We start from the raw sequence: 69,219 nt of genomic DNA on the forward strand, positions 1-69,219 counted from the left end.
CGGAAAGCCGACGTGGCACGTTGGAAAAGTTACCGTAGTATGCTAGAAAACCGACGTGGCATGTTAGAAAGTTGTTGTAGCACGCCGGAAAAATTACTGTAGCACTCAAGTGAACGATTTTGCTCCGACGTAGCACTCAAGTGAACGATTTTTGAAAGTTGTCGCACTTAAGTAAACGTTTTGAAAGTTATGACACTCAAATGAATGCCGTACACAAGTTATAGCACTTCTAGTGTACTTTTCCCAAATTTTTCGCTACATGTGTAACTCATTAGCATTTGGTGGAATTTATCATTGCATATTGTCGATTAATACGCTGTTGATAGGCCACTTACAATAGTATCATTTGTGCATTACATCATGTACTATATATTGCTTGTCTGCCCTATACATGACAAGCAAACTCAAGAGAGTTGTATTCTATCTCCCTAAATTAAATACCACCCAATATACATAACCATATGTACAAGTACTTGCTATTTATTAACACTGTATTAATAACACTACTTAGCACAACCCATTAGTTGAAAGAGCTGCAAAGCCTCCTAATCTCTCCTCCTGACCCCGTCTTCACGCCGATCCGACCCATCTTCACCATTGAAGCTGCAAAATCCGCCTTAAAGGACGGCGGCTTTCCATGCTTACTAGAACTCTCGTTTTGAGTGTACAGATTGACTATCCGCCTGGTGTGCCCGTTGTCGTAGAGCTTCGCTTCCGATGATATCACGGCGAATCCGGGCTTGATGTTGCGAAGTACCTGGTCGTCGAACATGAACTCGGTGATGGCATCCAGAGCCAACCTCACGTTGACGTCCCCACCGGGGTGGGCATACGGACTTGAGGATCGGAAGGAAACGAGGGTCGATCGCGGGGTCTGACCCGCTCGTGGAGTTGAAATCGTAGAGTCGCGTGCCCATGAAGAAGCATGCGGTCGCTCCGATGGTGTGCGCGGCTGGAAACGAAAAGCCAAAAGTGGCTGTTTCAGAAGGAAATTCCTGCCCTACAACATCAAATGATTGGGGAAAAAAAAAGATGCATTTGAGGAGCTTCTTCATCTTGACATGGTCACATTACTAATTGTCAGACTTTAGACTAAAAATTAAGGGAATACATTGCACATTGGGCTAAAATTCACGAATTATATTGGTCAAATTAAAAGTTCGGAGATCATATTGCACATTGAGATAAAGTTTATAGTCCATTTTTTTCGTCATCCTAAATATAATCTATCTATGGAGATACTCATCAACCCTCTTTATTTTGTGAAAAATAATTTTTCAAAAAAAATTCAGGATTTTCATGCCTTTGGTTCGTAAAAAAGAAGATAGTTAAGAAAAATATTTTCCACCAATGAAAAAAAAAAAACTTCAAAAGTGGGGACAATAGTTTTCTCTTTTCAAAAAGTGAAAATCATTTTTTCCCTCCTCTTTCCTCTTGAACTCCTTCACCTTCCTTTTCTTATTAAATTTTTCTTCTTTTCTTTTACTTCTTTTTCTTTTTGATTTTTTGGTATTTTTATTATATTTCCTTTTTTTCTTCCTCTGTCGGTCACCGACCACGGTGATGGCTGGTGATCGGCAAGAGACAAGGTCAAGCTCGTCGGCCTCGGGCAAGCTTGACCTTACCTAAGTCACCAGTCGTCACCGCGGCCGGCAGAGGAAGAAAGAAAATAAAGTAGAAATTATTTAAAAACTCAAAAATAAAAAAATATTCAAAAATTTTAATTTTTTTTAAAATTACAAAAAAGATTTGTTCACATTAGCCTTAGCACTGCTTCGCCTAAGTCTATATCTTTGTTTACACTGCCCTTTTCTGTTTAATTATTTTAACATAGCATGTAGGTCATCCTTTAGTCAGAGTGAACTTGTTATGCTTAAATTATCTTCCCTTAAGATTCTATTAGAGACATCTTTTAAGATCATCTGCAATTCTGATTTTTAGGGCCATCTTAGAATATGTCAATCATTTAATTCCTTACAAAAGCCAAGTTTTATCCAAATATGAATTGTTAAGTCTCCACTAATATTTTGTAATTAAATGAAAAAAATGAGAAAAGAAATTTTTAGGTTTTTACCAAATGCATTTATATTGTTTTTCTATTCTGGAAATAGAAATTTTGTGCAATTACTAAGCGTGTTCTTCTATTCAGAAACTCGTCCAGGGAATATAAATAGAAAAAAATTATTTTTGAACAGAACTTCTTCCCGAAAATAGAAATGTTATCAATATGGTTCAAGGATCCAATTGGAACAATAATAAAAAATAAAAAAAAATCAAGAACGGGAGTTGAGCATTCAGCCAAAGTAGACTGAACATTGACGGAAGTTTAGTGACCAGCGGTGCCTTTATCCATCCCATCATCTGAATTAATCATTGCCAGTTAGGGTTTTGCTCCGGCTTCAAAGATGGTTGAAGGGATTTACACAGCCTCTTTTCAAATCATAGACCTTTTCTTTTCTTGTCATTCTAAGGGGAATTTCTAAGGATTCTTGGATTGGATCTCCAATCTCTCAATGTCTTCAATACCAAGAAGCTCATTTTAAGTAAGTAAACTCAAGACTCAAGAAACATGCGCATGTCGTTCTCGTGAATCAGATAAGGGGCAAACCGAAGCTCAAATGGGCTGCTAAACATTTGAACTGAGGCTTTGGTTACGTGGCCTAGTCCCTCAACATTTCGGTTGTTAATCACTAACAACCGAAATGACATAATGATTCAGAAACTTTATATTTGTTCAATGGAATCCCTAAACTTTAGTCTAATGTGCAATATCATTATTGAACTTTTAATTCATTCAATATAGTCCCTCGGCTTTCGGTAAGTGTTCACTATGGTCCCAGGATTGTATGAAAACGTTCAATGTTGTCTCCATAGGGACGAGACTGAACATGTATCAAAAGTTCAACGATCACATTGAACAAATTAAGAGTCCAGGAACGACGTTGTACATTGGGCTAAAAGGTCAAGGACCACACTGAATAAATTTAAAGTTCATGGACAACGTTGCATATTGGGTTAAAGTTCATAGGTTATTTATGCCATTTACCCAAAAGTCCAGGGACGACGTTGTACATTGGGCTAAAAAGTCGGGGACCGCATCGAATAAATTTAAAGTTCATGGACAACATTGCTTATTAGGTTACAGTTCATGGGCCATTTGTGCCATTTACCTAAAAGTTAAATATTCAAGAATTTGTGTTTTCAAGTAACAAATACGATTGGTACTGCGTTCTTGGAATCCAAATGGGCATTAGCATATTCGGAAAAAGTCAAACAAATAGACAAAAGTATCCTTAGCTGACGAGAGCAAAGACGCGGCTAGACTGAGGTCCGATGTCTCGAGATTTAACGCATTGCACATCCCTGGATTAGATGCATATTTAGCAAAATTTGACGCGCGCCATTTAAACTATTCTCTTTTAAGCGGTACGTCACTGATTTGAAAGATCGGCCCATGCTTTCGATGGACGATTACATCAACTTGAAAGTTATTCCATGCGATGGGATATTTGCTGGGAGTGGGAAGTAATTGATTACAGAAGATTTTTGGAAAGGTTTGACTTGATAGAATCAAAATTTTGGGACCTGATTCCTGTAGCCGGCCACTTAGTTGATGTCTCCATGTAGTCATAGTCTTAGCATTTCTTTTCAATTTGGAACTTCCTTGATTTGATTGAAGAAGAAGTGGCATGCAATCCTTTGTTCATGGGTATATCGGTATCTTCGAGCTCAAGTTGATACATACATAATCGGTTGGCCTGTCATCGAGAATAAATTTGATTAATCATTCATTTATATACCAATGAAACGAAGGATTGCAAAATTCAAAGTATCTTTCGACCTTTTTTTTTTCGAGGCTCGGGTCCATGTCTACAGAGGATGGCTTGATCACCTTGGCATTTGTGCTCTAGATCCACTTACCAATGCCGGCTCCCCGGTGCCTAGGCTCGAGTCCATAGAGGTTGGGTCCGAGCTCCCGTGCCTATGCCCGGATACCAATGCCTAAACTCGGGTTCATCGAGGCTGAGCCCTAGCTCACAAAGGTCGAGCTAGGGTGCGCATGAAAACACTTCTCCAATTGAGAATGGCTTCTAGCAAGAAGTTGGTTTTTCTGCTTTTACTTTTGAGCAGAAGTTGATTTTTCAATTTCTACTTCAGAAGTTGATTTCTGGCTGAGAAATACGTTTGATAATCGACTCGAAATTTCAGCTTCTGAAATAGAAATGCGTTTGATAATGTCTCGAAATTTTAGCTTCTGAAATAGAAATTCGTTTGATAATGACTCGAAATTTCAGCTTCTGAAATAAAAATTCGTTTGATAATGGGTGGAAATTTCTACTTCGTTTGCCATCTATCCACTTCCCCCCCCTGTCTCTCTCTCTCTCTCCCCATTTTTCGTGTTGTTTGTCCAAAAAGTGTAACTTTTCTTAGGACATCGCAAAACTCTCTTATTTTCCCTCATCTCTTTCGGCAATATATTTCGTCGAAATTCACATTTTTTTTTACCAGAAGGTCGCATTTCTTTCTCTGTCTTACGTATTGGAATCCCATTGTCATAAAGAAGAATCCATGCTTAAATTCTTCTCAATATATGGCGCTTCAAAAATAGTCAAATGGTTTCGACCAAAAAAAGTCAAATGACCATTCCTGATTTGTGTCTTAATTGCTCACTCTGATGGGTACTGATATGTGAATTGGCCCACTGCAATTACTCTCCTCCATCCGGTATTAGAAAAAGGTTTGATCTTTCGCATCCGGGTCATCGTTAGTGGCAATCGATTAATGCCCATACGTGTTTTAAGTCTTAAAAATCATAGCTTTATGGCATTGATTAGCATTGATTAGTGATGTCTAATCATTCAGCAGAGATATCATAAATGGGATTGTGGCTTGTGGTGTCCTCATAGTGAATAATAGTGAACATCAGATTTTCTATTCCATTTCTAAGGAACGTTAGGGTATACAAAGGGCGATAACTTTTACTGGTTAATTTTCTAGATGAACAAAAAAAAAAAAAAATCCCTCATCATCAAGAGAACCACTCCAAATTTCCATGACATCACTCGACATTAACGGAAAAAACTGTACGGACGGAGTGTGCCGTCGGACCAAGTAGAGGGGGCCATTTGGGCCCGTGGGCCCGGAACCAGCGGTTCCGGGCCGGTTCAGAACCGCCCAAAAAAAAAAAAAAAGGGTGGGCCCGGGGGCAGAGAGCCGTTGGGCTCTCGCCCCGCCCCCCTCCCCCTCCTTTGGGCCGTTGCTTTACATTTTAAAAAAAAAAAAAATTAAAAATGATTCTTGCCTATAAATGCATATGTTTCCCCTTTCATTTTTGTCACAAATTCTCCGAACAATCTCTCGAATTCTCTCCGAAATCCTCTCAAATCGCTCAAATTCTCCCAATTCTCTCAATCCCGACTCAATTCTCTCAATCGGATTTCCGATCAATTCTCTCAAAAATGGCAAGTGAAAGCGGAAATGCCGACAATGGCAAGATGGCTATGGGAGATTCCGAGTATCCCATTCATGAATACGATCCTCGTGAGTATGCAAGTTGGGAAGACGACGACGATAATATCAACTATGTCCCGATTCCGAACGTCGAGCACATCCCAACACAAGAAAGTCTTCATCCTCCCACTGGTGTCGAAGAAACGTCAACGGCAAATGAGCCGGAACGGAAGGGCCGAGATAATATATCGGACTTGTGGCTACACTTCGACAAGGTACGTGATGAAGTCGAAGGTAAGTATAATGTAAAATATAAATATTGTTCGCAAACATATAAATTCACGAAAGGAGACGGCTACGGAACATTCCGTAGGCATTTGACGAAAAAACATCCAACGCAAGCGGGGATCGACAATACGCAACAACAAATTTCCGGGTACGCCACTTCTAAGCCTCATCCTTTATTTCGTTTCACTGAAGCACTTTATAAACAAACATTAGGTGAATATGTTGCCCTTGATCATGCTCCGTTTAATACTGGTGAAAATTTTAATATGAAATATTTGATAAATACTGCGTTGGTTCCGCAAGCGCCAACTATTCCAAAAAATACTCTTAAACGCGAAGTTTTTCATCTTTATAAAAAAGGAAAAAAATCTTTAGGAAAATTTTTTGCGGAATTCAATGAACGTGTGCATATAGGTAGCGATATTTGGAGTGATCCTTGGCAAATTCATTCTTATATGGGTGTCACGTGTCATTGGATATATGACAATTGGATGATTCAAAAAAGACTTATTGCATTCCGAGTTTTTGATGAAAGCCATTCGGCTCATAATATTTATAGAATAATTAGGCAAGTTTTAGAAGAATATAATTTAATAAATAAAGTATTTTCAATTGGTTTTGATAATGCCGCCGCAAATACCGCTTCTATTCCCGAATTAGAAAATATTTGCAAATCCACTTTTGGCGGACAATTTTTTCACATTAGATGTGCTTGTCATGTTTTAAATTTATGTGTACAAAATGATTTACGAACTCTTGACACTTCTCTCGCCCCAATAAAAAGTGTAATTAAATTTTTATGGAGTCGTCCCCAATGTATGAAATCATGGGGAAAATTTTGTAAACAAAATGGGAGAAGGCCAAGAAGATTTCCAAAAGATATTCCGACTCGTTGGAATTCTACGTACGAGTTGCTTCGGCAAACTTTTGAATATAAAGATTTATTATGTATGTTTATTTCACAAAATATTCCCGAAATTACTTTACTTCCTCAACATTGGGACGTTTGCAAGAAAATTTTAGATATTTTGAAAATTTTTAATGATGCTACTAAGACGTTATCTGGTATTTATTATCCTACAACGCATTTATTTTTAATAGAGTGTGTTAATATTAGTAGTGTTTTTAGTGAATATGAAAAAGATACCGAATTAGGTCAAACTATTTTAGTAATGCGAGAAAAATGGTGGCATTATTATTTGCAAATTCCTCTTGTCTATTTAGTTGGTATTGTTTTTGATCCACGTATTAAATTAGACGGTTTACAAGATTATTTGAATGTGTATTATCATGATTGTTTGCATTTGGAAGATTCAATAGATATTTCAAATATATTAGGACATGTTAAAGAATCTATAGTAGCATTATATGGAGAATTTTGTAGTAGATATGGTTTAAGTGATTACGGATCTTTACAATCTACTTGCCTCACGTAGCGAATGTGGTAGTTCACTTAGTAGAGGGTATAATATGCTTAAGAGTAGGCAAAAAAAACAAAAAGGGGCAACAGGTAATATTTCTGAATTAGAAAAATATTTAACCACTCAATTTGAGTTTCGTGATGCAGAACATAGTACAGATTTCGAAATCCTGAAGTGGTGGAAGAGTCACCAAATCGAGTATCCAGTTCTCGCCCTCATCGCTCGTCAAATATTAGCAACCCCTTCTTCAACGGTTGCAGTTGAACAATCATTTAGTTCTGGAGGATTAATTTTGGACTCTCGCCGTTCAAGATTAAGCCCGGACTCTGTGGAAGCTCAAGCTTGTGTCGGCGATTGGACGAGGGCGAAATATCGACACCAAGAGTTAGATCGTGAACATGAATTTTTTAGCGATGATGTTGGAGATACCACCGCCACGGGTACCACAACGGGTAGCGACGATTGACGATGAGGTAAGTTGGGGTTCTCAAAGGTAAAAAGAACTATATGGGCTTTGATTCTTCTATCCCCAAGAAGATATGTAGGCCGTTTAATGATAATTCATTAAGTTCAAGCCCATTCCTTTTTTTTTTTTTCCCATATTTTATTACAATGTACAATTTAATTGTATTTTATAATTTATAATTTATTATATTTATTTTATAATTTATAATTTATTATATTTATTTTATTATTTATTATTTTATTATTTATTATTAAAAATGAATCGGAATGAACCGGCGGTTCCGAAGCGGAACCGGAACCGGCCCGGAACCGGAACCGCCATTTTACATGGCCGGTTCCGGTTCCACCCTTTCGTGGAACCGGAACCGCCGGTTCCTGAACCGGAACCGGCGGTTCCACCGAACCGGCCTCCCCTAGGACCAAGTTAAGGAACCGAAATTGTAGCCATCAGGAGCCTCCTTCCCATCAAACGAGACATTGCAAGAGACCCTCCTCGCATTTTGCCTGAAATCGATCTTAGTTGGGTTGACTTTCACTGTTAGTCCCATGGGACTGTCCACACTGGCAACGTATGTCAAACTCACAGGCCCGACATTTGTGACTGTTCTTGCGACCACTCTTGCCGATCCGTGCCGGTTGAGATTGCTTATGGAGATGGATGGATAGTTGACATCGGATATGAGCTTGCCGACTGAGTTTTCGGGGCAGCGGAATTTGACGCTGGCCATAGAGCTAACGTTCTTTTGTGAGTAGCCAAAGTAGCAGAGGAAGAGGAGGTAGTCTTTTGTAGTGGTCTCGAATACTAATCCTGGGTGAAGAGCTCGGTAAGTACTCATTTCTCCGGCTCCGGTTTCATGCGGGCTCGCGAGGCTCCTTGAACTGTTCGTCAGTGGCTTACCCTCGTTGTTGACAAAGGTCGCTGAAGACATCGAGGAATGGCAACACGTAAATGACAATTGCTAAACGAATTGCGTCCCCATGTAGGACAAATCGTGATGTATTTCGACTAGGAGGATCTTCGGACTATTTGTCCATGGCATACCTGTTGTCATGAGTGCTGATTTGATCATTGAAGAACTCCATCCCCTGTGAACTGACTTGATTATCGCAGCCCCTCCTGTGACGTGAGGACATGCCATTGAAGTACCGGATTTTATGCTAAATTTAGAAGGCTTCTGGCCAAATGGAACACTCCCGGGATCATTGTTCGGAATGTCTGCGGCTAAAATGGCTACTCCCGGTGCCATTATGTCAGGCTGCAAACGCGATGGGTTGAAAGAAAATGTCATGCAAACATCAGGAATATGTGTGAATACCAGTATACATAATTGATGTGCGTATCAGAAAAAGAAATAACCTTAAGGATGTTTTCTGTTAAGTCTCCAGGACCTCTTGATGAGAAACTTGCAACAGTTGGTGCTGGTCTTTGGTCAGAAACTGCGGTTGTTTCAAGAATGTTTGCAGTAGGACATCTGTAGTAAAGGAGCAAAAGTGGAGGACCAGAGTTCCTGTGTCAGTTATGGCATACTTGGTCTAGTATGGGACAAAAACAACCAACTAATGAACTCTTCCATCAATTGCTGAGAAAAAAAGAAGAGGAACTCTTCAATCAATCGGAATCATTCGATCATCGCTAAGGATGGATTACCAGTACAGTGGAAAATAAGGATGAGCGACTGCATAATGTCAAACACCTAGAACAGGAACATGAATTAAACTAAAGAATCATTTTGCGAATTCAATCATGAAATGGCGCAGGCAGACAGAACAGCATCCCATGACAGAATGAATGAAAACTTCATCAGATGAACAAATTCCTGCTATGGACAGTGACAATTAGATCATCTGGACTATTGCAGAGATAGTTGGATCAATTTTTTTTTTTGCCTTATATGCAGCATATATTGCAAGGACATCGTAAGATATGCTCACTTGGCAGAACTGATGTACTTTAGAATCTTGTAACCAGCAACATGGTCAACCTGCGTGAATGGAAAAACACCTGAATTGAAAGGAACTCCATTTTGATTCTCGCTAATCAGAATCATCCCTTTGGCTTTGGCATCTTCCACAACTAGCGTTTTTATTATTGTAGACCCCATGGGATCGGTGTCAATGCAAATGACAATTTTTCCAGCAACTTTGGTTCTATCTATTGATCCTGGTAAGCAGTTCCTGCTCAATAATAAAAATGAAATGACATTATCCCTGGAAAACACCCACGTGAAGTTATGCATTTCATAAAAGTGCCATCTTGGTTTTTTCTTTGGTACTGCAAATTATGAAATATTTCTGAACCTCTACCCCAGATAATTGAACAAGCAATGCCATTATGTATGTGAAGTAATCAGTAATACATAAACATCATGGACTCTCTTTGGTCTTGGTCGATTCAACATAATGCTATCTTTACTTTGTGTTGAGGTGCTAGACAATAGGTACGACATTTGGCACTCAATATATTTAAAATAGATGCTTGCTTGAAGAACAAGATACTGCCATTTGACTGGAGGGAGCTTACCAACAAGAAAAGTGAAAAAATGGGGAATTTTCCAGCTTGTATAAAGCTGAAGAGAAATATGTCTGTAAGGGAGACCTTCATTAAAACCTTTGGAGTGAACTCTTACATAAGCTGCCATCACATATCTACATGCTAAAGTTCGAAGGATGAGGTATCACTACCTTGCTTCATCTGCAGGTGTAAAATTAGCTGCAGCATTCTTAGCAGACACAAGTGGATACTTCTTTGAGCGAGTGAGGTTCGAAAGATTGATAGAGGATCCCTACAAGACAGATTTTCAGAAAATGGCTAACCTGCGCCGTAACTACGAGCTCAAAAGTTCAAAAAAGAAACTCCCACATCGGTTAAAAAAAGGCGAGAGATTTTGGTCAAGAAAGTTACCTTAAATGTTCTCCCATTGCCAAGAACCACTGCAGATTGAAGATCCCTATGAATGCTAGAAGTTGCAGCGGTGAAAATCCAAGGAGCTGTATTCACAACAGTGTAAGGGTCAGGCCCATCATTCCCACCAGAGCAAACCACCAAAACTCCCATCTGTTCCGCATGAAATGCACCGATAGCAATAGGATCATGCAGATAATCAGCCTGAAATAGTGAGCTCGACCCAATTGAAATAGAGATGATATCGACTCCATCTTTAATTGCATCATCCATGGCCTTGAGGATTACCGAGCCAGAGCAACCCTCTTCGGTGCAGGCCTTGTAGCTCGCAATCCTGGTGGATGGCAAACCGCCCCTCGCCGTTCCTTTGGCTAAGCCATAATAACTTGCATTGGCCACCAGCGCACCACCTGCTATGGAGGCTGTGTGTGTTCCGTGGCCAACCGAGTTCCTTGGTGACCCGGAGGCTTTAGTTGATTCGGCACCAGTGCCATTAGAGATGCTTGATTGGATGCCATAGTATCTTGCACCTATTAGCTTTCTGCACTTGTGCTCACAATGACAGACTTCGATCGATCAAAACAAACCCAAATGCAGCAACAACAAAACAATTGTGGGGTTGAAGACTTTGTGGAATTTAATAGTCCTGTCTCACCGCTAAACTTAAACTTTTCTTTTGGTGTATTCCTTGTGAAAGAAAGTTAGGACAAGGATGATTAATTACCTGTTGCAAATGGATTTCTTGAAATCTGATGCTTCCATGCAAGTTCCCTTCCATCTTGGAGGGACTTCATCAACCCCCTCATCGCTGAAACTCGGAAACTCTGGCCATATTCCTGCAGCAACATATGACATGTCGGGCTCATTTCAACAGCATCTATACGGAGGCCTGGGAATGGAAGATAAGGTTTGGCAACATGACAGTCATCCGACCAATCGTCAGCTTGTAAATGGATAGAATAGTCTCCATGGCGGGCTGTCATGGTATGAATGAGACTACAAATTTTCCCTTCTATGAGTCAATCTATCTTATGTAACCAGGCTCTGGTTTTCTTCTGAAAACATGATAGGAACAGTCCATGTGTTCTCCAAGAAGCCCTGGGTATTATCTGTCATTGGACATTCATTGTAGAAAGTGAACTCAGAGATGAGCTATCTCTATACGAACGTTAAAATTCTCCAAGGCATTACACGCATTGCATTGATTGATCCCTAAACTAAAGTCTTATCCAAATTTTAGTGCCTCAAAGGTTTTAATATTTATGCTCTGCTACAAAAACAAATAATGGAATCCATGACATTATTCAGCATAGGATATTTAAGATAGATTAATTACCTGTGTCAATAATTCCAATTATGACATCATTGGATGGATGATGATATTGGCTTCTTGCTTGTTCACTTGACCCCACTTCGAAGAAATCCCAAGAACGTGTGGTATGAAGTTGAAGCACAGGATCGGGAAACACCGACAGCACCTTATCGTGGCCTGCTTTTACAGAGTCCAATAGTTCCATTAGAAACGAGCATGTTAGGTGATGATTTCTATCTAAAATGATGTAATTGAATAGCCATTAAGTGCGCATGAAAGTTGATGATTTTCCCATAAACAGCCATGATCAACTATGATATGCTCATACAAATGGCACCACAGTCCACAGACACTCCACACCTAGCATCCGTAGATAAAATGTTATGTGCTAGATGGTAACAGCAGTATGACCAAGTATTCATGAACCTAACACTCATTACCAGATAATCTAGATGCTTCACTTTTGGTGAGCATGGCAAAGAACATTCTCTTCTCCGTCACATTCTTGATTTCCCTACTTATACAATTTGGAGTGACATCCTTGCTATGGTGCAGATCCTGTAGACAATGGGTAACAAAATGACAGAACAAAAAGCGAGTTGTAGTCATCAAGAACCCCAAGGGTACTAGTGGTTGATTTAGTGATAGTAGAGCTAACATGCATGCAAAATGACAATCCCAGTATTAAACGGCTTAGGCACAACGGGAGTAGCGACAGAAAGGTCGGTAGAAGCCTCAACAGAAAGCTGCAGCGTGAGAGAACCAAAAGTGTAGCAAAAAACCCGAACCTGGATACAACCAAAGACCACAAGAAAGGAAAAATAGAAGGTATACAAAAGTAAAGCCACCAGCAGACACAACTGGGGAAACCAAAGAAAAACTAGAAGTAAACAAAGGAAAAAAAACCAAGACAGACAGTGGTAGGTACAACAGAATTGTGCTTGCATCGTAAAACCGTAACCGAGCTTCAAGGGAGCCCCAAAACTCCAAGAAGTAGCTGAAGCGAAAGGGGACTCCAAAACAGCAGGTACAAAGTGAAGAAGCAGCCGTAAACCACGTAACATGGACGTAACAGCAACAGCCAACAGCAAACTAACGGTGTTAAAGCAGGCGCCGAGAGACCATAAAGGGGAAGGCCTGTGACAGTATGGGAACAGAAGAAACCAGCTTTAGCAAGTCGGTTTTGAGTGTCCATCCGTGTGAAAACCTGAAAGTTGCGGGGGTTTATAGAATAGCTAGTCGGGAAAGACTAGAGACAAAAACATAGGACAGCTACCAAAAGCACCAATAGCACGTCCTAGTATAACCCAAAAAGAAACAGAGCTGGACATGACAAGAAGACCACAAAGTACAAGGCGAAGAGGCAACTTCCGGGGGGGTCACGAAGCAGCGATCGACCAATAGCATATCTTTGTTCAAACACATCTAAAAACTTTTTTCCTATCGCTAGCCAACTTAAACATACCTGTCAAGAAAAAATACAGCTTCAAACCAACAGATGAAAGTTGCAGGCCAAGAATACCACAATGTCGATTCCAGCCCATTTTCGACTACTTCGATTGACATCTTGAGCCACAAAAATAAGTCTTGGAATCCCCAAACAGCTATGCATCGAAGGAATTAGGAGGAAAACCAGCTTCGAGGGGCAAATGTTACATATTCACCGTAGGATTTTCACCGGCCAAGCTCAAAAAAGCCATATACAATCGGCTTATATAACATCACATTAGCAAAAGTTACAATACGAACGTTAGCAACCCAAAATCATGGAATCTCATCCATACCATGGTCTATTGCCATTTTATTGGCAATACTTTTCCTAAGAATGGTCATCTCGGTTCCCTCCTCGGTCGATATAATATCTTCTACAACCTCATCATGCGCAGATTCATACACATACTCGGGATCTCCATATTCGGAAAAGTTTCTATCCCTCCTGTCTTGGTCACGGATGTAATTATGAATAGCACAACATGCTATGACAATATGTGCTTGCTTCCTAAGTGAAAATGGCGGCATACGTCTTAAAACTCAAAAACGATTCTTTAAAGCCCCGAAGGATCTCTCAATGACATTCCTAAGCGAAGAATGTCTATAGTTGAAAAGTTCTCTTGCCGTTGTTGGTCTCGCATTTCTTCCGAAATCATTTATATGATACCGATCACCTTTAAAAGGTGTTAAAAATCCCGGGGTTGATGCATACCCGGAATCTACCACGTAGTATTTTCCTATAATAAAGCATTCAAGGTCTTAATCATGATACATGATCACAGCAAATTCACAAGGACAATTAATCATTTTAAAGCAAACAATTACCTAGAGGGGGTCGGGGAAATTGTAGTGTGGGATCCTCGAGTGCCGACGCGAGTACCCGACAATCGTTGGCAGATCCTTCCCAACCAGCGTAGGCAAATGTAAACTTCATATCAAATGAACACACGCATAATACGTTTTGAGTGGTAGTTCCCTTCCTACCTCTAAAACGGTTTTGCAGCAGCAGCAGTACTCTCGCATCAATATGAGTGCTATCAATGGCGCCCACACACCCCTATCACAATTATCACAAGTCAATCTTAACCAACATTATAAACAAATTTCACGCTAATGGTGCAAAGCAAGAATAAAGAAATATACCTTAAAGTAAGGCTTATGCTTAGGATCCATAAGAATCTCCAGTGGAACAACATCAAAGGAACGTGGTGCAATAATCTCCTTTGCAAGTTTTCGAACCGCTTTTAGAACTAAATTAAAGTACCAACTAATAGTCCGTCCCGAACGTTGGAATCTCTCGGTCAAGTCTCTATTGGAACCGCCATGACATATTAGATATAAGAAAATCCCAACCTGTTCATCTACTTTAAGATATCGACTGTCACCCAACCGACCTCTTGCAGTGAACAATCCACATAGGTTAGGAAAAACATGCTTCTCCATTCTAAATACTTCGTATACTCCGTCAGAATGTCCATGAATAATTTCCCTGATCCATTGCGCTCCCGACAAAGCACTATCTCTAATAGGTTCTCTCGTGCGCATAGCTATGTGTAGCTTACCAAGACACAACCATGCCATAAGTATATGATAATAGTCATCATCAAAGTCTTCCCAACTTGGTTCATTTTCTCCAACTGAAGCTACCGCACTAACTCCCTTCATATTTCCTATAAAACGAAAGGCATCAACAGACGACACCACACGATATAGTAAGGTGAAAAGAGAGAAATAAATGAAAGACTTTATCTGTTGACAAGTAAAGAAATCTAAATAATAGTCAACACATAACTATGCAATTCAATATCAACGAGGAAACCAGCCACAAAATAACCATAGTTGCGTAAAAAAAAGCTAAGCTAGAATGTCTCAAATACATAGGTCTTTTAATCTTATAAATTCACGTAGAAATCCATAACATATGCCAACATCTACTTAAATAGAATCAAGCACATAACGCCGCCATTCAGGTTCCGTCAAGATGAAACCCTCTCTCCAAGCAGCATTCGTGAAACCATGATTCAAAGCTTTGGCATAAAGTGTCGGTTCCATGTCGGGCATGCTTTTCAAGATGGCAATGAAGGCTCCCATGGAGTAAGGGTCTACAGGCTGTGAGGTTTGTGAGGTGACAGATGTATGTGATGATTGAACCATTCTAAATTGGAGAGATTCTGAAATGGCTTTGCATGCGCGGTCAAATTCGTACGAAGTGCTCTTTCTCCTCCTCTTTGAATTTGGAGTCCTATTCAACTTGTGCTTCTCGGGAATTGGGATAGCCCTTGATCCACCCCTCGGTCCATCATCTGGTTCTTGCCTAGTTTCGTCTTCATTATGTAACTCATCTTCGGGCAGAGGTTCTTGCACCCTTCCTTCCTTCGGTGTACCTAATGGCAAACCACCATCATATTCATCCTTGGCATCTTCCTCTGAAGACATCCGATCCCGCACATTTCCCGATGCAAACTCTCCAGTAGCATATGTATCCCCAAACACCACACAAAGCTGGGGATACAAAGGAAACCCGTCCTTTCTGAATGTAGCCCAATCGGTATGTTCCTGCGCCATTTTCAATAGGACACGCATCAATAAGTCCTAATAAATATACATATGAAGCTATAACAAAAATCTCAAAAGTCAAGCTATATCTTCACATGCGTCTCCCACAGAGATTCTTCATCCACAACAACCCCGTTGTTTATATTATCCCATCCAAATCCAGTTTAGGTAAGGAGCTTCTTGAAACCGCCATACTGCTTCTTCGGTTTGAATGCCTTATTCTTGAACTTGTCGATAGAATATTGGAACCCCGTCCGCTTATTGAACTCACGCTGAATGTTATTCCACCCCGCTTTGTTGAAGGTAGAGGTAGTTCGATTCCATTTCTTAACCTCGTCTACCATCAAGCTTACGAATAATTGCGTCGATGGCTCGGTCCACTTAGCAATGTTCGTATACTCTTTTTGGGATGCCATTTTATGTAAACCGATCGAGTACAACATAAGCTATATCATTAAATGAATTAAAACATTCGTCCGATCCATAAGGAACTTGCTTATGCGCATTTCATAATAATTAGTCTACTGAAACATTAATTTTGAAGCGCAAAAGTTGGTCATATCACTAACTTTGTTGACCAAATGGAATCCTTTCGGAGGTATCGCTTATATGCTCCTATTCTTATTCAAGAAAACAATACAAACATCAAAAAGGAATGTCATGTGGATAGAAAGCATGAAGCAGGAAGTTTCATTGCAAAAAGAGATGTCTACATACATACATTAAACCACAGTAAGCATTATCAAGCGATCCTAGTTCAAAGTAGTTGAGCAGATTCGTCTATGTACACATAAGACTAGTAACACTCGCACTAGCAATAAACATGAAAGAAAGAACATTTTTTTCTATGTGGCATGATCAAACCGCCACCGATTGGCGATGTATTGACAAATGTGTTTATAAGTTGCCTTGTAGGGATCATTGTACCTATGTGGAGCTGTCAAAAGTTTTGAAAGAGGGAAAATAAAAAAAAGGATGATATTGCCTAGTTGGAATGGGCATCATCTTGAGTGCGTAAACACTTGATTGGTATTGTTCTTATGTAGGTCAATGTCTCTATCGGTGGATGTTGAAGTTTCAGCCTAGAAGCATTGTATTCTATGTTATGATGTCGGGAAGTTACCTCCCAATTCGAAACAGAACAGATGTTTAAAGACAGAGAGCCAAAAAGGTAGCATTTAATGTGTATGTAACATATAGTAATCTCTTTCAACCTAAAAAAAAAAAACTATTCTTGCATGATGGAATTTACACCTGGAAATGCTTGTTAGATTATGGTAGGGGGAGGAAGACAGACAATTGCTTATTTTCTCTCTTAAGACAAAAGTTGTATTGAAATAAAAATAATGATTAATTTAACTCGAAGGAACCCATATATACTTATATTAAAAAAATGAATGTACTATAGATGAAGGCCCTCAATTTGACATGAGATATGGATGCTGATAATAGCAAAAGGGGCTTGTGCCGGAGTCTGGTTGTTAATTTTTCTTCCTACTTTTTCATGCTAGAGATTGATTCTTTGGTCCCTTTAGTTTATTAAGCTTTTGTAAATGGACAGTTCCATGGATGTTATGCACATAGTGCATTCTGCAGAAAAGTTCAATTTCGGTTGTTTATGAACATATGACAGATGTGCCGAATGGGAGCTATCAAGTTGCACAACCAGTTGAACAAAGACGCCACAACACCCGGAGGAAAAAAACACAAAGATACCACACTTCGAAAACAACGTCCCAACCAGCAAGAAAAAACAAACCGATCCCGAGATTCGGGATGAGCTACAAGCTATACCTTACGAAAGAGGGCGAGAGAGAGCGCGCAGAAACAAAATTAAGAGAGCAAACTGGAATTCCACAAGCCACGCAAAAATGGAAGTTTTCAATATAGCTAAAGCACACATTAGTAGCAGAGAAATCGCAAGAGCAAGATTTGACGAAGATGAAGACATACCAGCACTTCTCAAGACAGGAAGGCGAAACCTATCAAGATTTCTCTACCAAATATCCAAAAGATGCCAGAATTTCTCACAACCTTCGAGCTGTGATTGATACACCCGAACCGAAAGGAGGCGACGAGGTGAGAAGAAAACAGTAACAAAGGACGAACGCGCAACCGTCGAGGTGAGAAGAAAGCGAAGCCGAATAGAGAGAGAAAACTCTAACCTTGCAGATCCAAGTTCCTTCAGCACAAACGAAAAATCGCAGCTCAAAATAGGTCGTCGGACGTGCGAATCGGGAGGCAATAGCGGAGGCGGACATGGATGCGTGGTTGGGAGCGACCGAGAGGGTCGTCGGGCGTCGATTGGAGAGAAACATTCGGCTATCACGTAAGAGGAGAGAACCCGTGATTGATACACCAAAACTAAAAAGAGGCGATGAGGTGAGAAGAAAGCAAGAACAAAGGACGAACGCGCAACCGCCGAGGTGAGAAGAAAGCGAAGCCGAATAGAGAGAGAAAACCCTAACCTCACAGATCCGAGTTCCTTCGGCACAAAACACAAATCGCAGCCGAGAAGCGATCGTCGGACATGCGAATCAAGAGGCAACGCAGAGGCGGAGATGGATGCGTGGTTGGGAGCGACCGAGAGTGTCGTCGGGCGTCGATTGAAGAGAAATATTTTGGACAAGAGAAATGCCCGGAAGAGGAGAGAACTTGGGCGTTCAAAATTTGATCCACAGAGAAGGAGTTTCGAGAGAAGCAATTCTAGACGAGAGAAGTGAAATTTTTTTACTTCTCGGATGAGGTTCAAAAATCTGATCCAGCAAGATTTTCTACTTCAGAAGTGAAAAACACAACCGGAAGTTACATTTTTTATCAAACGAATTTCTACTTCGGTAGTATTTTTACTAAACGAATTTCTCTCGCGGATCGACTTCCGGCAGAGAAATCAGAAATTAGAAGTGATTTCATGCAGACCCCTAGAGACCCCGGTGCCTGCGCCCCAGCCTCCCGGTGCTCGAGCTCGGGCCCACGTAGGTCCAACGTAAGTCCACAGAGGCCGAGCCCGAGATATCGATGCTTGACTACACAGCGCCCATCTTTGGGTCACCAATGCACCCGAGCCTAGGTTTATTGAGGTGGGCTTGGGACCCCAGTGCCCATGCTCGGGTCCCCGATGCATGGGCCCCGGTCAATCAAGGCAACTCTCATGTCCATGGAGGCCGAGCTCAAGACCCCTGTGTCCATGCTTGGGTCCCCAGCGCCGGGCCAGAATCCATGGAGGTTTAGCCCGGGACCTCAGTGCATATGCCCGTGTCCCCTATGCCCAAGCCAGAGTCCATCAAGATCAGGCCTGATCTCCCGTTCTTCCTTTTTTTGATCATTAGATAACGCAAATTGCAACTTGAAGCTAATATGTTCGACAAAATACACGGTTTCATCAATCCAACTATTAGGTATCGAACTCTTATCTAACTCGTCAGCTTTTGTAGAAATTTTTTATTGCGTATCATAACTCATTAGCGTTCGGCGAAATTCATCGTTGCATATCGTCCATTAATACGCTATTGATAGGCCGCTTATAATATTAACGTTTGCGCATTACCTCATTTTCTATATATTGCTTGTCTGCTCTATATGTACAAGTACTTGCGACTTTTATTAACACTGTTTTAATAACGCTACTTAGCACAACCAATTAGTTGAAAGAGCTGCAAACCCTCCTAATCTCTCCTTCCGACCCTGTCTTCACGCCGATCCGACCCATCTTCACCATCGAAGCCGCGAAATCCGCCTTAAAGGACAGCGGCTTTCCGTGCTTACTAGAAGTCCCGTTCTGAGTGTACAGATCGACTATCTGCCTGGTGTGCCCGTTGTCGTAGAGCCTCGCATCCGAAGATATCACGGCGAACCCGCGCTTGATGTTGCGAAGTATCTGGTCGTCGAACACGAACTCGGTCACGGCATCCAGAGCCAACCTCACGTTGACGTCCACGCCAGGGGGGCATATGGACTTGAGGACTGGAAGGAAGCGAGGGTCGATTGCGGGGTCCGACCCGCTCGTGGAGTTGAAATGGTAGAGTCGCGTGCCCATGAAGAAGCATGCGGTCGTTCCGATGGTGTGCGCGGCTGGGAACGAAAAGCCACAAGTAGTTGCTTCAGAAGAAAATGCAGTTGAGGAGCTTCTTCATCTTGACAAGTACACATTGCTAATTGCTAGACTCTAGGCTATATCGAGGTGTTATCCGAGCAATCAAACGGTACGATTATAACTTTCGCAGTGTTCATTAGCATAAGAGCGGCGTACCGGAGAGAAGAACAAGGTCTTTATCTTTAAGCCCCTTCTGTATAAACTTGGACTTGAGCGTGCGAATGGAGTCGTTCACGTCCGGCATATCCGCCGCGAGCGTCCAGTTCGAGACGCGGCCATCTCTTCTCCCTGTCTCAACCTCATAGAACGGGCCATCGCTCTGCATCATATGAAGCCAATACAACTTGAGTTCACCAGCACAATAAAATTAATGGACACCTCTCTACTTTCTTTTTCTTTTTCCCTCTGCTAAAGGAAAGAGCTATCAAATGCTATTTGGGATACCATAGTCTACTAAAGCAGATAAAAGAGATGGGGAAAGATGTACCAAGAAAACAGCATCTCTAGCAGCCATAGCCACGATATCGGCACAAGAGACGACCCCGGGACAAGTGGTTTCCAAGCGAGCTTTGGCCGCTTCAATTATCTCAAAGCCTCCCACGCCGGCGTGTGCCCCCGCGTGCCGCTCGCTGCTATCCCCGTTGTCGATCAGGATCGACCCGTCGCATCCCTGTTTACACGTACACGTCTTCAGAAACTCCGTAACAATCAGTATAAGCTACTAATTACTGCTTATTCGGGTTTGGGTTCACAAGAGAAACAACACCATCGATTAATCGATTACCAGAAAGAGATTTACAAGGTCAACTTAGTTCCTTTATATGGCCAATCATTTGCAGTTCTCAAGCACAAAAACCAAAATAATGAAGGTCGTGCCATGAAAATTCCAGTGCCGACCCTCCTAATCATTCGTTCGACTATGATGTTGTCTACTTGGGAATCACAAAGTGAATCACGATCCAGAAAAATCATGCATTACCATTGGGTATGTTTTTTTTTTTTTTTTGTCTGCATTGTCTCTAACTCTCTCCTCTCTAATTTTTGCTTTGTGACTTTACAGAACGTGGAAGTTGAACCCCGTATCTATGATGCTAGTATTCTCACCCCTCAATCCTTTTACCGGCAGCGTTGCATGTTTGTTAACGAATCCATTCATTGACTCAAAGATAAATTTTAGACCCTATAGGTTGATTATACATATGTGCGTCTAACAATTTATAAGTCGTGTCTTAGTCTAATTAATTATAGTGGGGTAGTGTTTTAATGCTTTTATTAGAGGAGCACCAAGGTAACGGTATTCGTCAATCGTCACTCTTGGTGTTTCAAGGAAGGCCACCTCCCTGAAATCCGAACGAACAAGTCATTTTGTTCCCCCGGATATGATTTTTGTAGTCAACGGTATACCGTCACTAGCCATAAATTGACGAGACCGTCTTCTTCGCATTTCTACGTAGAACGTTATTTTTTGAAGAGAATAAGCATCAGTTAAACCTAAAAAGGAAAAAACTTACGTGATCATAGCAATCCTATTGCCGGTTTTTTTTTTTTTTGTGGTCAAAATCCTATTGCCGGTTAAAGAAATAATTCGTGTCTTTAATTATAAGGAAAATATTTTCTTAATAGTACTGTCGGGGACTATAAAATCTTAACTGTAGACTCGCACATCATCATTGCATGTTTTTCATAAAACACTCATTGATTGGGAGATCGTATAGTCGTAAATAACCGACAGCACCGTTAGGGTGTCAAGCTAGCGACTTCTTAATTATAACTCACAAATTTTGTATCTCATTTCGTGTTATTGCTAAAACATTATTGTCCATGACTACTTTTAACACACTTTCTGCGTAAAGGTCCTCACTTGAGCTTGTCTCCACCAGCACGATATTATTTGCTCTAATCACGATGGTCCACTGTCTACACAAATTTATAAACGTGCCCTACTAGTCTGAGAACTATTATAGTTCGTAAGACCACAAAATATGAAATTCTTGACACAATGACAACCATAAGAGAATTATATTTGGACAGTTACCTTAAACCGTAATTTCACCGCATTTTAACTACTCCGAAGGGGTCGTGTACAAAGAGACAAATGCGATATTCACGGGAGCGGAAACGAACATCATTTACCTCAACGAAGCAGTCGTGGAAATGAACCCGGAGTAAGACTGCGGCGTTCTGAGGGACCGAGAAGACCGCCTCTTTCACGACTGCGCGGACTATCGACTCGGCCAGCGGACAGCTATTGGAGTAAAACCCGACTCGAAGGTTTTGCGGCTGTCGTCCTTCCGATTCCGACAAGCCCACAACATGGGCGACGAGGACGAGGGCTGCGACGATGGCGGTCGCGACAACATTGTTGGAGGCGGGCCTCCTGTTCATGCTCATCGTTCTCAGCATCCCAGATCGGGAGTGACGAAGATGTGTGTGTGTGTGAGAGAGAGAGAGAGAGTTGACGAAATCTCTGCTTTATATATGAAGGAGGCTTTCTCTCAAACTGTGAAATGTGTCCGAAACTGCGTGCCATCTGTCCCGCCTACATATACACTACTCCTCTGGCAAAACTTTGTTTCTGGTCTATAGATGTAGAAATATACGTATGGTACACGCAAACATCCACGTATATATAGAGTGGATAAAAGTAAATTCGATTTAATTTATATAATGTAAATGTGCGTGAAATTATAAGATAGTGATCTTAACTCACCTATTTAAAACTTATTTAGGACTCATTAAGTTTTTAGTAACATGATCACTTAGCTTGTTTGTAAAATTTAAGGCTACTCATTTATAATCCACCACTATTAAATATGGGTTCTAAACCCATTTTACCACCTCTAATTGTAGAAAGATATGTGCGTACACAAATTGATGTCACAATCTCCAGGCTTACATTTTCTCTAACTCGATGTCCTTTGATATCGACGTGAACTATTGTTCGCGGGCAAGGAAGTAGCAAAGTTTTTTGTCCCTCTTGACAGCAGCAATAGATGATTGTCATAACACAATCGCTTAATGAATAAATACATAATTAAATACAGGAGTCAAAACTACGTCGCATCGCTAGTTTACGGAATATATACTGTGAATTTTCCGTACAAATTGATTCCTCTATCTAAGACTCTTTTTGCATAAATAAACAAATGTAATCTCAAGCAAGTTAAAAAGAGCTGAGACATTGATAAGAACAAGAGCATTAGCGCTATGCACCCGACCAGATAAGGGTTGGCTTCTGATTTTGTCCTCGTTTCGACACTCACTTCGAAGCGGGCTTTCGTTAGGACATACATGACTTCATCATGCGAGAAGCCCGAGAACATGCAAACAAGTTTTTCTGTTGCAACGCCTTCTGGTTTCGTCCAGAAATCCCTCCCGCCTTCTGTGTGTCCACTTCAAGTAGATAGCACCGGACCGAATAGAGTTCTGAGTGAATGAAGAACTGATTCGTGAGTTCTAACTCAAGATAGAAGAGAGAGAGAGAGAGAGAGAGAGAGAGAGAGAGAGAGAGAGGTCACTAGGCTAAAAGACAAACGCTTTGAAACCCTATGAAGCTGGGGTTCTGTAATTAGCTGTCTTCCACCGCGAGGAAAATCTCAGGCTAGGTTTAGTTCGGCTTCGCAAATGAATCTCAGGGAATTGTAAAGGCCATTAGTTTCTATGGATTTTGGGAGAATGCAAATAGCTTTTGATAAAAAAAGATCCTTTAAAAAATAACTTTGGATTAAGTAGTGTTCGGCAATAAAAATTTTGCAAAGGGCTTTGATTGCAATATATTTTTTTTTATTTGAAAAATCAAACACTCACCGGGGCTTTGGCTACAATATTTCTTATTTTTATTTAAAAAATCAAACCGACGGGGTCATGCCACTCAGGTGAGGATGCCTAGGGTCGCAACCTTGGAGACCATCGTTGGGGTCGCGCAACCCAAGTGACCGTTGCCTAAGCGGTCGCGCGACCTCAAGGACGATCGCTTGGGTAGCGTGAACTCGCCAGCCGCCCTCACACAAAGAAGATGAACAGTAACAACAATGGAGCAAATCGGAAAACTAAAGAATTGGCAAGGATAGTTTTGGAAGAATTGAGTTTATTAAAATTTAGTTGAAAGCTACTGGTATTGAGTTTATTAATGTTGAAAGTCACCGGTATTGAGCTTTGAGCCTTTCCAAAGCCAGCTTTCATCCCAAAACCCTTTGAGAATATTCGTCAAACACATCAAATTTTCTTGGGGGGCTTTCAAAATGCTGAACCTAACGCATCCTGAATGTGCTCAAGAATTGAAGAGAGATAAGAACGATGAGATGAAGTGCAGCCATAGGCAAGTCCGTGCCATCACCATCAAACGTCTAGCTCAAACAAAGAACGAAGATCCCTGCGATGTTCAAAATCGGGTTGTCAGATGAAGACCTCGAAACACTGCAACTTCTTCTAGGCTTTCGCAATCTTTCAACAGACACGTAACTACTCCTGTCTTTATCCAGAGCCATACAAATTTGCAACTGCGACGGTCGTGACGCAGTTGAACTCTGTCCGGTTCGGACCTCTCGGGCCAGCCCACACCAATTCCCCCATCACTGTTTTCCATTGGGCGATACCCCGTCTTCACAAAGCTCATGGATTACCCCCAATCATTGACTGCCAAACTCCCCACTTATCAGCCCATGATGTCTGATCCAGGGCAGCAAGCACGAGCTCTTGGGGCAAATCGACGAGGAAGGGATGGAAAATAGTGTCTTCTTCCATCACGGTGACGTACAAAGCAGGGAGAGAGGGAGAGAGCAACGAGGTGTTGACAAAGGGCGGAGGACGAGGGACAGATGATGGAAAAACCTTTATGGACCACTTTCCATGGCGTGTATGCTGGTCTACTGAGGGCGTCAGAGGTTGGGGGTACTGTTCTGGAAGACGTTGCAGACCACCATCGCCATGGAAATGAACCAAGCTACCGTTTCAGACCGTGAGTGATGATGAGGTGAGGTCAGCTACTTTCCCATCTGGACCCTTCAAAGCCCCTGAATAAAGTCCTAAAGCCGCGGAGTTAGTAAAGCGATCGAAGCTTATGTATCAAGAAGCACAGGCCATCTTCACAATGTACCCATTAAAGTGACCCTAATGAGGTTGATGAGGAAGGTGAGCAGGCCGATAGTTTTCTTCGTACCGTCGGCTCCTCAGTAGGAGATACACTTCAACGGACCATGCTCACGAACCAGATATTGTCGAAACGGCTAAAACCACGCAAAATCCCATGGTGGGTCATTATTGACCTAATAGCTGAACTAATCTCATGATTTTGATCAGATGTCATTTACCTTTTGTTCGATTCCCCCAAATTGCTGGCAACTGTTTCGAAAGCTTAAATTGTTAGATGAGGCGTGTTTTTGATACTTCAAATATTCTAGGAAAAATTTCAAATAAAGACTTGAAGTGAAGCAATTTTCTCAAAAGATGGCCCAAATTAAATATTGTTTCAAATAAGGGCTTGAAGTGATCAATTTAGTCTTGAATAAAGACTCGATTTTACCGGTTGGCCAAATCTTATTTTCGATCAAGGGCATTTTTGTCAAAGTGCTTTTTTTCTTTATTTTCTTTTTTCTTGTTTCTTTCTCTGTTTCTTCTTTTTATTTCATCTTCCTCAAGCTCCTTTTCCCTATAGCTCGCCCCACCTGCGACCTAGTTGAATGACCAAGAGCAGGACCAGGACCAGCTTTTCATCCACCTCCATCTTCCACACTATCATCAGCCCCTCTCTCTGCATTATTCAAGCGCCGCTGGCCGTAAGATGCACTCTGAATCTATTTAATGGTTTTTGGGTACATCTCCTACGGTGCACTTGTTTGAATGAAAGTGTTTCTGGAAATTAGTTTTCTGGGCTTTTACCCATTTAGTTCGCCAAAAATGACTTAGTCAAAGAAAAACGATTTTTGGTCAACGAAAAATTAATGCATAAAATTTAAAAAGTGAATTTCTAAATTTATAGAGGTGAAAACACTTTCCAGAATTGTTCATGACAATTTTTTTAATATTTTAATGCATTAGTTTTTTATTTTATTTAATTCTTGTTTTTCTTTTTCTTTTTCTTTTTCCTTCTTACTCCATTGCAATCGGCCGACGGAGGCCATGGACGAGCTCGAGGCTCGCCGGGTTAGCGGGCCTCGAGCTCGCCGGTGGCTGTCATTGGCCTATCCCAATAGAGGAAGAAAGGAGAAGAAAAAGAAAGAAAGAAAATTAATTTTTTTAGCCTAAGATAAAATTATAAGATTGAAGTCAATTTTCAAATGAGATCCAAATGTAAGAAACTATTTTCGATCACATATCATCAAACAAAGAAAATCTAATCATTTTCTTGAAAAATGATTTCCTCGAAAGTGTTTTCTTTCAAGATAAAGTTTTTTTCCCAAACAAACACGCCCTTAGATTAATGGTTTCAATAGAAAGGAGTACATCTCTTAGAGAAAACATCTTGTCCACCACCGCCCTCGACAAAAATTTGATCTAAGCCGTAGATCAAGCGCATATGAGACCGGATCTAATGTGTCCCGAGGAACTAAGAATTTCGTCGGAGGAGGAGTCGACCAGCATAAATAACTTCACTCCAGCTTCTTATCGCTAGACCAACAAGAGTCGGCGTGAGGACACAAAGCATGCAAACTCGTAGGCGGGGGAGCTATATGGACAACATTTAGGCCATTATGAGACAACGTTTACTTTGAATCCCTTTTTTGGGAAAATGGTTTCACTTCAGGCTTTTATTTGAAAATTTTCTAATCTTCTAACACTCCCTCTCATGCGCTGAATGAACTTTGGCTTGAGACTAAGTGTGAGAATATGTAATTAAGAAGACAAATAAAGGGGTTTGTAAGTATTTGAATTCGGGATCTCTCCCTGCCCTAAGATCATGCGAAATTTTGTGAAACTACTCCCAACTAATTTAAGAATTTAAACAGTCACATAAATATGTAATTTAATATTTAAAATACTCTTAAGAATGGAAATTGTGACAGGGCATAGGGAAATGGCAAAATTGGCTATGGACAGGAGATAGACAAAAAGGGAGGGTCCGAAAATGGGCCGGTGCAGGCCGGGGCATGCGCTGCGCCAATTCACTGGAGACCGGGGGCTCCACTGCAGAGCGACATGTCGTTTCACTGTCAATATTCTAACAACAAGCGCAAACGACATGCAGTGACTGCCTCAAAAAGAACATTTTCGGACACCATCTTGGAGTCTTATGATCTCTCCCCATCTCATCATTACTTTTTCATACGACTGGTTGCTTTGCTTTGGTCATGGGGCTCAAGAGTACATGGCGAGCACGCCTGCTTTGTCTTCTTTCATTAATTATTTCTTCATTTGAGAAAGAGTCTCGCTTTGGTCTTTGAATTAAGTCTCAATTATACCCAACAAAGAAGCGCCAACTTTTGAGATCCATAAACCTTGCTAGCCTCGAGCGAGCTCGATAAGCTCGACCTCGCCGGATCTGGCGAGGCCCGACCACGCCGGATCTGGCGAGGCCCGACCACACCTGTGGCCAGCGAGGCTAGTCCCTCGCCTGTGGCTGATCACCAACCATTGTGGCTGGCAACCGGCAAGAAGAAGAAAAAAAGAAAAAAAAAACTATTGAAATAAAATTATTAAAAAATTTGAAACTTTTTTAAAATAACTAAAAAAGGAATATGAAGGAGTGCACGGAGGAAAGATGAGGAAACATGATTTTCGAAAAGAGGAAATCATTTTCCCCACTTTTAAAGGTATTTTGTATATTGGTGAAAAATGTTTTCTTTGACTAGTTTATTTTCTGTGAACCAAACATTGAAAAATTGGAAAATTTTTTTCCTAGAAGTTATTTTCCGTGAAACAAACGGAGCCTTAGTCTCTACTGAAAATATTTCTCTATTGAGCAATGAATTATTGAATTTCATGTTTAAGTGTTTGTTAAAGTTGCTAAGAATTTATGCATAGAACAGGTGTTTATGAAATTTTTTGTCATTTCATCATCATCTTACATTGGGTGCTGATTGCTGAGGAAGCATTTACAGATTCCAAGGCATAAAAGGAAAAAGGCAAGGGAGAGACAAAGCGGGGTCGCTAGGTATTTTACTAGCCAATGATTCTACTCAGTTGAATTTAGTTTGACTTTAGCAAATTGTTCTTACTTAAAAAAAAAAAAAATCATTTGGCCACTATGGAGAATCTGGGGACAAAGAGAACTAAAACTGTGCCTAAAGAGTTGTCATACGATTGGAAAAATGTTCATTGCCTTTTCGTTGTCCTAAAACAAAGGTTGGTACATGTAGCTCCATCCCATCGCATTTGGTTTAGATTATGTTTGAGCAAAACGTTAATTATATCGATTGGAGGGTGTTATTGGTTTGATTTGAAATCGAGTATCCGCAAACAAATAGCAAGTGAAAACACCCCCGAATTGTTGGACACAACAATCTCGAAATTCCAACAGAAAATAAGATACCAACTAATGTTGTTGGCCCCAAAAATCAATGAAAAGGACATTAGTAAGAAGCATGCTCCAAATGCTCTGCAAAACCAAGGGAAAATAACATTGATAATCCCTAAACTTTGACTCAATATGCAATGGTCATTCTTAGCGTTTCAATTTGTCCAATATGGCCATTGAACAAGTTCTAAATGTTCAATGTAGTACCCTATCAATATTGAAAGTTCGATAGCGTCTTTTTGTTAGTTTGAGTTAACAAATTTTACTGACATGCCCTTTAATATGTTAGGATTTAACAATAAACGGCCAAAAAGAAAATACAAAACATAATAGAAGATGGATAAGGAAATGAAGTCCACTGTCATATGTATTTATATTATACAGACCGTCATTTCAAGAGTACAACTTAGTATTATCCATATCATCGAATGATATCTGACCCATTGTTTGATCCAATAGAAGGACAACATTGAACATTTAAGAATATTTGAATGACCACAAACAATCAAAAGTCTACAAACGACACGGTACAATGGGCTACAGTTTAGGAAGTTTTAGTGTACCTGCAAGAAAATAATGTTCTTAACGCGGAGATTTCAATGTGGCTAATGCTCAAAACCTACTCAATTACTCAACGCGCCACTCATGTTTCTCTCCCCTCTAACCTACGACAAAGAATTCTAGCCGGGCCCCTTTCGTGCAAATCATCGAAACACACGAAATGGAAAATCCCACTAGGGGATGTAGCAAAGTTAATGCAGAACCATATAATTTCTCAATAGAGCACGACCAAAAGGGTGGCATTATTTTCCACGTGGCGTATGAAGACACGCAAATCTCCAAACGAATCTTTTAATCATCACTTAGCTAAATCTTTAATCATCATTTAGCTAATTCCTTAATCAACCACCGCACTGACCCTCTAACCGCAGTACCTGTCGAGGGAAATTACGTGGTTCCACTAGGGGACGACTCCGCCCCTGCCTTTTCTATATAATCTCTCTCATCCCTCTCCTAAGACAAAACCTAGAACAAGTTAGAGACGGAGAGAGAGAGAGGATGATAACATCGGACGACCTGTACAAGGTGATGTGCGCCATGGCCCCTCTCTACTTCGCGATGCTGGTCGCCTACGCGTCGGTCAAGTGGTGGAAGATCTTCACACCCGCCCAGTGCTCCGGCATCAACCGCTTCGTCGCGGTCTTCGCCGTCCCCGTCCTCTCCTTCCACTTCATATCCCAGAACAACCCTTACGAGATGGACACCCGATTCATCGCTGCCGACACCCTCTCGAAGGTCCTCGTGCTCGCTTCTTTCTCCGCTTGGACCGCCTTCTTCAGCGGCAGCTTAGAGTGGCTCATAACCCTGTTCTCGGTCGCCACTTTGCCCAACACTCTGGTCATGGGCATACCTCTGTTGAAGGCCATGTATGGAGACTTCACTCAGAGCCTCATGGTCCAAGTTGTCGTGCTTCAGTGCATTATCTGGTACTAATTATATGCATAACTTCATTAATCCGGCCGGTATAACATAAGTTAAATATGGAAAATCTATAGTGTAATTGGCTTAGGTTGACTAGTCCTAGTTTTTTGGTTGGTTCAAGAGTTCGTAAGTCAATCTTTTGAAGCATGAACCGACAACGTGCATTGTTTGCATGTAATCTTTGCAGGTACACTCTTCTTCTCTTCCTATTCGAATATAGAGCCGCCACCCAACTCATCCGAGACCAGTTTCCGGGCCCGACCGCAGCCTCCATAGCCAAGATTGAGCTCGACGGGGATGTCATATCGCTCGACGGTCGGGACCCAATATGCACCGAGTCCGAAGTCGATAACAACGGGCGGATCCGAGTCCGCATCCGACGGTCCACCTCGTCCGCCCCGGACTCCGCCTTATCTTCCACCATTGGCATCACCCCGAGAGCGTCCAATCTGTCCAACGTGGAGATCTTCTCAATAAACACTCCTGGACCTCTCCATGAGTATCACCATGCAGGCGCGGACATCTCATTTGGAATCGGGGACCTAGCCTTCGGGTACCGCTCCGCCAGCCCTCGGCTATCCGGGTACGCTTCATCGGACGCATACTCGCTCCAGCCGACTCCGCGCGCCTCGAACTTCAACGAGTTAGACACCATCTCCGTGACAACAGCCACTACACCGGTGTGGGTCAAGTCGCCGATTTCGGGGAAGGTTTTCAATAAACCGGCGTCACCGGTGCTTTCCGGCATAACAGGTACAACCATCAGCCTAATCTCGCATCGCCTCAAGCGACTAACTAAATCTACCATCTTTTGATCTCTATATCATTCTTGTTCTCATAGTAATAGTACGTGAGTTTAGATATTTTAATTATGAATGACCACACTAGATACGCTACGAGTTGGCAAAATCAGCTGTGACAAAGCCAGGAACACCTGAAGCTATTGGTTGGATGCACATGGGAAGATATCCAACGTGCATGCAGCTTTTTTAAGCTGTTGATGCACAGGTGGTTCCCTCTGTCCACAGATGACGTCAAAAAGTGCAGAGGTGAAAAAACAAAGAGAGAGAAGAATCTGACACCATAACCTGATATATGAATAGGACAGGTTATTCACGGTATTAATGACAACACTTGGACCAGATCTGTGGAAGTTGATTGGGTATTTTTAGGGTGGAAAGTTTTAGCGGCCCCATGAAGCAGAGAGCGTGGACGATACTGATGTTCTTGTCTGGTTGGACATGGTAATTAGGGTTTTGCGATATGTAGCTGAGGTTGGTCACTGCACTAGTGGATAGGAGCTCTTCCATTTTCCGTCCACACTAAAGACATGAAACTCAACCATAAAAGTTTGAAATAAGAATTCAAGTGATGTTGTAGCTAACATAGATAAATATCATTTGGACCCCTATTTAAGCTACGATGAACTGACGTTGAAATATAAAAATTCGTCTCTCATTCATATATGGACGATTCTCTTGTCTATTACAAGGCGACCTGTGATTGGTCATATGAAATAACAAAATTTTGAAAATTTAATTGCACTCGATAATCTTTTTTTCCAAAGAATAAAAAATTATTTGGACCATACCAATTGTTTGTTAGCATACGTGTATTGCTTATTTTGTCATTAACAATTAGTAGTCTGAAATGCGCACAACAAATGTGCAACTTTTAAGTTGGTTATCTGTAACTAAGAAGCAACAACTATTTTTCACAAGAACATAAAAGGGAGCAATTTGATTATCATTATGACAGAAACACAATTTGTGCTTTGATATTTCATTTCGCGTCTTTTTGACATATAGTATCTCATGGTTAAGTATTTTTCCAGAAGTACCTTCTCATCTTAAGTAATGTAAGACATATATTAAAGCGTTCTTACAAACTTTAATTGGCGCAAATTTCATATCACGCGTTCTTCTTTGATATATGAATACAATTCACTTGTCGATATATTCATTAATGACTCGATTTTCAGAATTTATGATTGTACAGCAATTTTTATGTCCCTTAGTATCAACTCTTTGACTTCTGTGGCGCTTAGGATTCTTCATAGCCTTACTCGTCTCCGGTCAAACACGAAAACAAAGTTTGGGAAACATGGTGGTTGAAAACCCAACTTGTCTTTGAAAATATAGCAGTAAAAATTCGATCTTTTTCCCCTCTTTTGCCCTGACTTTGCTTTTGATCATTTCACACAATGCTTTCCACTACCTGTAGAGAGAGAGAGAGAGAGAGAGAGAGAGAGAGAGAGAGAGAGAGAGAGGGACAGAATAAGACAGGGTGGCCCCCTCAGACACCAGAGAAAACCATTAAAAGTAAGGCAGAACAAGCACGGTCAAAGCTGTCTTGAAAACTTTCCAACAAATTTTATCAAGTCATGTCCCCAATCCATCGTTGCCATCATTGGCTTGGAGCACGTGCATGATCATTGAAGGCAAATTTGGCATTCATCTTTAAAGAAAAATCCTGTTGTAATAATGATCGGGCGAAATGATGGTGAGCCAATGTTTTCTCGCTATAATTATTTTGCTGTAAGAAGTGGAGGATGTTGCCATTGAAAAATGTTGCTAGGTCTACCAAGCGGGTTTCAGCTTGACTTTCTGTTTTAATGTTTGATCATTCATTTTTTTTTTCCTTTCTTTCTAATGTTAGGGTTGTGACTTTTTCCGGGAATGCAAGAAAAACGGTCTGAGAAAACTTTAGACTCTGGTGAGAAATTTAAGGTAGATCCAACATGAGATGCGTGCTAGGCAGTTTATGCTCTAAGCTCAATAAGTGACACCGACCGTCGGTCAAACTTAATGAAACGATGTTTATGTGCGTTGTGATCTCGAACTAATGTTCTTTATGTGTCCTAATTGGGCCACAGAACAGCTCATACTTTATAGTCATGTTGATTTTCATAAAGCACGTGGTGAAATGTACAAAACTTGTTTGAACGGCAATAACTCGATGGTTACAGGCCAATGTTTCTCCACAATCTTATGCAGGCATTCTAGAATGGACTTGGTATATGTTTAAATGACCTGGGTAGCTAGTGTAATCTTCTTCAGTGCATGTTGGAAGTAACTCTTGTTATTAGAAATATCGAAATCACAAATGACCCGGGTCTTGTTTTCTTCCATCCCAACCAATCTTTTGGTTAGTAAATAACGTACATGAACATCACCAACATTTATATTCAGTTAAATTAGCATGCGGATGATATCCATAACTTATGACCCACCAATTATATATGAATCATTGTAAAGCTGTTGATGCATGCAAGTCTAATACAAATCTTGGCTTTGCATTTCACATTGATTGCTTTTATTTTTGCCTTAATTTGTTGAAATTTATGTGTTACGTGATTTCATGGTGACACAGAGAAAGAGATAAGCTTCAGGGAATGCACAGTAACTTCTGGGGCAGAGCCACCTGATAAGAAGCAAGAGGCAACAGCAGCAGCAACCCCACAAGAAATGCCAAACGCCTTGGTCATGATGAAGCTCATCCTCACGGTCGTGGGAAGAAAGCTCTGTCGCAACCCCAACACGTACTCCAGCATTCTGGGGCTCCTTTGGTCTCTCATCTCGTTCAAGTGAGTCGTCTACAGACATCTTGGGTGGAAAGCTGATTTAACAATGCAAAAACCTACAAATTCCAAATTTTATATTATGATTAGCTGCAACAAATATGATGAAATGCACATTTGAAGTGACGCTCTCTGTGTGAGATTCAACTTTTATTCAATACTAAAATCTTGAAATCTTCCAGGCCATAGAAAAAGTCTCTTAAAATGGTCTAACTTACGATAATTTTCCTTAAAAAAAAATGCTCCAGTGACAAAGATAAAACAGTATAAACTACAGAGTTTTGCTAGAATTTTGACACAACTTGATAAGTCTTAACCCTAGCGGCTCAACTGGTCGTGACTTACCATATTATGTATCTTAACCACGAATTTATGAATAATAACACGAATATAAAAATGGGGTTTTGTCACAATTTCATATGAAATGTTAAGGTAAGTTCTTATCGAACATCAAATATGACTAATTTATTCCTATATTGCTTGCAGTTTGTCCCATTTATCTGTCTATCAATTTTGCAAGCCAGTTTCATTTTTCCTTTCTATTCTACAATACTATTGTTTGCTGAAATTAATTTTTTTTTCCAGATGGAATGTGGGGATGCCCAGCTTGGTGAAATATTCAATAAAGATCATATCAGATGCTGGTCTTGGGATGGCAATGTTCAGCTTAGGTACACAGCAAAAGAGAAAGAAGAAGAAAACAACACAGAGAATCTGCTTTTCTTGCATGCTTTTGTTTTACCTCTGCACTTTCCCCCATGGCATGCAGATCCAGCGATGGACCTTTCACGCCCTCCACTCACATCCTCTCTCTCTCTCTCTCTCTCTAACGAAAACGACTTGTCGTCACATTGAATAACGAAAACGACTGTGTGCCTGAGTACATTTAAAACAATCTTTGACATGGACGGTCGATTCAATTTGGGAGGTTTTCTGCTGCATTGTGTTGTAGGACTGTTCATGGCCCTCCAGCCCCGGATCATCGCCTGCGGCACCAAGATGGCGACGATCTCGATGGCGATCCGCTTCATCTCCGGGCCTCTGGTCATGTCGGCCGCGTCCCTCGCGGTCAGGTTGAGAGGAGCGCGGCTTCACGCGGCCATAGTGCAGGTCAAACCCTACTCATATAATGATGGGATAAAGATACTGCATTTCTTTTTCAACCAACCTCTATAATTAACCCATTGTGCCGGATTGAAACGTTAGTATATCAAGCAAAGGTAGGACTTTTGTAGAACCCTGTATTATAATATGTCTGATACACTGTCATCAATCGTATCCCCCCACACCATCTACAAAACGAGTCTACCTAATATATTTTTGTTTTCAAAAACCTACTCATTTTTAAGTTTCTAACCATTAAAAGTTTTGAATTTTTTTCTTCTTTTTGTCTAATCTAATCTCAGGCTGCTCTTCCACAAGGGATTGTCCCATTTGTATTTGCTAGGGAATATGGGGTGCATCCAGATATTCTTAGCACAGGGTAAGTTAAAAAGCAAAGTCTGTCCCCTTTTTTTATCTTAGTTTTTATTGTATATGATGTGCTTTGTGTTTTCTTGGCAGGGTAATATTTGGGATGTTGGTTTCTTTGCCAGTGACCCTCCTTTATTACATAATTCTAGGCCTATGAATAGGAGAAATGTAGATCGTGTCAAAGAAAGCCTAGTTAGAAGAATATTATTAAATTTTCTTCGAGCGCTTTTCTTCTCTTTTTTTTTTTTTTTAGTTTAATTTTGTGATATCCGTGAATCCTATGACATCATATTTACCACCTTTCCTTTTAAATTAGAACAACTGATCTTATGTCTCGGCATCCAATTTTGTCCTAATGCTTCCTTAGTTCATGAACTCATTTTATTGGGTTCACCAAAGCTTTAGATTTTCTGAGCCAGCAAAGGCTATTTGATGAATTTGACTGTCGATCATCAAGAAAATTAAAAATATAATTAAAGAGGTAAATAATTCAAGCGAGAGTTAGTACTCCGAATTTAGGTGTTAATTTAATCTAACAAATTTGATAAGCCATTGTTGTTCAAATTAGTGATTTAATATATGAGGAAGTAACACGAATCAAGTCTTAAAACTTGTTAAGAAAGTGCAATAGAATCTCAAAACTTTCGAAAAGTTCAATCAATAAAAGGACTTGGTTTCACCAATCTGATAAGTTTTAACACTTGATTGCACTTTTTGAAAGCTTTAGGACTCAAGTGCACTTTCCAACAAATTTTAAGATTTAATTGTATTTTTTGAAAGTTTTGAGACTCAATTGCATTTTCGTGACATGTTTTGGGACTTTGAATGTATTATGCTTGGAATTTACTAGCACCGAAAAACTCGTCCTTTTTTTTTACACGAAACTATACAATTCTGCGAGGAAACAAAAGACACTTTTGCAACCGTCACATGCATCCTAAATTCTAATCTTTTCACAAACTCACAACTATAAATCAAACTACGAAGGAGAAATCCTAATCGCAAGGTCGAGAACAGATGAGATTGGTCCACAAGGTAGGGCTAACGCTTATCCTTAAAATTGGTCGTAGAGTCGCGGTTACCGAATAGTCAAATGACTATAGTTAATGCACTCCCACCAAGTTCAGTGCATGGCCGAAAGTCATCCATGACAGGTGATTGATGTGCAACAACCCTCCCTAATCCAGCTTTGTTGGGGGTTGAGTGGAAATGCTGGAAACCAAGCATTTTGACTTGACAAAAAGAACATGTCAAAAGAGCCTAAAAAGGCAATGCAGTGTCATTTTCATTTCCCTTTTTCTATGTGTGTTTTCCAAACCCTATATTCGGCTCTGATACTATTTGCTGGAGGGAGATCATCAAAAGGGAGCCTAAGTCCAAGCCCGTCAACATATCTAGTTAAATCCAACTTCACTCAAAAAGTTTAAACTAATGAGTTACGAAAGAACTAGCATATACTTGCTGCTCAACACCACATCAATTCTCGGATGTGGGATTTCTCTAACACAATTCACATGTACATCTTAATATTTTTTTTTTCTTTATCTCCTCAGTACACTCACTTGATAGAAAGCCCGATTTGCCTTAAAGTTGAAGTTTTCAGGGAAACAGGAGGCTCCATCATTCGACCACAGCCAAAATCAGAGAACATGATGAAGGATTTGAGGAGGGGCATTAGTTCCACACACGCCGAGAAAAGGCATTATGAAAACCGAATAAAGAGGGAAAAAAGAGAGAATAAAGTTAGCGTTGAGAGTTCAGAAGTCTAGGAACATAATCATGTGTCTTGCTTTCCTGCAAAAAAAGTAGGGGAACTTTTCTCCGTCGCCAGAGACAATTTCTCCGTCTTCGAACCGATTATCCAAGCTCTACGCCCCACCAAACCTACTTCATTCATCGGATGTAATCACAGTCATTGAATTATATGGGAACCCACGAGACCGACCGTGCGGTCTCTCTTTTTTTTATTGGTCGGAAAAGGAACTTCGTTTCAGTCGGCTGATAGCTGGGATTTATCATGATCGCCATGAATGAGGTGGTCCATTCAATCATTTTGCTCATGTACGTAAGGACGACAATTGCACAAATTTAGAACAGCAACGTTGTTTCATATTCATGTCCGACAGTCCTGGATAAGAAAGATCGGATAGCAACTGGTTCAACTCTGCAAACTCTGCAAACCATTGGAAACAAAGTCTAATTCAATGAAAAGGTGACAAATCAAATGAGAAGTTACAGAACCGTACCCTTGTGGCCTTATGTAATATTCTTCTCGACTATAGGAAGTAAAATGTGTGTTTGATAGAAGAATTAACTTAATTTTCGGTAATATGGTTGATCCCTTTTGAAGTTAACTCCCAGATGAGCTCCAAAACTCCCTCTGACTCCATGAGGTTTGGCAAAAGGTTCGATAAACCATTATGATTCGGTCGAGATCAGATGTAGAGTAGATTTCCAACAATCCAAATGATATTCTAGCACAAAACCCCGACTAGAATGCACCGTAAAGAGATCGATGGAGTTTTTTGGGTGATTGGTTTTGATACAACGGAACTCGTATCCGAATCACAGCTTCTTTCACTCAGAGTGATATAGAGGATTATGCCCATCATCCCGCGAGTAAAGCCTTATCCGAAGCACGCGAAAGGGGCGGTTTTGTGTGTATCCGTTAAATTAAAAGATGCACGATCCCGCGAATTACTTGGGAACAAGTCAAGTGAGTAAATTGGAATGAGTCGAACGTTTCAAAATGCATTGTACCATCAAGAAGAAAATACGAATGGCACTGTCTAAGGTCCCATCCAACTTTGTATTTTTAAACATCACAGTACTTTCAGAACGTGAAGAGTCTTTTTCCTAGGTTGCTTCGATACGTGAACACATGCTAATCAACAATTCCCGAGATTGATCTTTCAAGTTCAAGGCCATGATCATGTCTGCTTTTTCCAAAGAACAGCTATTTCCCCGGAAACCGGAGTTTGTTCTTTCCAGCTAAGACAATAATTTCATAGAGAGTACTAAATTTAATCGAGATCTCAAAATAGTTTACTCACTCCTAATTAATTACATGTGGGGAAAGGAAGTTGTCCATCAATATCAATCCCAGAACAGAATTAAGAAACCATATAATCCTGGAATTAATGGGCCTCCCGTGCCATCTGAAGCACTGGCCTTTTTGTGGATTTTGCCCATCTAAGCATTCTCTCAACTTTGGGCTTTACTCTCTTTTCTCCAAACAAGACAAAAAAAGGACCTAATTATAGGAGAACAAAATTTAGGACTAAGCTTCATGAAAAAGGACCCCCTTTTTATACATTTTCAGTTTGTATTCCGGCTTCAAAATGCCACCCGACGTGGCGAAGAGCACAGAGAGCCCCGTTCCTAAGCGTGGAAATCTCTATCTATAGATAACTTTACTCAGCTCCCGTTGTTTCCTGAAAAATGAATGTTTTGAAAAATATTTTTTCAAAAATAATTGCTTGTATAGCTTGAAATAATTAGTCGATGTTTCATTAACAGTTTATGCCTAAACATTTTCGAGAACGATAAAAATATTTTTCGTTCATTCATTTTTATAAGTCACGAATAATTATTTTTAGGAAAATATCTTCTGAATTAATCATTTTTAGCGGCGATGAAAATTAATCCCGAGCCCTTCAACTTCGGGCACTGGTGCGAAGCAAACACTTAGTTTTCCCTCACTCGGACGAAGAAAATAAGGCTGTGTTTGGTGGACAGGATGAAACTTCGAATAGGATAACTTTTATCCTATTTGGTGTTTGGAGTAATGTGAAATCCGGATATAGCCCGGATATAGTTTAGATTAAAAAAAATCCCACCTAAGGGGTGGGATAGATCCAAACAGGATATGTGAAATTTTGAAAACTAATTAAAAAAATCACGTATTCTTTCCCCACTTTTGCGCTCACTTTGCCCAGTACCACCATCGAGACTCCATGGCCACCGCTCCTCCCACCGACGACAACCTACTTCCCGCCTTCGGCCGCAGGGAAAAGTGGCGTCGGAGCTTGCCGACTCTGCCTCTTCCTTATGTTGTTCAACTCCACCTTGGTGGGGAACTTTGTGATCCCGACCAAAGCGCAATGCCTCATCCGCGAAGAAAAAGATCCAACGGGGGCGGTCGCTAGGGCGATCTTGCTCCTCGGCTGCGTTACTCGGAGTGAGTTGGATTGGAGGAGCTGTCCGCTTGTGAATCAGATCTGGGCACTATCTCAACAGGCCCCACGAATCATTGAGGAACTTCGCCCGCTGGTCTCCGATCCATGGTTAGGCGAAGTGTGTGTTGCTCCCTATATAAAGCTTGATTGTGTTGTTCTTTGGTAAAAGTATTTGGGTGCTTTGTTATTCAGAATGAAGAGTGCGTGTCGGTGACTCCGCCTACCGGCTTAAGCTGTTGTTTTTTCTTTTGATTGCCTTCTTTGACAATTTCCTCAATTTATGGAGAAAGAATGAATGAATTAATTCATTGGAGACCAGAAGAAATGAGAATGTTGGAAAGATAACTAGAATTAGTCAGCAGAATTTAAATTTAGCAGGAGATTTGGCTCAAATCTATAAAGAAGGAAATAACAACCATATTTTCCATTTTATCTCCAGAGATGTATTCTATCTTCTTTAAAGATAATGAAATCCCCAAGGTGATATGTCGATTTGGGGGTTTCTCATTGTTGCGCGGAACAAGCGATCGAACAATAAAAAGACATAACAAAAAAATAAATCGGACACTAGATGTACTTAGTTCGATCGTAGAAACCTACGTTCACGGGAAGAGCAGCAACGAATTTCACTATAGATCAAGCCATACACGGAGATTACAGACCACACTAGAGTTACTCAAACACTCTCAATGTTTCCCAGTCCCAATTACATCCAATAACGCACACAGTGTTTAGCTCTCAATTTCTAGCGAAATAATCTTTCAATCCCACAAAGAAATTACACAAATCTAACCTCAAGATTTAATCAGCTTTAACACCAATTGTTTCAGATGTAATTCTTGAAACTTTGGAAGCCCATGATGAAGTCTTTCTGCAAATCAATAGCAGCGCCCCAAGCATTCACGTATGCGGTGCTTCCTTTTTGGCTTTTAAGCGCTCACGGCATCACTTGCAACTTCTCTGCACGGCATGCCTCGCTATCCTCAAGAAATATATTTATAAATGCATGGAATCCCACTTGGCCGAGGAGTCCGAATAGAATTCGGCCAACGAAGTCAACTTCGCTTTTTTAACTTTCCTTGGCCGGCTCTAACAACTCAAAAGTATAGATATTGATGGATTTCAAAAGCAGATTTCGTCCCATACAAAATCTATGGAATCCGAATATTAATCTAACAATATATTCCCTCTCTATTTTGCTTGGACAATTTTAACTTGATATCAAGACAAAATAGAAAACATTTAATTTGTAATATTTAGATTTTCGCTTTGAGCTTAAAATCGAGACATATTTTAACACTCATCATGGACGTAGGTTTCCAAGGGTTTTCCCCTTGTTCGATTGAATCACGTTAAACCTTGTTCTTCTTCTTCATGTGTGATTACAAAGAAAACATGGTATTAGAGCAAGGTTCGAGCGTGGAGCCCGTGATATCGAATTCACTATTTGATGCTTTATTCTACTTCTAATTCAAATAAGTTCTTGATCATCTGGTTTATTGTTGTTATAATGGCTAGTTCATGAAACCCCACAAATGTTGGTCGATCTAGCTCAAATGAGATGAGGAATAGATTGACATCCTTTCTTTTTAATGAAAGAAGCTACCTTCCTTGGTCTCGCACGATTACGATTGCCCTTGGAGGATGATTGAAGTTAGGCCATGTCAATGGTTCAATCAAAGCCCCATCATCCACCGATTCTAAATATGTCGAATGGCGGTCTATCGATAACTTGGTGATGTCGTGGATCTTCAACTCCATGGATCCTCACATTTATGAAATTTTTGCTTGCTTCGAAATGGCGGAATCTCTGTGGAAGTCTTTTAAAGACGTGTACGATTATGAAGATAATGTTTCTCGAATTTTCGAGTTGAAACAGGAAATTGCTCATACCGAGCAAGCTTCCAATCAACCATTTACCAAGCATCTAGGAACTCTAAAAAAGAAGCGGGATGAACTTTGTCGGTATCGTCCTCCCGCTAATTCCGTGAACATATACTCGTAAAGGGAAGAGCAAGATTGGGTTTTTCAATTATTGGCCAGCATTCAACCTTAATATGAGGATGCCAAAAGGCAAATCCTTATTAGCCCTAGTTTTCCATATTTCACTAATGTTTGCGCCATCATCTGACGTGAAGAAATTCGACATCGTGTGATGAATCCAGGCTTGAAGTCAGGGGGAGAGATAGTGGAGAGTTCAGCTAATATTGTTAATTTCAATCCCAATCGCCAAAATACTCTAAGTAACGGCAGCAATAAATTTGATAGCGTGAAAGGAAAAGGCAAGGATAGAAACTGCAAGTTTCATTGCACTCATTGCAACAAGTACGATCGCACTCGGGATCATTGTTGGGAGTTACATCCTCATTTGAGGCAAAATAAAGACAAGGTGCTTGCAACTAAAAGTGGCACTCCTAATTTCGGCCATATTCTCTAGGCCAAATTTCCTTGCAACTCCAACAACTCGTGATGAGCAACGTCACTCCATCGAGTTCTGAGTCGGGAAGCTCAGGAAACATTGCTCATAACTCTAGTAATGCTTTTGCCCTATCTACATCTTCAAAAAATTATTTTATTGTTGATTCTAGAGCGACAATCATACGTGCTGCACTTCTCATTTGATTAAAAATCTCTGTGGCGCATATAATTACCCATCTATTACTGTTACTAGTGGAAAGCAGGTTCTTATTCAAGGAACTGGAACATTGGAATGTCTTTCCACCAAATCTAATGCGTTATTCATTCAAACTTTATCATCTAATTTGTTGTCTGTTAGTAAAATTACCAGAGATCTGAATTTTAATGTTGTATTTTCCCATGATAAGGTAATCTTTCAAGACAGTTTAACAGGGAAGAAGATTGATGAAGGTTAATTCCAGCAAGGGTTAGACATGCTTGATTTACCAAGTGCGGGTTTGATTGCCGGGAAAAATAAAGACAGAGAGGCTTATCTTTGGCATTGGCGTATGGGGCATCCATCGGATAGTGTGCTAAGCATTATTGATTCTAACTTTACTATTGATACTAGTTCCTATGAGATTTGTTGTTATGCTAAACAACACAAATTGCCTTTCTCCTCTAGAACTAGTCGGTCTCCAGAATTGTTTGAATTAATTCATTTAGATGTTTGAGGTGCTGCCCCTATTAACTCTTGTGATGGATTTAAGTATTTTGTTACGTTTATCGATGATAAATCTCGTTGTACTTGGTTATACTTACTTGCTTCTAAGAGTGATGTGCTCCATGTTTTCCAAGAATTCACAAAAAAGATTAGTACGCAAGATGGTGCTAAGATCAAAATGCTACGGACTGATAATGGGAATGAGTATACAAATCACCTTTTTGAATCTTACCTTAAGAATCTGAGGATTATTCATCAATTTTCATTCCTCAATAGAATGAAGTTGTAGAACGGAAAAACCGTCACCTTCTTGAGGTAACACGTTCTATCTTGTTTCGTGGGAATTTGCCCACGCATTATTAGTTGGATGCCATACTAACTAGCTGCTATCTCATCAATCATCTTCCAAGTAAGGTGTTAAAATACAAGTCCCCAATGGAAAATCATTCTTGGCGGATCTGTTAACCTTTATCATCCCCGTGTGTTGGGAAGCACATGCTTCGTTCATTTAGCACCTGGAAATAAATTCGATCCTCGTACTAGAAAATGTGTTGTCTTGGGATATTCCTCTGTGAAGAAAGGGATACAAATGTTTTGAACCCACCATTAGAAAATTTTTTATATCTCGGGATGTTACTTTTGATGAGACTCACATGTTTTTTCCTAGGGATCAAATTCAAAGGGAGATTGATATTGCCAACTATGATTATAGGGGCTTGGGCATTGAAAATTTACTCTAGTACAAGTGGTTCCAACAACATATGATCTTGCTCCAGTTCAAGTGATTCCTACAGCAAATGATCTTGTGATTAATGAGGATCAGAAAAATGGGGATGAAGAAAGCCGGTATGATCCCGCACCCACTATTCCTACAATCCCTGTGGAAAACATCCATTGTCTCCTAAGTAGTTCCAGTTCATCGTTCAACTACAATTTCCCAGCCATGAACTTGACTTCGCGACTTCTCAACATATCATTCATCCACTCTTTATCCCATGCAAGCATCAATCTGTTATGAAAATATTTCACCCGAGTTAAGTGCTTTTTTGACTACTATTGATAAGGACATAGAACCAATAAGTTTTCTTGAGGCACAAAAGTCAACTGTATGGAAGAAAGCTATGGATGAGGAACTACATGCTCTAGACAAAAATCGCACTCGGGGATATTGTTCCATCGCAATAAGACGAATGACCCGTTGGTTGTTAGTGGATTTACAAGATCAAATACAAAAGCGATGGATCTATCGAGAGGCATAAAGCAAAACTTGTGACAAAAAGGTTACACTCAAACGTATGGGGTGGATTATAAAGAAATATTTGCTCTTGTCGTGAAGATGAACATAGTCAGAGTTATCATGTCGATTGCAGTCACGGATGGTCACTTTTTCAAATGGATGTTAAGAATGCCTTCTTACAAGGTGACCTTGAAGAAGAAGTGTACATGGACCTTCCCCAGGACATTCATTGGAAGGACATGGATTTGTGTGCAAATTAAATAAAGCAATTTATGGTCTCAAGCAATCTTCGAGAGCTTGGTATGGGAAGCTCAGTATTGCTCTTGTGAATATTGGCTTCAAAACTGGTGAGTCAAAACATTCTCTCTTTGTTAAGAAGAACTCTAAAGGAATTGTGGTTGTTTTGCTTTATGTTGATGATATCGTTATCATTGGTGATAATCCTGAAGAGATTGAAATCTAAAAAAAAAACTTGAATGAAAAGTTTGCCATCAAAGACTTGGGGTGGTTACGTTACTTCCTTAGAATTGAAATTGCTAAATCAAGCAAAGGATTATTTCTCTCCCGGAGAAAATATGCATTAGACTTGTTAAAGGAAACCGGGAAATTGGGTACTAAACCTGCAGAATCACCTATGGATTATGGCAGTAAGTTTGCGGCCAACACCACTCCTTTCAAAGACTATGGAATGTTCCAAAGATTGGTAGGTCGATTGACTTATTTGACTATTACAAGACCGGATATCGCATATGCCGTTTGTTATGTTAGTTAATTCATGCATAATCCTACTAAAGGTCACATGGAGTTGGTCAACCATATATTGCGATATCTAAAGTCATGCCCTGGATGTGGCATTCTTATGAAGAGTCATGGTCACATAGAGATTGAAGGTTAAACAGATGCAGATTGGGTTGGAGATTGATAGAAGATCAACGATAGGGTTTTGCACCTTTTTAGGAGGAAACTTGGTCACTTTGAAGAGCCAAAAACAAAGCGTTGTAGCTAGATCAAGTGCAAAAGCAGAGTACATAGCCATGGCTTCAACCACATGTGAATTAGTATGGCTTCGTTTATTGTTGCAAGATTTAGGTCTTAATAAGCTTCAAACTCCTATGAAATTATTTTGTGATAATCAAGCAGCAATTCATATTGCTTCAAATCCAGTGTTTCGTGAAAGGACCTAGCACATAGAGGTCGATTGTCATTATAATCGTGAGAAAGTTCAAGACAAGACAATTGAGACTCCATACGTCAGAAGTGAAGATCAATTGGCTAGCATATTTACTAAGGCGCTTTCCACCAAAAATTTCCAGCATGTGATGACCAAGCTGACCTCCGATGACATCTTTGCCCTAGCTTGGAGGGGGAGTGTTGGAAAGATAACGACAACTAGCCAGTAGAATTTAACTTTAATAGGAGATTTGGCTCAAATCTATAAAGAAGGAAATAACAACCATTTTTTCCTTTCAAATAGATATTCATGTTTATCTCTATAGATGTATTCTATCTTATTTAAAGATAATGGAATCCCCCCAAGGCGATACATCGATTTGGGGGTTTCTCATCGTTGATGTAGGCTTTCAAGGGTTTTCTCCTTGGTTGACTGAGCCGCGTTAAATCCTGTTCTTCTTCTTCGATTGTGATTACAAAGAAAATAGAGAAGCTTCGGGAATATGTGATCGAGCAATGATTTTGGATGGTTTGCAGAACAAGAGGGATGGATTCGCTGCAGAGCAGGAAGGCGTCGACTCCGGCAGCAGACATGGTGGGACTAGTGGAGAACTCGATCTCGAGGCATCCCGAAGCCGCGAAATCAGAGGTAGAGTGGGGCAGCGGCAAAGATCGTGGGCCTGGGGGAGAATTCGAACTCGAGAGTATCCCAAAACGACGAAGTCAGAGGTAGAGCAAGGCAGAATTTGTCGGGTTGGTTGAGGGTGACAAAAGGGATGTAGCAATAGGAGAGGGAATCCTCGAAAGAGGGATTTCCGACATGGATGGCGAATTGTGAGAGAATGAAACAAATTTCATGATTTATTTTTAATTTTAATCCTGCAAATAGTCATTTAGATAATGTCTATTTGAATCCATGCTATTTTCGGATGTCAACAAATATTGGATGGAATATTTAAAATCCTATCCTATCCGACATTATCCAATCCTGTAAAAATATCCGGACGATCAAAGTTTTGTTCAAACGCAGTATAAAAGGATGAACTTTGCCTTCGTCAAAGTTTCGTTCATTTTTCTTCACAATGCGGTGAAAAACATAAATGAAAGGTGTGATAAATTAGACAAGTCCATTGATTGAAGATTATTACATTTATCACGAATCACAAAACAGGAAAAAACACGACATTCCTTGGATGAGGAAATTTATTGATGGAAGCAAACAATGCACGTAAGAAATAAATTGGTCCGGTTACGTGATCGATTATCCCTTGTGCCCTGCGGGGTGGTCTTGACGGCCGCGGTGATGGTCAGACGGATCAGACGAAGCTCTTTCGATCTCGATGAAGCTCGAATCCTCATTATCACTCTTGGCATGCAAACCCTTCTCCATCTTTTCACTCTTCTTAATCTCTTCATCAAAGACCACATCGTCTTCTACAGAGAGCACTATGGCTTCCGTGCCATGAGGACCTTCAACAATGGTCTCCTTCACCTTCCTGTGCTCCTCGAAATGGATCAACTTGGCCTTTTGCTCCGTCTTCTTCTTCTTTTTCATCCAGCAGAAGAGAGCCGCCACCATGAACGCAAAGAACAGGAGCCCCCCGCACGAGATGAACACGATGACGATGATCGTCGGGTGGTGGTCGGGCCCCGGCGGAGGCGGCAACGGGTGCGGCGGTGGCGGGGCGATGGGGTGGGGATGCGGTGGTGGGTGCACGTCAGGTGGCGGCGGAGTGAAGGGGTGGGGCCGCGACGGCGACGGCGGTGGCGATTTGGGATGCGGTGGAGGGGTTGCCGCCGGCGGAGGCGGGTTTGAAGAAGGGCGAGATGGTGGTGGTGGTGGTGGGAAAGAGGGGGTGTTGTAAGTGTTGACGGTTGGGGAGGCCATTTTTTGTGTACTTAGTGAATGAAATTAATTGGAATTGCTATGAAAAAAGCTACGTTTTTCCTTATGTATATATAACGATAGTTTGCACGACATTAAAATTTTTTGAAGTTCTTGATGACTTGACTCTCATGGCAAGATTGAGGTGGTTGTTTGCATTAGAAAACACTTCTTAGGTTTCCTTTGTTTTTGTTCTCAAGTATGTTTTCGTAGCATGGATGCCGGGAATTGAAGTGTGAATGAATACTTCGAGGAGAAATGAGATCATGTGGGACAAAACCATCAACTTATCTAGCAGGAAATCAATCTAAATGTTCCGTTGATACAAAAAAAAAAGGTCCATAGTGTACGGTAAAGTTAATAGAAAATACTCAAGTACCTCAATGAATAGATATACGTAGATTTATAGTCTCCGGGACATGTACAAAACCGCGACGTCAACGATCGGAGAGATCAAAGTGCCTCTACTTGTTTCGAAGATTTTTTTCAGTGCTTTCAAAGTACGACATGCTCATCCATTTAAGTCAATCACTGTTATCGACTACTATATAAGTTTTTAATTATTTTTTTTTACGGAAAATGGTTAACATTTTGCATGGGATTACGGGGTTTTCTTGGGATGAAAAGTCGCGTTCTGAAAATGTCTAGAAATTTCTCCAAGAAATAAATCTTCAAACAGGCATGCTCGAGCTAAGCGACAATGTTCATGAGCAAGAACAATTTGTATGATTCGGTGACACGGAGTAATGGGATTGAACCACTAACATTTACGTATGTAAATCCAACCCAGCAAACAATTGGTATGCATTACATTAATTGAACAAGACGGTTGGTAACTTTAGTCATTCTTCTATTTGTATCGTTCAAGATAAGGTGATGGTTGTGAGAATTGAGCACGATGCCTCGACATAACCAAGGTTTTAACGGACAATCCATCTAAATCCTCGTTGGTTTATTCACAAGACAATTTAATTCCCACGTGTTCTTTTTCTCTCTTCCTTCGTCTCGCAATCTAGAAACTTATGTATTTTTTCCTCCTCCTTTTTTTTTTCTTTTTCATTTCGCCCCCTATTTTCAGGATTAGAGCTGCACGGCAGCGTCAACTATTTCTTTAATCCGAAGGCTTGGCCCATGATGTAGCCCATCCCAGCATACCCTTCAAGCCAAGAACATGTCCTTAAAATCAGGGAGGGACGATCGAAGCCCAACGTCACATGAAGATGTCAGATATCGTCGAGGTCCCCATATTCTCGTGTAATTACATTAAGGGACCTAAAAGATACACCGTAAATTCATTTCGATCCTTTAACGGTTCTATCGAGCTCCTCAGTTGGGATTTGGATTTTATAACATTGAGATTTCTGCGACATGCGTGACATCACTCAAATTAGGCCGTCCAAATGAAAATAAACGGCCTGATTTGAGCCACGTCATTTGTTGAAAGGGAGGGAACAAATGTGGGTGGGAATTTTTTTGGGATTTGAAAAATTTTAAATCCCAAACATGACTCAAATCAAGCCGTCCAAATGAAATCAGACTGTCCATTTTTATTTTGACGGTCTGATTTGAGTAATGTCACGCATGTCATGGAAATGCTAACGTTAGGCGATCCGAATCCCCTCGGTTGTCCAAGCATTTTGTGGGAAAATCGTTCATCGAGATTCCTACAGTTCTTTGCGCAATTCTACTTAGGATCTTAGGCGATCAAGAGGGCTTCATATCGTTAGGATGACCTATCAAGGCAATGATTTAGCCGAGAGAGATCTCGATTATTTCGGGTTCCTATTCCTTCTATCATCGATGGGGACCGATTAACATAGCCGCAACTAGAAAATCAATCAGGTGTGCATTTATTGACGACTTCATTAGGAACTGGCAATCCCCAAAATGATTCATAAATCTATTTCTTAATCCATATATAATGAGTTGAGTTGTTATATGGGAAAGTTATATTCAATAAATGAGTTATTAATGGATTTAGACATAATATGAGTGTTAGGTGAGTTGTAAATGGTTCATAAATGGATTTACTGCTTACTTAGACGTATCTCAACTCTCTGTCATTCTCTTTCACCCTCACTCAATTTCACGCTCACTCACTACGCACTCACACCTCAATTTGGGTATAAGTTTTTCTAAATTAGATTAACATGAAATTATTTTAGAAATATAGGTTGGGTTGGGATACTAGATTTGCATTGCAATAAATGTGTCCTAAACGGGGCTAAATGTGTCTATTTGGATCGGACCAATTATGACTCGACCCAACCTAACTCAGCCCGCTCGTTTGACAGGTCTAGTCCTCATATCGAGGATATGGTTGACTTTGATTGATATGATTTGTGCTGAAAATTATGGATATGCAAGCAGTTTTGATCGCGTGATTTCAACAGGAAATCGTCTCATGAACTGATAATCCTCTCCTCCAAGTTTCATCCTTCGCAACCATATGAAGACTTCGGATCGGTGTCGCGACTCGAAAGCAGTTCCTTGTAACAGACAAGCGAGAATAATAGGAAGAAAAAGGTAAAAGAAACCAGAAGCCATGAGCATGCATCTGCTAAATCTCACCGAAAACCCACAAAATCAAGTATGGATAGAAAGGAATTGGTGAAATGAAATGGTCATTTAGAGGCATTATAGAAGTGATAAGTGAAATGAGACATGTAGCTTAAATATACCGAAGTCGAAAAATTACGCGCGGCGAGGATATAATGTCTGACTTCATAGAAGTTCGCAAACCTCAAATCATCATTTGAACTTCGAGTGTCGTCGAGATGAAAGCTCGAGGTTGCTAAATTTCTTGATTTATTTGTGTTTGTATTATTTACAGCAACATTGAATGACAACATAGTCATAATGAAGAGAAGGATTGATTGCCCGTTGTCTGTGTTATTGAAGAATCAGTTGCTGCATTATCAGTCCTGTTCTTTCCACCCCAGTGCAGCAACATGCTTTCCCAGGAGCAGAAATCCTCAGAACATGCCTGCAGGCGCTCGTCCGTGATCTCAATCTTCCAATGACCATCCATGTAGTTCCCTCCCTTGGCCCGCCTCCGATCCCACTCCAAAGCCGCCTTCTGCTTTGAGCTCAGCAGACAGAACTTCTGCAGATGTTCCGGCATGGTGTCGTGCAGCTTCCACCACGTCCTGTGTGCTGCATCGCTCGCGAACTCTCGGTAGTAGTCCACGTTCCAGTTGCAATCGTAGTCCCTGAAGCACAGCCACGGCTTGAGTCCTAGATAGTGGAGGACGTAAAGGACCGGCGGGTCAGCCCCAAACAGGCTTGTCTTCATCAGCTTCGTCTCCTCATCGTCTCCTTCCCAGAAGTGCTTCAAGAAGTTCATGTGCTTAGGAATTCGGTGCCACCAGGTGAATATCTCGTTCAAGTACCTGTTAGAGTCATTGAATATTAAACCGCGCATTCATCTAACAGTTTAAGCTTTTAGAACAATTGGCGATACCCTTGGTCGCCACCATTGTAGGACTCAATCTCGTTGATGTGGTCCATGAGCAGCTTGAATGTGCAGTTTGAGGGCTCGATCACCATCACGCCGGAGTTGAACAAGGAGCCGTTGTTTCCTGTGGCGGACAATTCCGGCATCCTGAAAAGGAAATCAATGTTTCTAAGGACCAGTTGATCGGCGTCGATGAAAATGATCTTGTCGTAGTCTGTCAACTGCCAGAGGCGGAACTTGCTGTAGTTCCATTCGTTGTAGGCACCAGGCTGCGCTCTTGGGTTTCTGATCCGCTGGATCGTGTGGACTTTCCACCCGGCAGCCTCCAGCCCAGCTCGGTGATGTTCGCTGATCATTTCGTCCACGAGGATCACGAGATCTCGCGTGGAACCCGACATTCGTATGCTTTGAGCTGCAGCGATGGCACCGCAAACATAAACGTGAGCCGAATGCAGGATGGTAGCGTACGCTTCTCGACGAGATCTCTCCGAGTGAAATTGTGCTACAAACACAAAGAACAACCGTTAGATTATTGCCGATCATGTCCAACTTGTCCAATACAAATCATGAATTTGTTACTCAGTTTGAGACATTAACCTTTCGGCTCGAGAGGAAAGGCAAGTTCGCACGACCCTATCGGGAGCAGAAACTTTTCCTGCAGCTTGTCGAGGTCGGGCTCGTACAGCCGTGCATAGCCTTCGCTTGCTAGCAAGTCCTTGCACGCGAATAGATTCGGGATGGGAAGGCAATCAGTCACGAGAAGCACTCGCACGGGACTGTAACTCTTAGCAGAGGCGGCGAGCCTCGCTGCTTCGAGCTGCAAGTGGAGCCGAGCCACATCCCTAGACCACCTTCTTGACTTGTCACAAGGAAGCTTGACGGCGATGAGATGGACGCGTGGTTTACCTGGGACGTGAACCTGAGGGAGGGTAGGACAATTTGGGACCTGGGAATGTTGTTCCTCGTCGATCCATTCAGGATAGAGAGATTCCCAGGTTATGTCCCCTCGTACGGAGTCCAGGCGCAAAACTACATGCTCGGATTCTGGGAACAGCTGCTTCCAGCGATTGGTTTCGTTCCTGTCGAAGTTGAGAAGGCCAATGACCTCATACTCGTCCTTGTCGATAGATTCCTCGATCACATTCGAGATTTGATCCCATTCGATATCTAGGGACGACGTGTACTCATGGTTGGCGGCGGTACTCTCTCTTGACAGTTTGCCAGTGGTGGGAAGCCTGTGAATCAGGATTGTTGGAGGAGCAGAAATTGAACTAGTTAAAACAGGTTAGCTCCAAAATGGGCTATAGCGACAAAAAACCATGTCTGTTTCCAAGCCGATCAATTATTAACAACAGTATCTGGCACTAGAGTATCTGATATAGATCCTGCATCAGGATAATGACCGAACAAGATGCATTAATCAAGCATCTTCAAAGGATCAGGATGCTTTACAGGAACAAGTCGCACGAATTAAAAATGATCACAGAAAAATGACCAGGTAAAAGACGGAATGAGCGGAAGGTTTTATGCACAAAAGCATAGCCTGTTTAGGAAAATAAAAAAATGAAATTGATGCTTGGAAATGAACTATACCGGGAAGGAGAGCTCGAAGAGTCATCATCCATCAAATGAAAGTTATGGGACCGGTAGATTGTGAGGAACGACCCGAACAAAATGATGATAAGGAGCACTTTCATGGTCGGATTCTTGTAGTTGGAGTCCCTGTCTTGGATGGGTGAATCGAGGGCCTTTTCCATGTCATTGGAATACTTGCTTCTCGGAAACATTCTTCTGCCCGATTGTTCTCTGCAACACACGAAAGGCGCCGGTTTTTTAATGTAGGTTTTCAAAGAGCATATGTGCAGATGAAACAATAGCATGAAGATGAAAACCATAAAACACAGTGCCCGACACATCGCACATGGCGACACCGCGGTCTTATCTCACCGGTTCACGCTAAACATCACAATCCATGAAGTCATCATAGTCACTAGTTTATCAGGATCAATGTGGTTTTCTTCGCATTCTAACAGGATTTTTCATGCACTTCCAGATTGAGGGGGCAACCGAAGCTCCTTCTTTAGTGTCTTTTTTTTTCTTCTTGGGTCACAAAGGCAAAACTAGAGAAAGAAAGACCAAACAAGTTCAAGAAGCACACACAATAAACATGAGGCTGCTTAAACTTTCAACTGCAAGTGCTAAGCAGAGAGAGAGAGAGAGAGAGAGACTGACGCTGATGGAGGAGACAGGCGCTTCATTTCAGTTTTTTCAGTTGGAGGCAAGGTGAGCCAAAAGGAAAAACGCAGAGAGGGAGGGAGAGACAGAGAAAGCTCCAAGAAACCAGAGCTGAAATGAGAATGGAAGTCAATCTTAGTAAAATGACACAGTCTGGTGTCTATGTTGGCAGTTGAGGAGGAGGAATTGGGCTGGTTCTCCTCGTTGGTTGCTAGTGAAGAAGAGTCCTGAGGCAGTTGGGGATTAGGGACTAGAGATGGGGTGCAATTATATTTGAAAGAGGATTTGGTCAATTGTAAGGAAGAAATGTCAGTGTCACCTCAAGGTGATTTCAAAGTTAAGTTTCAACACAGAATATTTCCCTTCACTAGTTTATTACTTAGGGGTGAATCTACTATCTTGCTTGGTCCCCTGTCCATAGACTATAGTTAAGAAAAAATACAACGCGTGCTAGGTTATGGAAATCAAAATTGTCTCAATCATTTTGCCTTCAAGAACAGGTCATGTATGGTTTTGTCAATCGGTTATCTGTTTAGAGAGTATTGATATTTTAAGGAATCAAAGCTAAGTCATCGTTCAATTAGCTTCCTTAGTTTAATCGGACATTTCCATGATGTCATGCAATTTTGGTCTCATTTATAGGTAGGTCAACCAAAACACAACTGCTGGAGAAAAGAATACTATGTTGTCCTATCATTGATTCATTGATTCATTCTTCTCTCTCTCTCTCTCTCTCTCTTTCCATTGTAAAAAACTTCACCAATTGTTGTTCTCTCATTTGCTTGGTACATGCTCACTTTGGTAAAGTATGCCCTAGTTGATTAAATTTGAGTACATATCTAGCTGAAAGTTCTCCTTCTTACTTCACTTAACCAACACAAGGAAAGCATTCCCTAATTGCCAATTGGCTTTCTAAATAAGGAAGCCACAGTCCCTCCCAAGCTCTAGTTATCTAGAAGTTGTGGTTGGTATTATTTCTTAGGATTCTTGTAATTAATTTGGTGAGACTTAATATCATTTTTACGACATGATCTTGTGGAATTTCTTCATAATAATCAATGATAACTTCAAAAATTGGGAGCTATTACCTAAGTCAGTATTGATTTTAGCGCATTCATTGTGAATAAATTGATATCTCCAATTCAATCCCCATAGTAGTGACGGTAGATATTAGAGAGAGGCAAGAGTTTAGATAAATCGTTAAATTGAATGATATTGAGAGACAAATAGGGAAAAGTGTTAAAAAAAAATAAAACTATTGCATTGATGCTAATGTAGTCTAAACATTTTATTGATGTCAATTCAGTGTTAAACTTTTTGCATTTGTGTCAATTGAATCCATTTGCCTAATTTTAAAATCAACGATGTGGACGTCGATTGTCCTACGTGGCACGCTTAGTGCTGATGTGGACATATTTTAGTTATTTTTCTTCTTTTACTTTTCTTACACTTTTTTTTAGGGCCCGCAAGGGTCGCCAGATGATCCCTATTGGCCCCAAGCGACGGCCGGCAACCCTCGTCGGCATTGGGTGAGGGCACCGCGACCCTCACCTAGCCAGATCTGTAGGGTGCCACTGCCCTTGCCTGTGGGCGACAGTGGTCGGCTAGCGACCCTTGCTGGCCCCCAATAAAATAAAAATTGTAAGAAAAGAAAGAGAAGGAAAAAAAAGTTATCTAAAAAATATATAATATATTAAAAAAAATATCCATGTCAACGCCGGACGTGTCATGTAGGACAACTAGTGTCCAAGTCAGCGATTTCCGCACAACATTGATTGGATAGACTCAATTAGCAAAAATGCAAAAGGTTTGGCCTGAATTAGTACCGAAAAAAGATTTAGAACTGAACTTGCACCAAAGAAATAAATTTGTGACTTTTTTTACGTTTTTCCAGAGACAGGTACAGGCACTTTTGATTCAGGAAAAAAAAAATTACTTGGGAAGAACGACTTCTACATTTTAGCTTTTCTTTTAGATCTTATAGCACACGCAATTTCATTTTCATTCAATTCTGAGAACATGAAATCTTTACAAACAAACATACAAATGTCGACATGTAGATTCTTAAATGATTTTTTCATAGTTTTTATCTAAAATTTGGTTAATGTCCTAGAATTTGATGAGACAGCAAAAGATTAAATTTCTTTTTGCTGGTCGTTGAGCAAAAACAAACGCGCGAAAAAAAAAATGCAATAACAGGGATTAAAGACATGATCCGCTTGATGTTATAGTGATTAGTTGCGATTGGTGCTTAAATCTCGTCCCTGAATCTCATTAGGAGTTCCAAATAGCAAGGAATAATTCAACATTTGATCCACTAACACATATTGTTTGGACAATTTGACTCAATCGATCAACTTCTACTTTCTTTCTCTTATTTGATCAAAGTTCATCCATGAATAGCTTTACCAACCATGTCATCCACCAACATAGGAAAAACTTAGTCCAAATTTAAGTTTGAAGTGAAATTATGGGCAACCACGATAATTCACGAAAATTCATTCGATTTTCACAAATTTACAAAGTAATTTCTTCAGGAAAAAAAAAGGATTCTTCATATAAGCTCAAGTGACGCCCTCCATTTGTGCTAGGCAAATCTTGATGAACAAGGTTTTCCAATCATCGGGGTATGGAGTGTTGTCTTTTGAGTCTTATCGACATATACAACATAGGAAGCTGCTGCCCAACAGCACTGTCATTATTTCCGGCCTTATGATTTTCTAATTAATGAGCGTTTTATGCAAAACACACGATGATGGTGCGTGGATCTACAGCCAGAAATAACTAACGATCTTGTCAGGCTGTCTCGAAAGCCTTTCCCTACAATATACTTGCAATGTCCAAACAATATTTTTCAAGGGGGAAAAGGCATCCAACAAGCAGTAGTTGGTGAAAAGGGCCCTCCAAGATGTTTGCGTTTACTCTCATTTAGCTCAAGTCCTTTGATTACGGCCTAAGCTACTAACTCTAAAACTTCCTTTTTTTTCCTATCCCTCTCTCTATTTTTCATTTTTGCCTAAGATAAAACCACTAAAATCACTGTTGTCCACTAAATGAAGACTCCAATGCGAGTGAATATCAATGCTTTGACGGCAGACTCTTCCAAAGACGGTTTCCTTTCCCTCTTTCTCAAAGCAATCTCATATTCGGGATGACCCTGTTAGCCCTGAAGTCAAAATTGCGGAATTTTTAATCGCCTTGAGCTCACAGATAGCGCTGCAATGCTTGGAAACCCGAGCGGGTCGATTGTTAATCGTCAAAGATTTGAAATGCAACAAAGAAAACCGGACAAAATACTTCACCGTCTACCAATTGTAAGTGTGGATAACTCACCAACATATGGGTGGAAAACTAAAGATGATTGGACTGGCTTTGCTTCATATAATTGTCCAAGTACGTCAAATTCTATTACATACACACATTAATAAATGACTTTTTGGTTCACGAGCTTACAGCATAAAAAAAACTCATGCTATCATTAACTCCTTGGTCATCTCTCTTTCCTATAGACATGCAGGTCTTATTAAGAACATGGAAAGGCAAAAAAATGTGTGTAATCAGCATCGTTTCCAGCTTACACGAAAGTAACAATTAGCACTATGACATCCAGGGAAGCCAACCTGGATAGAGTGCTGCTCCGCAATATCTGAACAGACCTTGCATCTCAGGGCAACCTTTAGGATAAGGAATTGTTCGGTGGAAAGGATCACGGCCTAGCTTCTTACGATGCAATGAACCTTGGCACCCGTAAGGATCTTCCCGAAATTGCTGCCTCACCAGCGCCTCGCCCTTCCTGGCTTTCTCTCTTGCAAGTGATGAAGCTGGGGTTCCTACGTAAAAGAATCTTGACTCCGGGAATCCGATAGCAGTGCGATGCAGATGAGCGAATCTTTCTTCCTTGAAATCATAACTCACAACCTAGATACCAGTAAGCAATTAAGATTGACTCTGTACAAACAAAACGCAACTATTATCGAATACGCTGGTTAGATGCTCTGATCAACAGTGAAAATTAGAAATTTTCAGATATGAGTCGTGTTGTCTCGACAATACCGACCAAGTGGATAGAGTGACATCCATTGGTTTATGACTTTCCCCAAACGTCCATTGTCATAAATATGAAGCGCTCTTAACTTCAAGAAGAAGTAAAAGGCCCTCAACACCAATGATCATTCCCGATTCTTATATTCATTGCAAAACCTAAGAACACAAGCTACAGATGGACACAAATATGTGGAAAGGGCATGAACACTATACCATTTTTCAAATGTTCATTGAGCAATGGACACTTATGCTCAAGTGAACCCATGAGAGAAGAGTGTTCTCATTCGTTATATTACTATTTTCCTATATCCTTTACTTCATTTTCAAGGAATACACTGACAACACTGCCTTCAATACCCTTTTTTGGCCCTTGACAGAGCATATTTCTCCTACTAAAATAAGTAGCATTTGTGGAACAGAGAACTTACAGTGATATTAGAAGGATATCTTCCAGTGAGCTCTCTGAACCTACATACACTAAACAGAAGATTCTCAAAGCTGTCCCTTGCATGCTCCTCCGTGAGGGCCCTCGATCTGACATTTTCTTCCTTCCCTACAACCATAGCAATCAAAAGATAAGTATGAACAGTTTTTGAACCAGATGCATGACATTTGCGTACTTGATTAAATTAGGATGCCATAGTAGGGAAAGATGACAAAACAATATGGTGTTTGCATTGGAGAAACATGAAAAAAGTAATGAACAAAGCTTGAGGCATTGCTAAAGAAGTAGCAGATTCGTATAGACTAATGGCAGATGCAGAACCAGAAAACCATTTTCCAAATAAGAATGACAATCAGCTCCTGCCCTTTTAGCTTCATAGTGTTTTTCTCTGGGTTTCTTCCTCAAGAAACAGAACAGTTTTCTTGTTCATCCTTCCATTTGAGAGGAACAAAAAGAATTTGTGGCAGGAAATCCAAGAAAGTGTTACTAAGAGGGTGATTCCCAGTGGCCACCAATAGGAGGCAACTGAAGAAGTCAAGAAAGAGCAGCCAATCACTTAGCCTAGCAGCAGCAAGAACTGGAAGGTTGTTGAGAGCTATGATGTGTCAAAGGAGGTGAAAATGAAAGGATGACTGGATATATTCAATGAGAATATGAAAGTGACACAAGAATGTCACTGAAAAATGAAGCAGCCAGATGGTTCTGCGTTGGGATGACAGGATGCAGTCGACATGGAAATTATTTTAGCTAGTTTGTTGAAATTGACGGGCTTGCAATGAAAAGACCAGAGGTTCTGGATGGGACAATAGAATGATACTTGTAGTGGAAATAAGATGGAAAGAAATGAACCTTAAGCATAAGACCTTGAAGCAATTTAATTAAAGTTGTCCAAGTGAGGAATTCTTCTAGCTTTAGCTCTGCTACTTTTATGGAACACATGAAAACTAACCAACAGTCTCAACTAGTAATGGTAGATGCATCAACCACTGAACTTGAAGTCCGGCAGTATCATCTCTTTCAATCATATCACAATAAGCGATGATGCTTGTAGTGTTAATCCAACAGCAAGAGATGAATTTTCACATTAAGAGGACCAAAGAACTAGAAAAGGCTCCTCACCAAAAAAAAAAAAAGAACTAGAAAAGGCTTTAGAAGCGAAGCAACACTAAATAGTATTAGCCTGGCTACTTTCAAAAGCACCGGAAAACTAACCACCAGCCTCAACTAGCATATGCAAACTACAATCACATCTGTTGTCTGGCATTATCATTTCACTTCCGTGATATATTAGAAATTACTAGAGAATGACCCAAAGCCCCATACATAAAGATTCACATAATCCACTACAAAAGTGTGGTTGAAGTAAATTAAAATGGTACAACTTCAATTCAAGACAGCTAAAGCCAGACAGACCAGCAATGAGCACTCACCAAACCATCCTCTAGATTCAGCAACAGCCCAGTAACTCTGCGCCTCACTTCGAGGACCAGCGTCTTTACGTGTCTCTCCACCGCTGAATAATAGCAAAGCCATTTCATCTTTCGCCGTTATTTCAATTCCTTGTTCTATATGATCTAAAAAAGTAGCAGCTTGACCGGGATTCTTTTGATAAGGCTCCAAAAACCAAGAATCCTCCTTATCAACTTTCTCGCAACTCTTACTAGTATATATAGAATGCCCAGCCACCATCACGAGGTTCTTTAGATTGGTGAAAGGATAGTTCTCCAAAGTCGCATCAAATTCTCGATAATTACCGATGGCGCTATACCGCGACTGATATACAGATATAATTACCAGAATTGTGATCCCAAATGACAAGGAAATCGAGAAAGCTAAGAAAGGATGCAACTTGTAGAAATAGCGAACATGGTTACCGAAGGATTTGAGCATTTTGACCGGGTGAAGTGGAGAGCTTTTGGGCTTTCGAGTTCTTCTGATGGTTCCTGATTCTAAGTCAAAATTGCTACCTGGGTATGCAAGAAACGACTTCGGGATACTCGAAGCATATGAAGGAATACTCATGATAGTGCAGAATTCAAGCTCGAGGATCGGTTAAAGCAACCCAAATGGCGCATCATCCGAACAGAAACTGCTGGGAATTGCTGATAAACTTAGATGGTGATGAGAGACCGTGAACTAGCAAGCACGATCAATCACATGATCTTCGTCGCCAGATGAAGAACGAACGAGTGAAAGCAATTATTTTACAAGTTGAAAAAACAAGAAATCAAAACACCCACGGTGAAATTCGAAGCTAAGAGCGAAGAGGGTACATGAGTTTGAGGTCGGAGCAAAGAGGAGATCAAGCCCGAAAAAGGAGACGCCTTTCCGAACGTTCACGAGTCGACGAACACTAGGGATCTTCCTTAGGAATGAATAGAAGAGAAGATCCACATTTCGCAGAGCTCGCAGAAGTCAAAAGGGTGAAGTGCATTCCATTTCTTCAAGTCGAATCACTCGCGTTCGAGCTGGAGACTCTAGAAATCGCGGAGGGGACAGATCGTTCCTTCAGGGAGCAGAGACCCGACCCGAACAGAACAGGTCGGATCCAAAAGCCCATGAATCAAGCTAAATGACTTGAACCCAAATCCGAGCCTTCTCTATGGATGGGCTTTTCGGTGACATGTTTCCCCTCTCGCAGGCGCAGCTCATTTCTTTCTCGCTCCGGTGAATGACTACTTCAGCTTAGCTCGATTCTCTGACCAAAAGGAAAAAGAAGATTTAGCTCGATTCGATTCCCTCTCTTCGCCGTGTTTGTTGTATCCGGACAAGACAACAATGGTTGAGTAAAGGCTAAACTTGTTCTTCAACTGGTTGAACCGGGTTGTAATGAGGTAACCTCCTATCCTAAGCGAACCTGGCGATTCTATGGATAATTTAATAGCAGGCTGTTTGGGTTCAAGTATGATTTGTTCTGGAATGCGTCGGATTCGTGCCTTGAGGTTCTCTTTGACGTTACTTGGGGAATGAGCAGGACGTGTTGACGGTTTCTTTTCCCTTCTTCCTTTGCCCGTTTGGTTGCTTTTTCAATCATTGTGAATGTAGCAAAGCGTGGGACTTGAAGAGTTTTATTGGGTCCAGGATGAGTCGGTGCAAGTTGAAGGCATTTGGAGACTGAAGCTCACTTAGGATTTGGTACCGCGAATCAGAATGAAGTTCACCCCGACAATGTTTCGTTGCGCGTCTGTTGTTGCTTCCCATAGTGCTCTGCCTCCAGTCAGGGCAGCAGGGAAATTCCTGCCTTCCTCGAAGTCGATAGCTCCGAATGGATCGGTACTGGGTCGGGGAAGATGCTGTTGCTTCGGGTCTTCCAGTCCATATGTGGTTTTGGAGGACAGGGGTTATGGCAATAAGCAGGTTATCAGCATCACTCCCCAACTTTACGACTATGTTCTGTCCAATGTTAGAGAACCAGAGGTTAAGCTTTGCGTGCCTTTTTTTCGTTTTTAACTTTTGTATCTCTTGCTTGCACAGTGCAATGCATATACTCAAGGGATCTCTTTTTGTTTTATGAATTTTTCCTTGTTGCAGATTTTACAGCAACTTCGCAAGGAGACAGCATCGATGCGTGGTAGTCAGATGCAGGTTTTTCATGGCTCTCTTACATTTTCTGGTGGCTTTGCTTTCCTATATTAAAAGAAGATAAAGAATAGAGTTGGCCGGACATTTTCAATTACCAGGAGTTGATATTGCGTCTTGTGCTGTTTGTTCTTCCAGATAAGAGAATTAAAAGAACTCTTGTTGCTAACCGTGGATTACTCAAGCATCAATTGTTGCAATATCCTTGCTCAGTTTTCCAGTTTTATTCTCAACAGTTGACAACTCAATGGTGCATTCATCACCATGTAATAGTCTCCATTGGCTATCCTTTATAAAGATTTCTCATCTCGTTTTGTTTGTCATACTCATTTGAAAATGCTAAACTGTTGGCAATCTATGGTTTGGATTGCACTACCCATTACATAGCTGCTTTGATATGTGATGGTGGCAATACCTTTCGTAAATGTTCCCTTCTGACCAGATTGGAAAACATTTACCTCCAAAAAGTGGGGATTCCAATTTACCTCTTCCATTGCTACTGCTATAATTCAACTCATATCCTGGAAGTGCTCCAGGTTTTGCACCAAAGAGATGCTATCGCTGCACATGGTAGAGTCCTGGTAAATATAGATCCTTGAGATTAAAGGCAATTCTCTCCATTAAGATCCAGTCATTCCTTGGAAAATATGAATCCTCTATTAGCACTTATATTTTTCTTATCCCATCACCTCCTGTTTCTTGAGGATGTTAAGATGCAAAGTTCATTCATCAAAAAGCATATAACAATGCCCTCACAGAATAATTCACATGATACACTGAAGAAGCTGGTCTTATCCATATTACCCTATTAACATATCTAAGCTGATGACTTGTCTTCTTTTGTTAGGTTTCGCCAGATCAGGCACAACTACTTGCAATGCTTGTGCAGATTCTCGGAGCAGAACGATGTATAGAAGTTGGAGTTTACACTGTATGCATTCTCTTCTTGAAAAATTGCTTTCATGAGCTGACTAGTTATTCACATTTGAGGAGGAAGAACTATAAACTATGCTAGTCTTTAAATGATCTCCTTACAATTCAGTTTGTTCAATCTCTATCTGACATCCCTTCTAATCAATTGGAAAACGGGACAAAATCAATCTATCTTGAATCATCACTATTTTTTATTTTGTTTTTGTTTTTTTTTTTTGGGGTGGGGGGGAAGGGGGAGCTAGATAAGCCCTCACAACTGTTTCTCTTACCTCATATACATTCAGAGCATAGTTATTAGAATCTATTTGTTCTTTATTATATTTTTAAAAGTTGATACAATACAAGGACTCTGAGTCTACTGATTGGATATAGATCTGTCCATTCTACTGTAACGTTATGAAGAATTGGGTTCAAATTAGACACGTCTATGTATTTGTCTTTTGAGAAAAAAACAGTGCGTAGCAAAATCTCTATACCCTACTTGTGGAAATGATAATATCTAGTGGTAATTTAGATATTTTTGGCATTACCTCTAAACTACTTAAGAATACTTACAAATTTTTTTCACAAGATTTCACAAGTTCTATGTATGAATGTCATTCAATATCTAATGCTAGGTAATTCACTGAATCTTTTGTCTCATAGATTTAAGATTTTGACTCGGGATTTGTGTCTCAATTGGAATACTTCGATTCAAAGTGATTAATTACATTTTCACTTTTTTTGTCACTCAAGGGATACTCTTCCTTGGCTGTTGCACTTGTCCTGCCAGAGTCAGGTTTCTTGGTGGCTTGTGAAAGGGATGCCAAGTCTCTTGAGGTTGCTAAAAAGTATTATGAGCTAGCTGGGGTTTCACACAAGGTAATTTATATTCTTTACCTTTCTTCTAGCTAGAATCGGTCCATGAACTCCTTGTGGTTGTGAAATGCATTGTGAGTTGAATTGTGCAGGAACTGTTCAAAGATCTGTACTTTTCTTTTCCTTCTCAAAGTGAAGGAGAAATATTCTTTTGTGACAGTTGCTCAGCATGTGCAGTTTCTAGCAAGCATACTGATAATGGACATGATTTCTATCAAATGTGCATCCCTAGAAAAGAAGATCTGCTTTTCGAGCCCTGCATTTTATTTCATACTTTATGTGGTTGAAGCCTCATATTTCATGTTTAGGTAAGTGTGAGACATGGACTAGCGTCGGACACTCTGCACTCTCTTATTTTGAATGGTGAAACTTGCAGGTACCTAATTTAAGAAGTATTGCTCCTCATTTAGTGATAGTTGTCCTGCGTCTTCTTTTGCTCTTCTTCTCATTTGGAACCTTTGAGCGGAGTGGGTACGCTTGTGAACACCTTCATAAGGCTTTCTCAGTGGTGAGAGTCCTTTGGCCTTGCAATTGGCCCTTGTTGCACAAAAAGGCAATTTGTCAAAAGAATGGCCTTGAAAATGGTCTTAGAAAGCAGCGGAGGACCTGCTTTATCTTTCGTGGTTCTGCAGAAAGCCATTCTAGTATTAATGAGTGACTTTTTCTCTTCTTTCCATATCCACACTTAGTTCCAACATTTTTTTGTTTATGCAGTCTCCATCTCCACTTCACCAATCAATATCTATTCTCCCCTAAGATCTCTGTATTCTCTCTAGCTTATCTGTCTCTCTACTCTCTTTCTGCTTTGCCATGTCCACTTGCGGATGTTAGGCCATCTTGAGATCCGGTGCTGACTAATTTGACAGCTGCTCTCTCTCTCTCTCTCTCTCTCTCTCTCTCTCTCGTGCAAGCGCACCATTTTTTCTCAGGGCTTACTCAGTGTTGACCAGTAGTCCATGTTCACAGCTGGTCGAGCGGTGCAGAAATGCTTTGGGTATTTCTGTTAAACTAGTGGTTCCATCTTTCTGATTCCTAATAAGGTTACCAAATAATATCATCCTGTCTATGTCATCGTTCAATATAAAAGAAAATTTATCTAGCTTGGCGATTGTTAAGTTGTCCTTTTCAGGTAGTTTAAAGAATAATGTCCTGCTCGATATTGACAAAAATTAAGAAACTTTCTTGATACAATTCTCGCGAAAAGTATCTATGTGAAAGTCACTTTAGAGCAGATGTTTCAGGTGTACTATGTACCAATACTCATCTGCTTATATAATTTTACCAAACAATAGTTTTGTCGAACATTGGAAGTGAAAGTTACTTTACACTGGATGATTCCGGTATTTTGTTTACCAAACATTCCTCTGCTTCAATGATGGCATTTTAAGTCAAGAGCTTCTCTCCAAATGAACTTTGCTTATTCAAAACAATTCCAACCTCCAAGCTCTTCCAATTTTCTGCGGCTTGTCAATCCCATCCCGAGGAAGTAATGCTGCGCATTGCAATTTTTCTGTAAAAGTTATTTATTCATCCTAAGCTAGCTTGTGTTGTGTTGCGGTTTGTTGCCAGTACTTGTTTATTGAAGGGTTAGAAAAGATGACTTATCTGTGCATTCCTTCTTGCAGCTATGATTTCGCATTTGTTGATGCAGAGAAGAGGATGAATGAGGAATATTTTGAATTGCTGCTGCAGCTTGTAAGTGAGGGAATTACTGTTTGACGCTTGCTTTTAAACACATTGGCGCATGCAGCTTTCTTCTGCTTCTTACAGCTTTGTCTAATTTACATGTCCTTTACCTTGCAAGTTCGAATCCGAAACTGCAGATGATGTTTGAAATCTTCAAGCATTAATCTAACTGAGAAGCATTGGCACTTGGATGGATCTTATAAAACACAATTCCCATTGCTTTGAGATGTCTTCTGCCGAACTTTTCTGCTTTGCAATGTCTGTTTAATTGATGAGTTGTTAATTCTTGTCATAGGTGAGGGTTGGTGGCGTGATTGTGATAGATAATGTCCTTTGGCATGGAAAAGTAGCTGACCCTATGGTGAACCTTCTTGTTCCTCTCTCTCTCTCTCTCTCTCTCTCTCTCTCTCTCCTGCGCGTGCATAGTGGAATCCGGTGGTGAACTAGTATAGCACCTTTAGACTTTATTAGAGAAGAATTATCTCTAACAGTAATATTTCGGTAGGTAAATGACATGAAGACGATCAGCATTAGGAATTTTAATAGGAGATTGATGGGGGATGACCGAATTAGCACCAGCATGGTATGTTCAACTGTCATTTTCATGCACACTTACTACGCCAGTTTGCAGCTTTGAATAAATGTCCTCATTGTTGGCATTTTAGGTGCCAATTGGTGATGGCATTTTAATTTGCCGTAAAAGATGAGCATGGATTGGAATTTCAGGTATCTTTCCATACGTTATTTATTAGATATAATCAAGAATGGTTACATAGAATCTTATTCCCTTTAAGGATAAACTCAAAAGGAAGTTTTGTTGAATGGGATGTACATTGTTCGGTTAATCTCTCTAGTTAGTAAGTTCTTAAATTATCAAAAAGGAAACAAAATGTACACCAGCGAGTACCAACAAGATCTGATATATTTCAATGACTATGGTGTAAGGTTTTAAGTTCAACTTGTGATGGTTTTCTCTGTCAATTATGGTTTCTTGGATGGACTGGGAAGCCCTAGGACCATATGTCAGATGTAGTTGGGATACTCCTCTTCCTTCAAGCCTTTTCTTTTTCCAATTCATCAAAACTGGGTGAAGGAACAAGTTCTTGAATGGATGATCATGTGGTAGATATATGTTTTTAACGAACTCAGATGACATGTAATTTCACTACTGGTAGGAGTTTCGCGGAGTTATTGTCATGGTAATTATGCATCTTTTTACGTGTTTGGCAGAGGCAGTCATTACCGTGTGGCTCATTCAAACTGTGGCATGCAGAGAAATACTAACCCGGGATTACAGCATTGGTAAGATGACTCGGCTAATTTCTCGTAAATTGCCCTCTGCCATGTCCTAGGTGCCTCCAAAGAACGATTGAGAAAATTTGTAGACAAAGCCATTGGTGAGTGAATGGAAGATCCCAGCCAGCACAGTGTCAGTCATAAAGAAGTCATTGGAAAATTTTGAAATTCTAACATCGACTGGTAAAGGGTTTGAAGATGCAGCAACAATTCAACTTGTGAATTCATCTTGTTCGATTATTTTAATACTCAGCAAAGCATGTCAGTCTTTTTTTTTGTGGTCAGAATGTCAGTCTAATTTGCAAGTTGATAAATTGTACATATTATTATATCTCCTTTTCTTTTAAAATGTATTATCATAAATGATAGAAAGGAATGTAAGAACATTTAAAAAAATCGAATAAAAAGGCAATATTTATAGTATATAGCACAGATGAATTCCAAACAAGATCACACGAACAATTTGATCCTTATTGGCAGCAGTACACAAATTTCAGCTCTTTCAAATTGAAGATAGTGCAGTCTAATTAGTCTTATCATGATAGATCTGCCACACTCAGGTTTTATGGCAATCTAATAAGGGTTAAAAGTGCCCTAGGAAAGCAGAACAGTAACAGTAAAATTGGCAACAGGTATTCAATTGAAATGGAATCTTCAAATGTTTGAGGTACGTGTTTGATTCCAAATCATCAGACTATGATCACTTTAAATCTAATGCTTATATCATCACATCGGCAAAAGTAAAATTGGCTCGGTATTGTGTGAGAATATTGCAATCCAAGCTCCTACCTGGTGAAAAGCAACGAATAAATTAAGTGAAGCAATGATATGCATTGAAGAAAATAAAATCAGCAAATCCATATACAATGCTTCAAAGGATTAAGTTAAAAAGAAATAGATGCAGCTCACTACATTTAACAGCTACCATGCTTATCGTAGAGATTGTAACTCAAAGCATACAACATAAATGCGTCATCCTTTTAATAGTGGAGTTTAGAAAGTTAGCTGTGAGACAAAGTTGCTGCCATACAGGGCGAGTGTCCGTCTGATTCCAACTATGTACCTTGTAAATAAATATGTTACTAAAGCAACGTTGCCTGATATGATGCGTGATCTCTATAGCCCAATGGCAGAAATAGCAAAGGCCAAAGAAGTTGAAAACAAATCCTGGGTGGCATCTGATTTCCACTTTTTTCTTCCAACATTGGGAAGAATTTGGATTCTTCATGATGATAGCATCAGCGGATCCATCATTTCTGCATCAGCTCAGCATATCCATTGTTCAGTGGTTCAGGGCATTTCTAGTTTCCTTGCTACCTTTGTCTATGCTTCCAATTTGTGATGGATAGGCAATCTCTTTGGGAGTTCTTGGCTTCTTCTGCCATTAATATAACTTATTCTTGGATAATCCTGGAAGATTTTAACTTTCTAGGTGCCTCTCTGAAGTTAGTAATGCTGATACAGCCTTTACTCCATATATGGAGATGTTATATGATACTCTTGTCCAAGCTGATCTCACTGATTTGAAGCACATTGGCAGCTCCTTCACCTGGACAAATTGTAGCATTGAGGGATGGGTAGCCAGGAATTTGGATCATGTGTTTGTTGGATGCTTGGCTTGCTTCATTTATGCGCTCCTACACTGAATTCATCATTTCCAATGTTCTGATCATTGTCATGCACTCCTAAGGCGAGAGGAAGCTGTTCTCCACTTTCCAAAAGCCATTCAAATTCTTGAAGTTTGTGAAGTGAACATCCTTTTTATCTGGAAGTGGTTGCTCAAGCTTGGCAAGGGGAGGACAAGGGAACTCCAATGTTTACTCTTTATAGTATTCTTGCTAGAGCTCACATTGCTCTTGAGAAATTCAGTAAAGAGCATTTTAACCAGCTTTCTTAGCAGATTCAACTCTTGAGAAATCTTTTCTTCATCAGAAATCCAGGGCGAACTGGATGCGACTTGGGGATACGAGTGCTGATTCGCAAATCTCTTAAGCAGAGTACTCTCAGCAAACTTTCAGAATGCTGTTTCCCGAGGAAGGTGACAAGTGAGGAACATGAAAACAATGCAGCTGAAGCAATGTTAAGAATTTGAGGAACCGTAAACCTACCAAGGCTTAACAAGAATATCGACAAATAATAATTGAGAACTAAGTTAAGATAACACCACAAAGGCTTAACGAGAATATCATTCACAGTAGGATAAACTATGAAGTGGTCGCCAATTGTGGGTTCGTTCCTATGACCTTATTAAGGTAATCGAATAATATACCCGAAGAGTTGGAAAGCTCTCTTCGGACATGAACAATACATACCCAAGATACTGCACATAGAAGATGGTGGGGTTAACATTAGAGGGGTTTATTTCATGCGCTCGGATCAAGTGTGGGACTATTAAGTCATCGTGAGTTTGAGAGTTTGATTATAGTACATCAACTCCTGTAGTTATTAAGGTTCATTGTTTTGTTTCGTTGCCATTGTATGACTTAGACAAAGACGGCTATGAACGTGAGAAATACTCTCTTTTGGATTCTAGTAGTCTTTCTTAATCTCTCAGTCTCTCCTATAGATTGAAATCCTAATCTGTTTAGTGAGCTGACGAAGTTTGTCGTGCAAATCATGACAAAAAGTAGAATGGTTGGTGCTTTGCGAGGTTGGCAATTTCTAGGATTTATCAGCCAATGGGATGCACTTTGGGAAAATGAGGACTCCTCCACTCCAACCTATAAATGCGTCTCGTTCTCATCTCTTCCACCCCAAGCTCACAAACCTCCTGAACTCGACTCTATTTCATCATATTGTTTGTATTTCTCTATATAGCAACCTGAAAACCATCATGGGTGTATTCACTTTTACAAATGAATACATGTCCACAATTCCTCCTGCAAGATTGTTCAAGGCCCTAGTTTTGGACTCACATACCCTGATTCCCAAACTCATGCCTCAAGCTATCAAGAGTATTGACATCATCCAAGGCGATGGAGGGGCTGGAACTATTAAGCAGATCAACTTCATTGAAGGTGATTATGCGTTTTTGCCATATGAGTGTGCTTTTTTATTTTTTTCCTAGCTTACACTTATGTTACGGCATATACGAGTGTACTATGATACAATCTCCTTCTAATGTATGTAGGTAATCAGCTTAGCAGCATGAAGAATCGAGTGGATGAGCTGAACGAGGAGACGTTTACGTACAAGTATACCATGATCGATCTAAAGGACGAGTTTGAATATATTGCTTACGAAGTCAAGTTTGAGCCAACACTGGAAGGCGGGAGCAAGAACAAGATGATGAGCACGTATTACACAACGGGCGATGTTACGCTCAAAGAAGAGGACATTAAGGTAGGCAAAGAGAGAGCCTTGGGAATGTACAAGGTCGCCGAAGCATACCTCCTCCAAAACCCCGATGCTTATGCTTGAGACTTCAAATGCTCTCTTGAATAAAATTCGAGAAGTCCCGTCAATAAGAACTCGTGATACTTTCGGTCTTCACGTAGAAGTACCCGAGTTCCTTTACTTCTATACGGGTATAAATATCCCTTAGATTTGGATGGCAATAAAGATATGTACTTTTTAACTTAGTTGTGAGCGATTCCTGTAATTGCCCTTCAAGAAGAGCTATTTGCAACGTTACTGCTGGTTATAGTGATCAAGTGACTGAGATGCTGCAATTCTGTGGATTCTAGTGAGGATCTCTCCCTGTTAGATACCTAGAAGCTCCTTTGATTTCTGGTACACTCTCTGACATGGACCCAAACCTCTTGTTGATAGAGCTGTCACCATTCTGCCGTACACTCTTCTTCATCATTGTTTTAGTAATTTGTTCAAAAGTTCACGAGTTAATTGCCACATCCTATCTTCGACCAAAAAAAAAAAAAATTTTGCCACATCCTATCGAAAAAATTCATCCATTTACACTCTTTTAAGTTAAGTTCAGAAAAATTATCCAAAAAGTCCTAAACTTATTATACGATAACCAATTCAGTACAAAATCTTTGAACATGCTAATTTAGTTCTAAATATTTTAACGAATTTTCTAATTTAGTCCTAACCTTTCAATTATGCCAATTTAATTTTAAAGATTTTGACTATTTACAGATTTAACCCCAAATATTTTGACAATTTATCA

At 40.5% G+C, this 69,219-nt stretch overlaps 8 protein-coding genes across 16 annotated transcripts; 3 read left to right on the plus strand and 5 right to left on the minus strand.

The window, feature by feature from the left end:
• Positions 1-4,907: 4,907 nt before the first annotated feature.
• On the minus strand, positions 4,908-15,895 carry LOC115731943 (CO(2)-response secreted protease-like). Its single transcript, XM_048273485.1, has 15 exons — positions 15,346-15,895; positions 14,684-15,000; positions 14,474-14,551; positions 14,211-14,387; positions 12,514-12,627; positions 12,280-12,397; positions 11,864-12,016; positions 11,252-11,363; positions 10,528-11,068; positions 10,308-10,408; positions 9,558-9,800; positions 8,983-9,097; positions 8,668-8,881; positions 8,043-8,544; positions 4,908-5,106 (listed from the first exon to the last, which is right to left on the minus strand). Exons 1-15 carry the CDS (start codon positions 15,893-15,895, stop codon positions 5,070-5,072), a joined length of 3,372 nt encoding a protein of 1,123 aa, XP_048129442.1. The 3' UTR covers positions 4,908-5,069.
• Positions 15,896-19,328: 3,433 nt separating this feature from the next.
• Positions 19,329-22,551, minus strand: LOC115750729 (peroxidase 43). The gene is made up of 4 exons (XM_030688253.2): positions 22,113-22,551; positions 20,467-20,649; positions 20,136-20,298; positions 19,329-19,957 (listed from the first exon to the last, which is right to left on the minus strand). Exons 1-4 carry the CDS (start codon positions 22,380-22,382, stop codon positions 19,527-19,529), a joined length of 1,047 nt encoding a protein of 348 aa, XP_030544113.1. The 5' UTR covers positions 22,383-22,551; the 3' UTR covers positions 19,329-19,526.
• A 912-nt stretch (positions 22,552-23,463) lies between these two features.
• Positions 23,464-35,296, plus strand: LOC115750728 (auxin efflux carrier component 6). Its single transcript, XM_030688252.2, has 8 exons — positions 23,464-23,492; positions 29,480-29,918; positions 30,101-30,666; positions 33,286-33,499; positions 34,079-34,164; positions 34,446-34,603; positions 34,900-34,976; positions 35,057-35,296. Exons 2-8 carry the CDS (start codon positions 29,491-29,493, stop codon positions 35,121-35,123), a joined length of 1,596 nt encoding a protein of 531 aa, XP_030544112.1. The 5' UTR covers positions 23,464-23,492; positions 29,480-29,490; the 3' UTR covers positions 35,124-35,296.
• Positions 35,297-45,933: 10,637 nt separating this feature from the next.
• On the minus strand, positions 45,934-46,560 carry LOC115750708 (protein TRACHEARY ELEMENT DIFFERENTIATION-RELATED 7A-like). The gene has a single exon (XM_030688222.1). The coding sequence runs from the start codon at positions 46,558-46,560 to the stop codon at positions 45,934-45,936; it is 627 nt and encodes a 208-aa protein (XP_030544082.1).
• A 2,646-nt stretch (positions 46,561-49,206) lies between these two features.
• On the minus strand, positions 49,207-52,473 carry LOC115750726 (putative UDP-glucuronate:xylan alpha-glucuronosyltransferase 3). Of its 2 annotated transcripts, none has more exons than XM_030688251.2 (5): positions 52,247-52,473; positions 51,608-51,820; positions 50,612-51,249; positions 50,021-50,516; positions 49,207-49,949 (listed from the first exon to the last, which is right to left on the minus strand). In XM_030688251.2, the coding sequence occupies exons 1-5, from the start codon at positions 52,270-52,272 to the stop codon at positions 49,412-49,414; spliced, it is 1,911 nt and encodes a 636-aa protein (XP_030544111.1). In that variant the 5' UTR covers positions 52,273-52,473; the 3' UTR covers positions 49,207-49,411. The 2 variants fall into 2 exon arrangements, with proteins under 2 accessions (XP_030544111.1, XP_030544110.1); XM_030688250.2 differs by lacking the exon at positions 52,247-52,473 and adding an exon at positions 51,962-52,174.
• A 3,134-nt stretch (positions 52,474-55,607) lies between these two features.
• On the minus strand, positions 55,608-59,342 carry LOC115750738 (uncharacterized protein C57A10.07). Its single transcript, XM_030688273.2, has 3 exons — positions 58,169-59,342; positions 56,722-56,846; positions 55,608-56,167 (listed from the first exon to the last, which is right to left on the minus strand). Exons 1-3 carry the CDS (start codon positions 58,758-58,760, stop codon positions 55,847-55,849), a joined length of 1,038 nt encoding a protein of 345 aa, XP_030544133.1. The 5' UTR covers positions 58,761-59,342; the 3' UTR covers positions 55,608-55,846.
• A 115-nt stretch (positions 59,343-59,457) lies between these two features.
• Positions 59,458-65,231, plus strand: LOC115750724 (tricin synthase 1-like). Of its 8 annotated transcripts, none has more exons than XM_030688246.2 (11): positions 59,458-59,572; positions 59,784-60,155; positions 60,270-60,323; positions 61,165-61,248; positions 61,986-62,111; positions 62,417-62,484; positions 63,734-63,803; positions 64,090-64,155; positions 64,300-64,377; positions 64,460-64,520; positions 65,023-65,231. In XM_030688246.2, the coding sequence occupies exons 2-10, from the start codon at positions 59,889-59,891 to the stop codon at positions 64,499-64,501; spliced, it is 855 nt and encodes a 284-aa protein (XP_030544106.1). In that variant the 5' UTR covers positions 59,458-59,572; positions 59,784-59,888; the 3' UTR covers positions 64,502-64,520; positions 65,023-65,231. The 8 variants fall into 8 exon arrangements, 7 of the variants coding, with proteins under 7 accessions (XP_030544106.1, XP_030544108.1, XP_030544107.1 ...); XM_048274728.1 differs by having other exon boundaries at positions 59,467-59,572; positions 59,888-60,155; positions 60,270-60,351; XM_048274727.1 differs by having other exon boundaries at positions 59,468-59,572; positions 59,888-60,155; positions 64,460-64,524; positions 65,027-65,231.
• A 2,297-nt stretch (positions 65,232-67,528) lies between these two features.
• On the plus strand, positions 67,529-68,725 carry LOC115750725 (major allergen Pru ar 1-like). The gene is made up of 2 exons (XM_030688249.2): positions 67,529-68,107; positions 68,221-68,725. The coding sequence occupies exons 1-2, from the start codon at positions 67,774-67,776 to the stop codon at positions 68,508-68,510; spliced, it is 624 nt and encodes a 207-aa protein (XP_030544109.1). The 5' UTR covers positions 67,529-67,773; the 3' UTR covers positions 68,511-68,725.
• Positions 68,726-69,219: the final 494 nt, after the last annotated feature.

This window comes from Rhodamnia argentea, chromosome 2 (genome assembly GCF_020921035.1).
Source record: "Rhodamnia argentea isolate NSW1041297 chromosome 2, ASM2092103v1, whole genome shotgun sequence".
Taxonomy (NCBI): Eukaryota; Viridiplantae; Streptophyta; class Magnoliopsida; order Myrtales; family Myrtaceae; genus Rhodamnia; species Rhodamnia argentea.

Bases quoted from the DNA above. Each gene is read 5' to 3' on its own strand.
- LOC115731943 (XM_048273485.1), bottom strand. From the start codon at position 15,895: ATGGCGCAGGAACATACCGATTGGGCTACATTCAGAAAGGACGGGTTT. The intron at 14,388-14,473 runs GTATATTTCTTT...TAATTGTGATAG, and splicing joins AGCATAAGCCTTACTTTAAG to GGGTGTGTGGGCGCCATTGA. The intron at 5,107-8,042 runs CTAGGGGAGGCC...CTCTACTTGGTC, and splicing joins TTCGGTTCCTTAACTTGGTC to CGACGGCACACTCCGTCCGT.
- LOC115750708 (XM_030688222.1), bottom strand. From the start codon at position 46,560: ATGGCCTCCCCAACCGTCAACACTTACAACACCCCCTCTTTCCCACCA.
- LOC115750725 (XM_030688249.2), top strand. From the start codon at position 67,774: ATGCACTTTGGGAAAATGAGGACTCCTCCACTCCAACCTATAAATGCG. The intron at 68,108-68,220 runs GTGATTATGCGT...TAATGTATGTAG, and splicing joins GCAGATCAACTTCATTGAAG to GTAATCAGCTTAGCAGCATG.
- LOC115750724 (XM_048274727.1), top strand. The intron at 61,249-61,985 runs GTATGCATTCTC...TTGTCACTCAAG, and splicing joins TAGAAGTTGGAGTTTACACT to GGATACTCTTCCTTGGCTGT. The intron at 64,378-64,459 runs GTATGTTCAACT...TTGGCATTTTAG, and splicing joins ACCGAATTAGCACCAGCATG to GTGCCAATTGGTGATGGCAT.
- LOC115750726 (XM_030688250.2), bottom strand. From the start codon at position 51,999: ATGATGACTTCATGGATTGTGATGTTTAGCGTGAACCG. The intron at 51,821-51,961 runs GTGAGATAAGAC...CGTGTGTTGCAG, and splicing joins GTGATGTTTAGCGTGAACCG to AGAACAATCGGGCAGAAGAA. The intron at 51,250-51,607 runs GTATAGTTCATT...CCTGATTCACAG, and splicing joins TCTTCGAGCTCTCCTTCCCG to GCTTCCCACCACTGGCAAAC.
- LOC115750729 (XM_030688253.2), bottom strand. From the start codon at position 22,382: ATGCTGAGAACGATGAGCATGAACAGGAGGCCCGCCTCCAACAATGTT. The intron at 20,299-20,466 runs GTACATCTTTCC...CATATGATGCAG, and splicing joins CTAGAGATGCTGTTTTCTTG to AGCGATGGCCCGTTCTATGA. The intron at 19,958-20,135 runs GTACGCCGCTCT...TTTCGTTCCCAG, and splicing joins AGACCTTGTTCTTCTCTCCG to CCGCGCACACCATCGGAACG.
- LOC115750738 (XM_030688273.2), bottom strand. From the start codon at position 58,760: ATGAGTATTCCTTCATATGCTTCGAGTATCCCGAAGTCGTTTCTTGCA. The intron at 56,847-58,168 runs GTGAGTGCTCAT...CTATGGTTGTAG, and splicing joins TGAATCTAGAGGATGGTTTG to GGAAGGAAGAAAATGTCAGA. The intron at 56,168-56,721 runs GTAAGTTCTCTG...ACTGGTATCTAG, and splicing joins GATATCCTTCTAATATCACT to GTTGTGAGTTATGATTTCAA.
- LOC115750728 (XM_030688252.2), top strand. From the start codon at position 29,491: ATGATAACATCGGACGACCTGTACAAGGTGATGTGCGCCATGGCCCCT. The intron at 29,919-30,100 runs GTACTAATTATA...TAATCTTTGCAG, and splicing joins GTGCTTCAGTGCATTATCTG to GTACACTCTTCTTCTCTTCC. The intron at 34,604-34,899 runs GTCAAACCCTAC...ATCTAATCTCAG, and splicing joins TTCACGCGGCCATAGTGCAG to GCTGCTCTTCCACAAGGGAT.